At 53.5% G+C, this 61,217-nt stretch overlaps 1 protein-coding gene across 1 annotated transcript; it reads left to right on the forward strand.

Moving 5' to 3' along the window:
- The first annotated feature begins 22,813 nt into the window (after nt 1–22,813).
- On the forward strand, nt 22,814–59,128 carry ELAVL1 (ELAV like RNA binding protein 1). Its single transcript, XM_032309104.1, has 6 exons — nt 22,814–22,992; nt 34,330–34,517; nt 44,503–44,606; nt 50,012–50,165; nt 54,811–55,036; nt 57,741–59,128. The coding sequence occupies exons 2-6, from the start codon at nt 34,346–34,348 to the stop codon at nt 58,063–58,065; spliced, it is 981 nt and encodes a 326-aa protein (XP_032164995.1). The 5' UTR covers nt 22,814–22,992; nt 34,330–34,345; the 3' UTR covers nt 58,066–59,128.
- Nucleotides 59,129–61,217: the final 2,089 nt, after the last annotated feature.

A 61,217-nucleotide genomic window follows, 5' to 3' on the forward strand; every position in this document is an offset into this window, starting at 1 on the left:
GAGTTGGAGCAGTTAGGCAAGAAAAGGAAATTAAAAAGGCAATCAAACTGGGAAGAAATAGACTATCTTCACCAATGACATGATCATATAGAGAGAAAAATCCTAAAGAACACGCACACACACACACACACACACACACAATTAGAGCTAATAAAGCCAGCAGAGTTGTAGAACACAAGCTCAACACATAAAAAAATCAGTTACATTTCTATACAATAGCAATGAGCAATTGACTAGGAAATTTAAAAGACAATTACATTTACAATAGCATCAACAAAAAATAAAATACATAAGAATAAATTTAACTAAGGAAGCACAAGACTTATGACTAAAAACTACAAACCATGCTTAAAGAAATTAAGGAAAATCTAAGTACATGGAAAGACATCTCCATGTTTATGGAAGGTTTGACATGGTTATGATGACAGTACTACCCAATGTAGCCTATACATTCAGTGCAATTCCTATCAGAATACCAATGAACATTTTTGCAGAAATGGAAAAAGGGAGTCTAAAATTCATAAGGAATTGCAGGGGACACTGAACAGCCAATCAAACAGGAGACAAGGGCTACCATGAGGGGAGTGGGACCAGCCAGGCAGGACTTGTCAGAACCTGCAGCTCCCTCGGGCTGCTATGGCTGTACACATCCTTCCTCTGAGCAGCCCCAGCCTGGCACTGCCCCTTGCTTGGCTACAGAGCCCTGACACCTCCACCTGGCCAGATTTTCTTCTTCTTCACAGGGTTTGCTAGGTCAAATCCACAGGGCCTGACTCTTTAAGAAATGCTCTGCAGACCCCTTCACCCACCAAGAACAGAACAGATGAAAATAGAACTGTGTGGTTCAACCAGGGGTTGGGGTGCCTAAGAGCACCCCCAACCCCATTCACTCTAGGTATGTGGGAACCCTTAGGCCTCTGAAAAGAGTTTGAAAAACCACTGACTTAGCGGGGGTTGGGAGGAGTCAAATCCTTACGGTAGCACATTGAACTGGTCAAATTTTCTATTTCTTCTTGTGTCAGTTTTAGTAGTGTATTTCTGTGAATTTGTTCATTACTCTCAGGCTATCTAATTTGTCGGCATTTAATTGTTCATAGCATTGTCTTACAAACTTTTACTTCTCTGAGGTCCAGAGTTTTGTCCCCACTTTCATTTCTGATTTTAGTTATTTCCTCTTTTTTCTTTAGTCTAGGTAGTTTGTCAGTTTATCATAAAACCAACTGTTGGTTTTGTTGACGTTCTCTGTTGTTTTGTATTCTCTATTCCACTTATCTCCTCTATAATCTTTATTATTTCCTTCTTTCTGCTAGTTTTGGGGGTTAATTTACTCTACTTTGTCTAATTCCTTAAGGTATAAAGTGAAGTTGTTGGTTTGAGATCTTTCTTCTCTCTCTCTCTCTCTCTCTCTCTCTTTTAAGATTTTATTTATCTGACAGAGATAGAGAGAGCACAAGCATGGGGAGCAGTAAGCAGAAGGAGAAGCAGGCTCCCTGCTGAGCAGGAAACCCGATGCAGGACTCAATCTCAGATTCCTAGGATCATGACCTGAGCCAAAAGCAGACACTTAACCAACTGAGCCACCCAGGTGCCCCCACGATCTTTCTTCTTTTTTAACGCAGGCACTTATACCTATACACTTCTCTGAGCAGTTTTTGTTGCATTCTGTAAGTTTTGGCATGTTGTGTTTTTGTTTTCATTCATCTCAAAATAGGTTTTAATTTCCCTTGTAATTTCTTTTTTGGCTCATTGGTGTTTAAGAGTGTGTTGCTTAAGAAATCCAGATGGCCAACAGACACATGAAAAGATGCTCAACATCACTCATCATCAGGGAAATACAATCAAAACCACAATGAGATATCACCTAACACCTGTCAGAATGACTAGAACCAAAAACACAAGAAACAACAGGTGTTGGTGAGGATGTAGAGAAAAAGGAACCCTTGTACTTTGTTGGTGGGAACACAAACTGGTGCAGCCACTAAAGAAAACAGTATGGGGGATCCTCAAAAAATTAAAAATAGAGCTACCATGTGATGCAGTAATTCTACTAATGGGCATTTACCCAAAGAATACAAAAACACTAATTTGAAAAGATATATGCACCCCTATGTTTACTGCAGCATTACTTAGAATGGCCAAATTATGGAAAGAATCCAAGTGTCCATCGACAGATGAATGGATAAAGACAACATAGCACGTATGCAACAGAATATTTCTCAGCCATAAAAGGAAATGAAACCTTGCCATTTGCGATAACATGGATAGAGCTGGAGAGTATAATGCTAAGTGAAATGAGTCAGAGAAAGACAAATACCATATGATTTCACTTGTATGTAGCACTTAAGCACCAAGATAAATGAACAGAGGAAAAAAGAGACAAGCCAAGAAACAGAGTGCTAGCCATGGAGAACGATGAGATGGTTACCAGAGAGGATGGGGTAGGGGATGGGTGCAATACATAAAGGGGATTAAGATTATGGTTATGCAATGAGCACTGAGTAGTGTATAGAAGTGTTTAATCACTGGATTGCACACCTGAAACTAACAGAACACTGTATGTCAACTGGAGTTGTTTTTTTTTTTTTTTAAGTGGTGTTTAAATTCCAAATACTGAAGAATTTTCCAGTTTTCCTTCCATCATTCATTTCTAGCTTCATTCTGTTGTGGTCAGAGAGGATAGTTTGTGTGATTTCAATCTTTCAAAATTCACTGGACTTGTGTGGCCTGACTTATGGCCTATACAGGAGGATGTATGACATGCATTTGAGAAGAATGTGTGTTCTGCTGTTGTTTGCTGGAGTATTCTCAGCATGTCGAGTAGGTCTGGTTATAACTATTGTTGAAAATGGGGATTTTCTTTATCAGGTAGGAAGGATGTTAGGTTTGAGGTTGCTACCATGACTTCCAGTGCTTTGACGACACCTCATGCGAGACCTTCTGGCCAAGCGTCTGCAATTTCATGTTGTTGGAGCCTTCGTTGTATCCCTGGGGGTTGCAGCTTTCTTTAAGTTTGCTGTGGCTGAACCCAGAAAGAAGGCATATGCAGATTTCTACAGAAATTATGATTCCATGAAAGATTCTGAGGAGATGAAGAGGGCTGGTATCTTTCAGAGTGCCAAGTGATTTTGGAATGTACAGAATTTCTTTGGGTTGAGTTCAGTTGAAGTTTGTCACTGACATGTGTTCCTGAACTCTGAAGCACGAATACTGGGTTATGGAATCATTTGTCTTGATAAATGAACAACTAACAAATTAAAAAAAAAAAAAACCTGTTGTTGAAAATGGGAGTACTGCAGTCACCAGCTACTACTGTAAAAGGGTCTATTTCTTCCTTCAGTTCCGCCAATGTTTGATCCATATTTTCTGGGGCTCTGTAGTTTGGTATGTATATGTTTATATTTTTAAAAAATTTTTAATGATTTTTTAAAATTTTTAAGCAATCTCTACACCCCACATGGGGCTTGAACCCACAGGCCTGAGATCAAGAGTCCCACGGTCCACCTGCTGCACTGACCAGGCACCCTGGTAGGTGTAGGCTTATAATTTTCATATCTTTTTGGTAGATTGACCCTTTTATCAGTTGGTAATGTTCTTCTTTGTTTCTCATAGTTTTTTTTTAATATTTTATTTATTTATTTGACAGACGGAGATCACAAGTAGGCAGAGAAGCAAGCAGAGAGAGAGAGAGAGAGAGGAAGCAGGCTCCCTGCCGAGCAGAGAGCCCCAATGCGGGGCTTGATCCCAAGGGAAGCACGAGCGGAAGGCAGAGGCTTTAACCCACTGAGCCACTATCCCAGCTCTCTTTCAATTACTATTTACATGGACTTTCTTTTCCCCTCTCTTTCATTTCAATCTATTTGTATCTGTGGATCTAAAATGAGTCTCTTGTGGGAAGCATGTAGCTGGATCCTGTCTCTTATCTCTTCTGTCACTGCCTGCCTTCTCTTTGGAGAGTTTAATCTACTTTAAAGTAATTACTGATAAGAAAGGACTTACTTCTGGGGTGCCTGGGTGGCTCAGTTGGTGGAGTGTCTTGCCTTCACCTGGGGTCATGATCCTAGAGCTCTGGGATCAAGCCCCACATTGGGCTCCCTGCTCAGCAGGGAGTCTGCTTTTCCCTCTCCCGCTCCCCCTGCTTGTGCTCTCTCTCTCACTCAATCTGTCAAATAAATAAATAAAATCTTTTAAAGAAAATAGAAAGGACTTACTTCTGCTATTTTATTATTTGTTTTACAAGTGTATCTTATACTTATTTTGTTCCTTAATTTGTTCATTACAATTTTCTCCTGTGTTTCATTGATTTTTTTTTTACAGTGTACCACTTTGATTCCCTTATTTTGTTTTCTATATATGCTCCATTATTTTCTTCTTATTTACCTAGGGTGACAGTTAGTATCCTCAACTTGTGACAATCCAGTTCCAATTAGTACAACTTATCTTCAACAGTGTAAAAACTCTGCTCATCTGCATCCCTTCCCCTTTGTATTGTTACTATCACAAATTACATCTTGATACATTGCATTCCCACTAACATACCTTTATAATTCTTGCTTTATGGACTTGTTTCCTAAATCATATATGGGGGGGAGGGGTTACAAACCAAGAATACAGTAAATCTGGATTTTATATTCACTTACGTGGTTACCTTCCTACTGTTATTTTTTCCTGGGTCTTCTAATTGCTAGCGAGTGTTCATTTCAGTCAGAAGGACTCCTTTTAGTAATTTTTTGTAGGCCAGGTATACTAGCTTCAATGTCTTTGAACTTTTGTTTATCTGGGAGTATCTTAGTTTCTCTTTCCTTTCTGAAGGATAGTTTTACCAGATACAGAATGCTTGGTTGACAGGTTTTTTCCTTTCATCACTTTAAATGACTTTCGCTGTTTACTGGACTCCATGATATCTGATGAGAAATCAGCTGTTATTCTCACTGGCAGTCCCTTGTATGTAATGAGTCACTTCTCTCTTGCTGCTTTAAAGTCTCTCTTCGTCCTTCTTTTTCTTTGTAAAGATTTATTTATTTATTTATTTATTTTAGTGGGGCAGAGGGAGAGAGAATGTCAAGCAGATTCTGTGCTAAGTGTGATCTCATGACCCTGAGATTATGACCTGAGCCAAAACCAAGTCAGCTGCTTCACTGACTGTACCACCCAGGCACCCCTCTTGGTTTTATTTTTCAATAACTTAATTATAATGTCTGCTGTGGATCTCTGGTTTATTTTCTGCTTGGAATTTGTCAAATTTCTTGCACGTACAGATTCATGATTGTTACTAAACAAGCAGTCAGCCACTGTTTCTTTGAAAGTTTTTCTCGTTTTTTTCCCTGCCTCTGGGATGCTCATTATACCCTAGCTTATACTCTTGCTGGTGTCCCAAAGGGGTCTCAGGTCCTACTCATTTTTCTTCCTTCTTTCTTCTTTTGGCTCCCCAAACTGGATAATTTCAATTGACCAATTTTCAAGTTCAGTGGTTCTTTCTTTTGCCCACTGAAATCTTCTGTTGAAACTGCCCAGGGAAATTTTCATCATCTTATTTTATGGCTCCAGAATTTCTATTTGTTTCTTTCATATAAGTTTTCTTTCTTATTGATAGTCTCTATTTGATGAGACATCATTCTCCTGATTTCCCCTAGGTCTTTGTCTATGGTTCCCCTTAGCTTTTTGAGTATACTTAACACAGTTGACTTAAAGTCTTCAAGTCTAATGTATGTGTCCTCAAGGGATCACTTGTTAGTTTCTCATTTTCCTGCAAATGGGCCATGCTCTTGTTTCGCAGCATGCTTCATTTTTGTTGTTGTTGAAAATTAGGTAATTTGAATACTACAATGTAGTAATTCTGTAAATCAGGTTTGTCCCCCTCTGGGTTTGTTGTTTGCTGTGGGTTGCAGTTGTCTGAATGACTTTCCTAGAATTTTTAAAAAGATTTTTATTTATTTATTTGACAGACAGAGATCACAAGTAGACAGAGAGGGAGGCGGTGGGGGGGGAGTAGGCTCCCCACTGAGCAGAGAGCCCAATACAGGGCTCGATCTCAGGACCCTGAGATCATGACCTGAGCCGAAGGCAGAGGCTTTAACCCACTGAGTCACCCAGGCGCCCCTCCTAGAGTATTTTTAAAACTGTATTTCTTGCTGTGTGCGGTCAGTTCCTTTAGCTTCTGATTAGCAGCTGTTGGACATTTCTTAAAGGCCTGAAGGAAGGACACAAGGAGGAGGAGGAGGGGGAGGAGATGGAGAAAGGTGGAAAAGGAGAGAGGAAAGGGCAGGGTGGAAGGGAGGAAAGAGGAGAGGAGACAAAGTACTTTCTTGGTGTTTGCAGACTGACTCTGCATTGGGGCACTCCTGTAACTCCAAGCCAGGTCGCTTACAACTCTGCCTTAGCCTTCACTTCCTGCTTGAGGTGAGACTAAAGATCACCGGAGGTGAACACTTAGGGGCTTCTAAAATCTTTTCTGAGCACACATCCTGCCCCGGGGATGTGAGGATTTTCAAAGCCATTATTCCCCCAAGTAGCTCCTCCCCCAGCTTTTCCTCTCAGGCTTTCAGCACTTCTATTGTTTGTCCCAACTGTCATCTTTTCCCGCATATGCAGCACTTTGTTCATTTGCCTGTCAGCTGTACTCAGGGAATGCCCTCTGCATAGTGCCTCCCTGCTTTGAGAGCTACAACGTGGGAAAAACAGAAGCCAGTGCCTTGCATCATTCCTTCAAGGAACCCCCAGACAGGTCAAAACAGGCACACACAATTCCTCAGGAGATAACGAATTGCTCTATTTGAAGGAATGGTACAAGTGTACGAAGTGGACACCACTGAGCGAAAAGGGCATGGAACACACGGCGCACATTCACTCCCTGCCGTGGACGTCACTCATGGCTGCGGGGAAGCCTGTCGAAGGCTCAGTCGTCATCACCCTCCTGGGGTGTCCTTGTCAAAAAGAAACTGCCATGCAGGGGTTCTGGGGTCCCGTTTTGTGCAGGCTGGTTAGGTGATCGCCCAAGTCTTTGATGGATGTCATCCTCACTGGATGAAGTTACAGGGATGACTTGGCCATTTTTGTCGATGGCCGCTTTGTGCAGTGCTGGTGGTGACCGAATCACATTTTGCACCAAGCGTAACCTATGCTCCGTGGTCTTCAGCTTGCTCTCCCAGTCACCACAGTCTGCTTTCTTGCCATCCTGACGAAAACTTGGCCACCTTGTGGGTCCCACAGTGCCATCATTTTCTCAGCATGGTCCCTCTCCTCAAGAGCTTGGTGAGGAAAATCAGTGGCAACATTCCTCAAAGCCAAACTCATCATGGTCAGAATAGAAAGATGGGGACAGGCAGATGCAGGAGGCACAGAGTTCAAAGGGGATCCGGTGGCTGACGGTGGCCTCCAGGTCCTGGTGGTGGTCCGAGCCCACCTGTAAGGGGGATACCATTGTCATGGTTGTCACCATGGCAGGTGGCTTAGGAGGCTGGTGGCCGAGGGGCATTGGAATGGCAACTGGTGCTTTGGAAGGGTCTAAGGGTGCTGGGAGCAGGTGTTAGCACTCGTGGCTTGGGACAGCGTGAGTACCACGGACGCTTCTGAGAGCCTACTCTCTGCCAGGCCACGTTCCAGAATAGGAGGCTACACAGTGTGTGACAGGAACTAAACCCCTGGCCTCTCACAGCTCACATTCAAGGGTAGGGCTTCTCAGTCCCGGCACTGTGGATACTAGGGGCTAGACACTTCTGTGTTGCCGAGGGTCATGCTGTGTATCACGGGATACTGGGCCGCATCCCTGGCCTCCACCCACTAGCTGCCACGGGCATGGCTCCCTGGTTGTGACAGCCCCAAATGTCCCCAGACAAAAATCCCTGGCTCCCCCACCCCACTGGGAACCACTGCTCCAGTGAGGAACTAGGGGATCCGAGTTTCTGTTCTCACAGGCTGTGCTGCTGTATCTGTGTATGTTTAAGCCACCGTCCCTGTTTGACCCTGATCCCTCAGCAGCTGTAGCAACAAAGAATGCAACTGCCACTGTCGTCTACTTGCAACACGCCAGGTCCCCTCCCCAGAAATTTTATACCCACTGATGTGGCAACTGAGGCTGGGGCCAGTCAGTGCTGTGCGGGGGGAGTCAGGGCCGAGCAACTCAGCCAGGCCTGCTTGACTGCAGAAGTCTGGCACCTCCTAACTGCTGGGCTGACCGGTGCCTCCATTAAAAAAGGAAGGGACAGGTAAGCTGAGGGGTCCGAAAGCCCCACAGGGCCCCAGGCTGTACCCAAGCTGACAGCAACAGGGGGTCGGGGCTGGGGGACTGGGGGGCATGGTGCTCGGCCCGTGGGCGGCTCTCCCCCAGCTGACTCTGGATGCTGGGCCGGGCTGGGCATGGGTCACCATGCGGGTGTTTTGGTGCTGCGGGGCGAGTGGCAGCTTCGTCCTGGGCTGCTGCGGCCAGCCAGTGCCAGCCAGGAGGGGGGCAAGGCCAGCTACCTCGCGGGGCTCATGGGGTGGGACCTGCAGAGGGTGAGGGCTTGGCGGCTCCGTTGCACAGCCCACGGGAAGCCCTGCGACTGCTGAGAGCGGATGACAGCACAGGGCAGGTCACCTCCTGCACACGTCAGCTCCCGCGGGCTTCAAGCTGAGCGAGCAGTCCCCCCTCCTCCAGTGTCACCCAGACAAGGGGGCCTGTGTGTCCACTCCCTCTACCTCCTTTGGACACCATTTTCTCCTTTCTGGCCCTCCCCAGGGACAGGTGGGTCCCCTGGGGTTTTAAAATGTAGGTTTTATTATTATTATTATTATTATTATTATTATTATTTTTAAAGTTACATTTTTAAAAAGATTTTATTTATTTATTTGGCAAACAGAGATCACAAGTAGACAGAGAGGCAGGCAGACAGAGAGGAAAGGAAGCAGGCTCCCTGCTGAGCAGAGAGCCTGATGTGGGGCTCGATCCCAGGACTCTGGGATCATGACCTGAGCTGAAGGCAGAGGCTTTAACCCACTGAGCCACCCAGGCGCCATATGGTGAGGCTAACAGAGCAGGAGACAGTCCGTTACTCACAGACCCCAGGAGGAGGGGGCACCACACCCCGTGTGGCCACGCAAGGGAGCAAGCAAGCCAGAGACATGGGCAGGAGCCTTCACAGTGGTTTCTACGGGACGGAGGCAGGGTCAGTTGGCTTAGGACCGGCTGGTTTGAACAAGGTCTTCGGGCTCTGGGGGACAGTGGCCGGCCTAGTCATCTGGTCCTGGGCCCTGGGGACATCAGGGCAAGGGGACACTGCCTCCTGGAGCATGGCAGCCTGCTGATGGGTCGGAGGAGCGGAGGCAGGCGAGGCGTGTGCTCTCTCGAGGATCAGCGAGCCCTGGGAGGGGCAGTTCCTCCCACAGCAGCGAGGCCCCCAGAACTCAAAGCATCAGAGCAGAGAAAATAAAAACCACAGCGGACACTTTCCCCACCTCTCTGCTCCCACCACTGCTTCTCCCGTCTCGCCTGTTTGTGCGGCCACCCCGTCTGCTGGGGATAAAGGCCAAGGATGCTTCTCCAGTCTCCCCGACCCCAAGAAACCTGGCATCCCCGACCCCTCCTGCCGACTGTCCCTGTCACCCCTGCTCCAGCTCCACGGGTCCCTGACAGCTGCTTGTGTGGCCCGCAGAGCCCTGGTGGCTCCCCTAGGGCTCCCGCCTGCCTTGGCTTTGAAGATCCACCCGCTCTGGGTCCTTCTCCCCTCCTTTCCGTCACCTCTGAGACAAGAGCATTTTCTCACGGTTCAGTCCCTGGTCCCTTTCTCTGGGGTCAGGCTGAGGCCACACAACCAGCCCCACTTGGTATTTTTGCTGCTGATAAAGGGGCTGGAGGTGCCTCCTGGGCTAGGTGTCTAATTGCAAACTTCTGAACGCAAAATTCACTTTCCCTTTTATGTTGGCTAAAAAAAATCCAAGAGGCCTCTTCCTGGGGATGGGGGCGAAAGGAACGGGGCCCACGACGCCTTGAAGAACGCGAGACTTTCCAAGTCTGCAACGTGAAGCAAAAACAGGAGCTTTCTGGTCTTTTTATGTGTGATTCTTGGGCGCGTGGAGTCGGGAGAAAATTGTCCCCCCCCGTCTGCTTCACTGCGGTGTCCTCAGCCTGAGAACGTCTGGTCCACCCACAGCCGGACCCCCAACCTTCATACACGGAGTCCTCGGCACAAGCGGGAGAGACAGCAGGCCTGTGGCAGAGCACAGCTTGTGCCCCAAGAAGGACGGAGGCCAGCTTGACCGCCCAGCACCCCCACCCCCGACTCGGGCTCCAGAGGGAACACATGCCTGTCCCGAGCTCCCGCGGCCACCGTCATAAACTACCCCCAAGCAGAGTGGCTTAAAACAACATGAATTTCTGATCTTTTGGTTCTGGAGGGCAGAGGTCCTCAAATCAAGCTACTGGCCGGGCCAAGATCCTTCTGGAGGCTCTGTGGGCCATGTGTGTCTTCGCCCCTCCAGCTTTCAGAGTGGCCCACGTTCCCTGGCGCATGGCCTTCCTCCTCCCACAAAGCCAGCAGTTGGGGCTCAGTCCAGTCTCTCTGTGTGTCCTACTTCTGTTGTCTCTTTCTCTCTCTGGCTCGGACCCTCCTGCCTCCCTGTCCTAAGGACCCTCGTATGACGTGTTGCCCTCGGCATCACCCAGGATCATCTTCCCTCTCCAGAGCCTTGCCTCAACCCCATCTGCCAAGTCCCTTCCACTGTGGAAGGTGACAGCGTCAGGTTCTGGGGATGAGGACATGGACACCTGGGGCGGGGGACGATTCTGCCTGCCACAGCACCCACGGAACACTTCTTGGGGGAAATGGTATGTGGACCCCGTTCTGGAAAAGGGTGGGTGGGGATGGGGGTGGGGAGAATTCCAGGCCCCCGAACAGGGCACATCAAACAGCAGGCTCCCCGAATAGCTGCCCCGGATGTGATCTGAAGGCCCCTGACATCAGCCTCCAAACCCCAGGCAAAGGAGGCCCCTTTCCAGGCTTGGTTCTCCCAGGTGGGGGATTCTCACCTGGGCCGATTTTGCTCGCAGGGGACACCTGGCAATGACTGGACAGAGAACTGGTTGGCACAGCAGGGGAGGAGGGATGGCTCGAGCTGCACTGCCCCCGCCCCCCCCCCCCCGCAGGAAGACTCCTCCAGCTCAAAGGTCAATGGGACACAGAGAGAGAGAGAGAGAGACAGAGAGAGAGAGAGACAAAGAGAGAGGGGCCCCGTTTACAGCACAGAGACTATCAGCTGCTTCCTGGCTCTGTCTCTCCAAACTTGGAGGGGCTCCCCCCACCCCCTAGAGGGATTCTGCTCAGAGACCTTTGGCCTTTCACAACAGTCCTGCCTTTCTTGGGAAAAGCAGCTTTCAGTTCCTCCTGACCCTTGGCCTGCCCTGGGTGCGCTCGGATGGGTTAAACACTCCTCCCCCGGGAATGCAAGACCCAGACCCAGGACGGTGGCCTGAAGAGCTGGAAGAGCCGAGGCGCTTCTCCTCACCCCAACCGACCCCGCTTCACCTTGCCCCGCCCCACCCCAGGCTGATCACTCTGGCCTCTGGGTCCCTGCACGCACTAAGGACACAGGACACTGGTCGCTGGGCGGGCACTAAGCTAGCTCATTCACAAAGCATGGGGCAGCAGGGGACAGAACGGGTGACAGGTGGAGGGGTTAGCTGTGTGGTCCCTGGGCTGGGGCAGGAGTGGGAAGACCTTGCTCACCAGCCATGCAAGGGACCCTGGCGTGAGCGGCCTAATTCACTGCCGGGGGCCACAGGGGCGGGCCAAGCCAGAATGGGACAAACCCAGGCTGGGGTCTTAAGTGTGGCTGGCCTCCCAGGAAGGGCCTGTTTCTTGCTCCTTCGGCCAGCAAACCTCTGACATCTTCTGGCTGTCAGGCCCTGTGCTGGGCACTGGTGGGGACGAGACCAGCCGGTCCCGCAGGGAGCCATAGCGACGGGGGAGAGCAGGGCTCGTGCTGGCGGCTGCCGGGGGCTCTCAGCTCTGTTCTCATCACAGCGCCTGTGGAAACACGCTGGCTGCACTGCCACTGCAAGGGTCGGGGCTGGTGGCCAGGGGAAAGGAGGGAGGCAGGGGTATGAGCAAAACCGGGCCTGGTGCGGAGGCACGGAGGGGTCCTGTGGGGCTTCCCTCTCAGTGTGAGCCCAGTGGAACCCCTGCTCCTAGGGGCAGGAGGACTGTCTGGGAAGATGGCCAGTGCCCCCTCCCCGCCAGCTGCTCGTGGATCCCCTTTCCTGCTCCTGTGCCAGCTGTAGCTCATCTGGCCAGCCTCTGGGGACATCCATGGGGCCCATCACCAGGCCTGAGCCCCTGACGGATGGCCCCCCCATTCTCCCACCGGGGCTCCGGGCCAGCCCCATCCACCAGAGAATCCCACATCCCTAACTGCAGAGGCTGGGCAGTGCCCATGGGAAATAAGGGCCACCTGAGCTGAAACCCAGCAGGCTTACCTAGGGGGACGGACCAAACCGTGTGCCCCCTCCAACATTCATGTGTCGCAGCCCTAACCCGCAGGGCCTTGGGATGTGACTGGATTTGGAGGGAGGGCCTCTGAAGCGGTGATCAAGTTAAAATGAGGCCATTAGGGTGGGCCCGAATCCAGTGACTGGTGTCCCTACAGAAAGGGGAAAAATAGGACACAGATGAACACAGAAGGAAGACTGTGTGAGGCCACGGGGAGAAGGCGGCCATCTGCAAGCCAAGGAGGGACACCTCAGAAAGAACCAGCCCTGCCAACACCTTGAGCTTGGGCTCCTGGCCTCCAGAACGAACCGTGAGGAAAGAACTTTGTTTACTAATAAAACGATTTTACTTCAAATGGACCTTCACATACATATGATAATATCAAACATCTCTTTAGGGGCGCCAGCCAGCTCAGTCTGTGGAGTGGGCGACTCGAGGTCTTGGGGTTGTGGGTTTGAGCTCCACACCGGGTGGAGAGATTACTTAAAAATAAAATCTTTTTTTTTTTTTTTAAGATTTTATTTATTTATTTGACAGACAGAGATCACAAGCAGGCAGAGAGGCAGGCAGAGAGAGAGGAGGAAGCAGGTTCCCTGCCGAGCAGAAAGCCCGATGCAGGACTCGATCCCAGGATCCTGGGATCATGACCTGAGCTGAAGGCAGAGGCTTTAACCCACTGAGCCACCCAGGCGCCCCTAAAAATAAAATCTTTAAACAAACAAAAAACATTTATCTGACACTCTGTGAGAAATTAGATTTCTGTTGTTCCGGGGCCACCCAGACCGGCCGGCTTTGCTTCGGCAGCCAGAGCAAACCCAGGCGCCCGGGACGGACGTGAGTAAGGCAGGAGAGGTGTCGGGTGCCTGGGGACGTGCGGAGGGAACGAAGGCCCAGACAGACCCTTCCTCCATGGCCTTGGGCTCCCCGCTCTCCCACGCGGACCTCGCGCTTTAACTGCATACTGAGGATGTCCCCCTCCCTCCCAAACCCAACCATCTTAAGCCACTGGGGTCTGGTTGAAGGGGGAGTGGAATTAACACGTCAGAGACGCACTGTGGCCCCATGATGCCCGCCCGCTGGGCTCTTCTCTTCCAGAGTCATCTACGCAAGCCTTCTCCTCGCGCCCCTCCTCTCTCCTAGACGCAACCCCCCACACCCCCGCCTCTTACCTGCATCCTACCCAAGTCTAACCGCCCATCCATCCCCTTGGGGTTGAGGCTGGGGCCCCTCTCGGGCTGGCCTGCACCCTCCCCTTTCTCCACTCTCCCCAGGATTCTTCCAGCTGCGGGTGGACGGCCACGTGTCGTGTAGATGCACTTCTGTGCCCCATCCTTTTCTCTCACATCATGAGCTGTCTGGCCTTGTGGTCCCCACCCCTAGCTCCGCCCTGCCACCCTCTGGGAGTGTGTGACCTTGGGTTCCCTTGATCCTTCTGTAAAATGGGGGTAACAGCCTCCAGCTCAGAGGCTTACCATGAGGACTGAACTCGGTCCACACACGGGGCACCTGCACGGCTCAGTCGGTTAAGCGTCCAACTCTTGATCTCAGGGTTGTGAGTTCGAGCGCCACGATGGGCTCCACACTGGGAGGGGAGCTGACTTTAAAAATAATAAAAATCAAAATTTTCTTTTAAAGGTTTTGTTTGGGGCGCCTGGGTGGCTCAGTGGGTTAAGCCGCTGCCTTTGGCTCAGGTCAGGATCTCAGGGTCCTGGGATCGAGTCCCGCATCGGGCTCTCTGCTCAGCAGGGAGCCTGCTTCCTCCTCTCTCTCTCTCTGCCTGTCTCTCTGCCTACTCGTGATCTCTGTCTGTCAAATAAATAAATAAAATTTAAAAAAAAATAAAGATTTTGTTTGTTTGACAGAGATCACAAGTAGGCAGAGAGGCAGGCAGAGAGAGAGAGAAAGGGGGAAACAGGCTCCCTTCTGAGCAGAGAGCCCGATGTGGGGCTCGATCCCAGGACCCCAGGATCACAACCTGAGCCGAAGGCAGAGGATTTAACCCACTGAGCCACCCAGGCGCCCCGAAAAATTAAAAGTTTTTTAAAAAGGAAAGGCATCCACACAGTGGCCAACCTAGAGGCCGGGAGCCACTCTAACTCCGTATTGTCGTAGGCCTCTATCCATTTTTTCTAGTGAATGGGCAATTCATTAAGCCAGCCTCATCTCTGGGCATTTGGACCAATGCCAAGCCGAAGGTCTAGAATGCCAAATGTCCTTCGGCCTACAGCCCTTCCATGGGTGGCTCAGGAGAATGGTCAGCACTTCAGCGACAGAGGCAGAAAGTGAACCTTTTTCTATGCTGGGCAGGTATCTTCCAATGGGTGTCTTTCTGGCATCACATGGCATCACACAGCCCTGGGGAAAGCCAGTGTGGGGGTTCTGGCAATGCTGGAATGATCTACACCTTGGGTCCTACCCTTGGGCCCCCTGGTTGACTTGCTCTCAGGTTTGTGGACTCTGCCTGCAAACTGTTTCTGACCTTTGCTCCTTTGGTTCTTATCAATTTGCGTGAGCTCTTAATAGACTGATAACACATGGCTTGTTCCTACCGCACACCTTGCTCTCCACTGCACACCGGCAAGCATGGGGCGCTCTGAGAAACGTGTGCTTTTGGAAACAATGTCTGGGGAGCTGAGAGGTTTGAAGATTTTGTGATACGGGGAGTGTGGGTATTGCTGGGGGGTGGATGGGGGGAGGACCCAGAAAAAGAAACACCTGTCCTCGGTGTTCCTGTGCCAGCACATCAGGGGCCGGTGGGAGGCACCTCGCACACGCATGAGCCCCCCAGTCTGCCTGCTGTGAGTCGCCATGAAGAATGAGGCTGGAGACACGTCGCAGCCAGCGACAGCCTGCCTGTGACAGCAAGCACGGAGCGTCCACCTCATTTATAAACAAAGGATTGGGGAAAACGGTCTCTCAAAACATTAAACATAGGGGCGCCTGGGTGGCTCAGTGGGTTAAGCCGCTGCCTTCGGCTCGGGTCATGATCTCAGGGTCCTGGGATCGAGCCCCGCATCGGGCTCTCTGCTCAGCAGGGAGCCTGCTTCCTCCTCTCTCTCTGCCTGCCTCTCTGCCTACTTGTGATCTCTCTCTCTGTCCAATAAATAAATAAAATCTTTAAAAAAAAAAAAAAAAAAAAACATTAAACATAGAGTGATCAAAGGACCCCGCCATCCCACTCCTAGGAATCGACCCAAGAGAACGGAGAACATATGTTCGTATAAAAACTCGTCCGTGAAGGCTCACCGCAGCGTTATTCCCAATAGCCAAGGGGTGGGAAAAGCCCCATGTTCGTCACGTGATGACTGGATCAAGAAAATCTGGCGTCGCCACGGTGGAATGTTACTCAGGCACGAGGTACCAGTTCACACTCCAGCGTGGACGGACCTTGATGAAGGATGGATGCTCAAACACAAAAGGCCACATGGGACGTGATTCCAGTTCCAAGAAGTGACCAGAACAGGCGAATCCCTGGGGTCAGGAAATAGACTTGTGGCCGTCAGAGGCTGGGGAGTGACTGCTAACGGGCATGGGTTTCTTTCACTCTGGGGTAAAGAAATGATCTGGAACGACACAGTGGTGAAGTCTGCACCACTTTGTGAATATATTAGAAACGCCTGAATTTTCACTAAAAAAAAAAAAAAAAAAAACCTAAATTCAAAAGCATTGCAGAAAGCCCCACAAATACACAGGAAACATTACCCCAGCAAGGAAGAGAACTTATATGCCATAAAAAGGAAACATCAGAAACCTTAAAAACGGAAACTAAAAGTGATAATGGCTGCTACACTGTCAGCGTGGGACCGAGGGCGACCGGGTGAGGACACCTGGAGGTGAAAGTGATGGCTATCGACAACCCCAGGACAACAGGGAAAGCCAGGCCATGCTGTGACCCTTGGGAACCAGACCTGCAGAGCATTTCCTAACCTTTGACCTCAGGAGAGATAAAACGCCCAGTGCTGTTCTTGCCAGAAAGATACTCACGGGAATGGTTATGGGTCAGTTGCAGAAAGATCATTCTGGAAAGCAAAATGTGCCACGGTTGTCCAGGTCAGTGACCCACGTTATCTCAGGGGTGGCATTCCAGGAGCTGCGGTTTTCAGACAAAAAGGAGATTGGGTGCCTGGGTGGCTCAGTCGGTGAAGTGACCGACCCTTGATCTTAGCTTAGGTCTCGATCTCAGGGTCGTGAGTTCGAGCCTCGCACTGGGCTCCAAGCTGGGCATGGAGCCGACTTAAAAAACATAAAATAAAATAAGAGCAGACCCTTCCTGCTCTCTGTGGTGTCAGTCGCGTTAGACGCTCAGCTCGGTGCCTGCTTCACGCCTGTCCCTGAGGCGGTGGTGCCACCTGCCTTTCACAGATAAGCAAACGGAGGTGCAGGGACGTAGGAGCACAGCAGCGCCGGAAAGCAAGCCCTGCATTCCTGCGCCTCCTCCAGGGCCGGCTTTTTCGGGGCAGAAATGTGCACATGCAGGAACCAAGGTGACCCACACGTGGAAGGGGCCGGTGTCCCTGGCACAAGGCCATGACCTCCAAACTGTGGCTAACCTGAGAATACATGCTGTTGCCTAAGGAAAAATAAAGAAAGTTTCCTGTTTCTTGACACAACTGACCTATTGGGCATTTGAGATGGAATTGGATGGCAGCAGTAAAGCGTGCTGAGTTCCAGAAGGCTTTCTGGGCTTGTCCAGGCCCGTCCAGCCTCTGTCCTCCCGAGCAGTGTCTGCTCCAATGCCTCAGCTCTGCTTGGGAGGCCAGTAACTGCCTGACAGTGAAACCCGTTTCTTGTGTCCCCAAAATAGCCCCCACCTATGTTCGCAGCCCTGGAAATGGTTCAGACGTCACGGCTTCCCCTCACATCACTGGGTCTAATAAATCAGGACACCTCCTTCTCCACTTTTGACTGGGCACTGACCAGTTTCCGGATCCCACCTCGTCAACATCTGGAACCCTCCTGTCCATATCCAGCCCCCCGGTCCCTGCCCTGGCTGTCCAGCCCCTGCCTCTGGTTTGTTTTCCTTGTATAAATAAGCAAAGGCAGTCTCTCATCTAAGATTCTCTTTAGCTACAAATTCTTGTCCATGCTCGTTGCCTGGGACAGGTGCATCAGTGCCCTGTGGCCGCTGTGACAAACGGCCGCCCTGCATTCCTGCAGGAGTGCAGGCTAAGTCATCTTTGTGTCTCCTGAACACACGCTTACTCTCTTATGGCCCCCGAGGTCAGAAGCGTGAAAGCAGTCTTACGAGGCTAAAATTAAGGTGTCAGCCACGCTGTGGGCCCTTCTGGGAGTGCTAGGAGGAAATCTGTTTCCAGGCCTTTGCCAGTTTCCAGAAGCTGCCTGCACCCTGTGGCTCAAGGCCCCTCCTCCACGGGCACAGCCGGCAACAGGCACCCCGGCCGCTGCCTCCGTCATCACTTCTTTGCTCTGATCCTCCCGGCCCCCTCCCATGGGATCCCTGTGATTACACGTGCCGTGTGGATCATCCGTGATAATCTCTCCCTCTGCAGATCCTTGGCCGGGTTCCCTCTGCCAGGTAAGGTCACGCAGCTGTAGGTGCCAGAGATGAGGTCACGGCCGTCTTGGAGGGGCTGCGATTCTGAACAGGATTCATGTACTTCTGAGAAGGGCCCGACAGTAAATACTGTAGGCCTGGCGGGCCATTCGGTCTCTGTCACTAGGCCTGGCTATGTAATTTTCAGGGCCTGATGCAAGACAGAAACGAGGGGCCCCTCGTGCACAGATAACTAAGACGTTCGAAATGGTGACAGAGGAGCAGGGTCCGGTGAGACCCCACAGCATGTCCAGCCAGGACGCGGCTCTGCCTCAGCGGCTGGGGCTGGAAAGCCGCCACGGGCCACGTACAGACGACAGGTGACGCTGTGTCACTACCCAACCTAATGGGACACCTAAATTATAATTTTCTCACGTCATGAGATGCTATTCTGCTTCTGCTTTTCCTTTCATTTTTGTTATAAGTAGGCTCCATGCCCAGTGTGCGGTTTGAACTCAGGACCCTAAGATCAAAAGTCATGTGCTCCACCCACTGAACCAGCCAGACGCTCCTCTTCTGTTATTTTTCTCAACCCCTTAAAAACGTAAACATCAAAGGGGCCCGGATGGCTCAGTTGGTTAAGCTTCTGACTCTTCGGCTCAGGTCATGATCTCAGGGTCGGGAGATCGAACCCCGCCACGGGCTCCACGCTGGACGTGAAGCCTATTTGGGACTCTCTCTCCCTCTCCCTCTGCCCTTCCCCACCTCCTCGTGCACTCACGCTCTCTCTCTTTAAGAAAAAAAAAAGAGCAGCCCTCACTGTTAGTCAAAGGCAGTACAAATACGGTGTGGGCCGAGTCAAGCTGTAATTTGCTGGCTCCTGGTCTACAGGATAAAATCCCTGCTTCTCTGCCTGACTCTCCAGGGCCCTTTGAGGCTGGAGACAGATGTCTCCCCAGTGCGACCTCACAAGCTGCTTCCAGTGCTTCTGATGGCTCCCGTTTCCTACCAGATCCCCTGGGACAAATCCGTGCCTGCGCTCCTCCGGGGCCCCTCTGTCCAGAAGCCCTACGTCCCACCTGCTCCAGCTGTATTCCAGCTTGGACACTGAGCTCCATGAGAGGTGGTGCTCTGTGCCTGTCCCTTGTCACCCTGGCTGGATTTATGTGTCTCTGTGTCCTCCTCTCCCTTGGGTAGTGAGGTGCCCAAGGGCGGGAAGGTGGGCTAAGTCATCTTTGTGTCTCCTGACCTCACCAACCCTCAGAGCTGGTACTCAGAGGGATGACAAGAACAACCCAGAATCTGGGTGGCTGGAGTATATTCAGATTCTGACCCCTAAGAACAAAAACTGCTTTTTACCAAAAACAAACCAAAATAAGCCCCCCACCAACCAAGAACTTCCTCTCTCAAATTCAGACCAAGAAAATAAAGATCTCTGAGACTAAACAGAACTGGGTTCCAATCCTGACTGTCCTTACTAGACATGTGCCCTTGAAAAAGTCACCTCCCTTGCTCTTAAGACTGAGTCTCAATTCGCCACGGCCCACCAGGCGCTGTGTGACTTGCCCCTTCCAATCCCATGAGTCTCCTCTCCCATTTGTCTCCACCACGGGCCTCTTCTCAGTCCCTAAGTGTGCCCGACTGCTGCCTGAATCAGGGTCTTTGCACTTCCTGTTCTTTCTGTCAGAAACATTCCGCCCTCCCCTTTGCCTGCTGACTTACCCTTCTTGCCACAGCTGCAACCCCTCTGACGTGGGAAGCTTTCCTGGCCACCCCAAAATGAGGTTCTTCTGCCTCATGCTTTTCTGGCATTCTGAACCTCTGCAGATCGTAATTATTTTGTAATGATCGTAATTGTGCAATTTCTGATCACTATAAACAAGAATCAGATTTAATAAACACGTCACACCAAAGGTTCTAAGAGTGGGGAGATCATTTAATTTTCCCAGTGCCCTCCTGAAGTCTTATAATCACCCGCACTTCACGGATGGGGAGGCTGAAGCTCAGAGAGATTAAGAAAACTCACCCAAGGTTGCACACCTTGTCAGTGCTGGAGTTGCCCGCCTTCAGCCCATTCCCACAGGCTGTGACTTCTGTGTGGCATGGCTACTGTGGGATCCCCAGGGCGGAGAACCTGCAGGGCACACTGGGGCCAAGTAAAAAGTACTGAGGACCTAAAAGAAACAACACCCCAGTGGCAACGAGCACTCCGAGTGCCCAGATCTTGATTTCTAAAGCTAACCTCTAATAAAAGGAACCAGGCGGGGAGAAGTGGCTGATTCTAGGACTGGGGCAGGAAATATATGAGATGAGCCCGGAACATCTTGCAGTACCAGGAAGTAAGGAAGTGTTCCCAGGAAAACAAAAACACCCCAAGCCAAACACACTGATGGGAGTGTGTTAAGGGGTCACAGGAGCCAGCTGGAAAAGTTCCCGATGGCCAAAGCTGGAAGAATTAGAACAACAGAATACAGTCGTGTTGGATTATAACCCAGAGTAGGAAATAAATATCCAGTGGCCACACTGTTCTAATTAAATGATGGGTAAGCTAATAAGTCAGGGAGAGAACGCTCCCATGCAGAATTTCACATAATTCACATAGACATCTCACGTAAGGAAGATTTCTCACTCTTTAGGCGTGTGCTGCATATAATGATTTCCTTTTGAAGTACACACTACAGAAAGGTAGGGGTCAGCAAGTAATTTTCCGGTGGAGAACCCTGACCAATGCTACCTCAGCCTGCAGTCAAGGTCAACATCAACGGGTACAGATAATGCTGGCTGTAGGTACCCTTACAGGAGGTGATGAGAGTCACGCTTTACCTCTGGGGTTCTTCCTCCCCCCAAACCCATCATCCCAGTCTTATCACAAGAAAAACACCAGACAGATTCCAACAGAAGCGCATTCTACAAAATACCTGATCATTTCTTCTCAAAACCGTCAAGGTCATCAAAAACAAGGAGAATCTGAGAACCCACCACAGCCGCGAGGTGCCTAAAGAAACAGCACAGCCCGGTGAGTGGGTCTTAAAAGTTCTCATCACAACAACAACAAAATATTTATAATTATGGGTGGTGATAGGTATTAACTGAACTTATTGTGCTAATTAGCTTACAACACATACATATGTTAAATCATTATGCCATACATCAAAAACTGGCATGTGTTACATGTCAGTTCTAGCTCAAGAAAGAAAAGAGAGAGAGAGACAGAGAGTGAAAACCAGGACAACTTTTAGTAATGTGGCACCCTGCATGGGACTCTGGAAGGGAAGAAGGACATTAAGTAAAAACAAAGGAAATTTAAATAAACCACGAACTTCGATTCATAATGTATCAAGATTGATTCATTAATTATAACAAATGTATCATGTTAATGAACCGTGTTACTGAGAGGAGAAACTGGGTGTGTTGAAAATGGTAACTCTGTACTTTCTTTCAAGTATTTCTGTAAATCTCAAGCTGCTCCAAAAGACAATGTCTACTAATGAGAACAAAGACAAAATATAAATACATGAAGGACTTGGTTCCTCCCCACGGCGACGACGACGCTGGCTCCCTTCTCAAAGGCCTGCTGTGAGCATCACACAGGAGAACGCACACGAAGTATTCAGCGTGAAGAACGGCCATCCTCTATGTGACTACATTTAAATTAAGTAAAAATTAAGGACGTTAAAAATTCAGTTCTTCCACGGCACCAGCCACATGTCAAGTGCCCAGAAGCCACGTGCAGCCAGTGGCTGCTAAATGAGGCACTGATGGTGGAAAACATGCCCATCATTGCAGGAAGTCCTAAAAGACAAACAGTGCATTAAACAATGAACGGCAATAATTACTTGCTCGGTTCCTTCAGCAAATGCCATCTTCTCAACCTTCCCCACCTTCCCCATACCTTTCTCCAATTTACTTTTCTTCTTACCCCTGCCCACCTACTGGATGGGAAATCCACTTGGTGTCTCTTCCACGACCCCATCTAGCACTGCAGGGTCAGCGCCGTAGCCACGTGGTTGCTCGGCTGTGGAAATGGCAGCCAGTCCGATCTGAGATGCACTGTGTAAGACACAACAGATTTCAGAGGCGTGGACGGGGGGCAGAAAAATGTAAAAAGTCTCATAACTTTTATATTGATTACACATAGAAATAACATTTTGGACACGCTGTTAAATAAAGCACATTAATAATAGTAACATCACCTGGATTTTTTAAAAAACTTTTCTTTCCTTCAGCACAGCTCCTAGGAAATTTAAATTATACACCTAACATTTGTGGCTAACGTTTTTGCCCGTTTGCTGCCCAATACAAGCGACTGGCATATAGTAGACGCTCAATAAAATTTTAATGACTGACTCAGGATGCGCCCCTGAGAACCCGCTAGCTCCAACAGTCAACACTGATGTAAGGCAGACCACGTCCCATGCTCCACCTCCTCACCATACCAGATAAGGAAACTGAGGCCGGCGAGGTGACGTCAGCCACTTCCCAACGGCACGTAGTGCGGAAACGTCGGGGTCGGGATTCGAACCCGGGTCCTGTCCCCACAGCCCTGGCGCGCTGACCATTCCTACCTGGCAGGGAGGCGGCGGCGGCGGCGGGAAAGACAGGCGCGAGGCACACAGCATGCGCTCGGCAAGGGGCGCGGTTCTTTGGCCACCGCCTTCCGTCGGCCTCCATGAGCCCGGCCCCAGCCGGCCTCCTCCGCGGCCATCGCCGGCCACCCGCGTCTCCGCCGGCCGCCGAGCCCTTCGCAGGCGGCGCCGGCCGGAAGTCCCGCCTCCGCCGCGCGCCCCGGGGCGCCGAGACAGGCACGTCGGCCAATGAGAAGCGCGCCGTGGCGGACGCCGGCCAATGGGCGCGCGCGCCGGGGGGGCGTGTCCGGGCCGCGGGCCGGAGCGGGTCGTGCGCGCTGAGGAGGAGCCGCCGCCGCCGTCGCCGTCGCCGCTGCCGCCGCCGCCGCTACCGAGGCCGAGCGGAGCCGTTAGTGCCGCGCCGCCGCCGCCCGCCCGCCCCGGAGCAGCCCCGGGCCCGTCCGCCCGCGTCCAGGTGAGGCGGGGGCCTTCGGCGGCACCCGACGGGGTAGGCCGCGGCAGGCCTGAGCTCGCCTGGCCCGGCCGCGGGCGCCCGCGGGCCTGCACCGGCCGAGGCCCAGGCCGCACCGGGCCAGGAGGGGACGCGCGCGGGCCGCGGCGGGCGGGCGGGGGCCGGCCGGTGTGGGCGCCGGCGTCAGGCCCCGGGCCGGATTCCTCGGCCGCCGCGAGGGGCGGGCGAGGGGGACCACGGCGTGGGCACGCGCCTGGCGGCCGGGCTCCGCGGCCGGGGCCCCAGCAGTCCTGGGAGCCGAGGAGCCGGGGGCGGGAGAGCGAAGCCAGAGGCGAGGGAGTGGGGTGAGCGCCTTCAGCGCGCAGAGGTCACGGCCCACGGGCTCGCTCCCCGGGGAAATCCTACAGATTCTTTTGTAGTCGTTGTCAGAGAACCGCGGTCGATCGGAGGTCCTTTTAGAAGTGTGCATACCTTTCCGAATGTATGGGAGTCCTAGAAAAATATGTATTTTTTGAACGCCATCTCTAACAAAGCTGTTTTTGGGGCGTGGGACGTTGGGATTTGTAAAATATGTGTGTGTGTGTTGAAAACACAACCTGCATGCAATTGAACAATGGGGGATGGATGCTCTTCCTTTTCCGGTCTCTTCTGCTGCTAGGCTTATTAAAATGGGTTCTGATACCTACTGTGTGCAGGCAGGTGGAGAAGAACTTTTGCATGCGCTGCCCCGGGAGGGACAGAGCCCCCCCCTTACCAAAAGTATTCATGTAGGATCTGTATGGTCAGTGGTCCAGAAGTGGGGGGAATAGGAAAGATGGTCCTACTGGAGAAGGATTTCATAACCTGGTCATTACTGACATTTTGGGTCTGATCACGCTGGGTGGCGGTGGGGGTGGGGTGGAGAGGATGTCCTGTATATTGTAGGATGTTGAGTAGCATCCCACTAGATGGCCGCAGGATCTCTTTCCTTTCCTCCCTCCCCCCACCCCCGCCCCGAGTTGTGAAGATCAGAAATGTCTTGAGGTATTGTCAAAAGTATCACACACACAAGAGAAGCACCACTGAACTAAGGGATCTTAAAAGTTCCTCTGGCCTCATCTCTGATACATCGGGATCCAAGGCTCCCGAGAACTTGTACAAATTCAACTGTGGCAGCCTTAGTTTTCTTATCTGTAAAATGGAGTGGAAAAATTGCTGTGCAGATTTAAGGATGTGGGAAGCCCCTAGCAATGGCTTGAGCACGGTAAGCACTGAATAGATAATGTCATAAGTAATCACCAGTATTTAGTGAGGATTTACTACCGGCTTGTTCCTTTACAGATCTTTATCTCCAGCCCTTGAGATAGGTGCTGTTGTAACTTCCATCTTCAGGACAAACAAACCAAGGCTTAGATGGGTCACTTGTTATGACCAGTCTCGCACCATAAGGTGGCCGAAGTGGGATTTGAACTCAGGCCCTCTGACTCAAAATCCTTACTCTTAACCATGAGATTTTATCGCTCTTACGGTCACAAGTGTCCAGGGAATCCCGAGAGGAATTCCGTTCAGTTTTCATTCACCGTCTTCTGTGTGCGAAGCTTTGTGCTGGGATTTATTACACAATTTTGTGACTTCAGGGTCTACAAAAAGGCTGAGATACACAAACATCTCAAAATGTGGAAATAAATGTTTCTGTTGAAGCACTGGTTTTGGAGGAGGCAGAGTTCGCTTTGGATGTGCTGAGTCTGAGGTCATGGTGCAGCAAATGGAAAACGAGAGAATTATGAAAATTCTCTTCCCTGCTTGCTTTATTGCTTCTCTCACTCTCTGCTTCCTTCTCGCCTCTGTCCTTTCATACTCCAGCAAAAGTTGTCTTTTTTAAAATGCAGGTCTGATCATCATTCCTGATTAAAAGTTTTCTCTGTGGAACAGATTTTAATTATTTCCCCTCTTTAGGTGACTTCAAAGTTCGGGGTCTCAGGTCTCGCATCTTCTAACCCTCCCTCCCTTTTGCATTTCGCCTGCACCTGGACCTGAAACTCCATCGTCTCTGCCCTTTGTCCACATGGCCTAGAACTTCCCAGTTCTCCTCCACCTAGAGATGCTTTCCTCATGCTGCAAGACCCCGCTCAGAGCTCGCCTACCGTTCGGAACCTCCCCTGACTGCCAGTCTCCCTTGACCCGCCCTGGAAACGGCTAACCGTTCCCTCCTTCCCTCGCCTGTGTTCTGATCCCATTCAGTTGAGCCAAATTAAATGCTGAATGGTGAGGAAAGTGCAGTTGCCGCCTTTTGCCCCTAGGTGGCGATAGTAAAGCAGCGAGGCCGGCCGGAGTCTGTTTAAGTCAGGGAAGAACAGAGGAAAGCAGCCTACAGAAGGGAAGTGAGTCTTGCTTCCCTCCTTTAACCAACCCTCCCTGCCCCGCTGCTAGGCTCTCAGAGGCAGTGGTGATTACAGTGTGGGCAGATTTAGCCACACGTGCGGTGAGGGTTATGCACTGGCTGATGTGTAAGCACAGAAAAGGAGACTATTCACCTAGGCCGGGTAGGCAAAAGAGATCACATAATGCTTCCTGGAGTAGGCCAAGCAATGGTGGGGGGAGGTGCGGGTTAGCCAGGCACAGACCACAGGGAACAGCTTTGCAGGATACAGGAAGAGCGTATGCAAAAGCAGGGAAGTGGGAACATCTTGGTTTGTTCCGGGAACCATTTGGGGTCTGATCTTTCAGGGGCAAGCAAAGCAAAGTAGGTAGTGGCAAGAGGACTCCTGTGACTGGTGTGCAGAGGGGGTTGTCCTGTAGGCCAGGCCAGGGGTGATTTTAGTCCACGAAGTGAAGGGTTAGGGAGTTAGAGCAGAGTTGGAGGGGGACGGTGCTGCAGGCCAGCAAACCAGTTAGAAGGTGATCGCTTTGCTCTATGTAGGAAAAGCTGCGGCTGTGACCCGGAGCTGTAGTGGTTGGGAAAGAGGGGGATGGGTTTGAGACATGGTTGGGGGGTAAGAGACAGGACTCTGTGGGTATTTAGATGTGGGATGTGAGTGAGCAAGAGAGGACACCAATGGGTGATTCTGGGTCTCCGCCTGAGCGACCAGTAGAAGGCCGGTGGTCAGTAAGAGAAACAGGAAAGGCAAGAGAAGGAGCAGTTTGAAATGCAGACACAGGAAAGCGTGCAGTGGATATGCTGTGAAGCAGAGAGGGGACAGAAGGCATTGTCCATGTCCGTACATGCGGGGGCGGGGGGGACTCGCTTTCATGAGCACTGTTGGTTTCACTTGACCCAGGGCCTCTGTGTGTTTTGGCCAAGTCGATGGTCACACTTTTGTAGGTTGAAAACATGAAACGTGACTGCTTGTGCATTGTCATGGGGAGAAGGGGAAGAAACGGCCTCTTTGAGTAACTTCCAGCCTGAGCTGGGGAGAAGAGATCTGTGCAGATATGAAGTAGCAAAAGGATAAGCGGCAGGTGGGGACAGCATTGCGAGTGTTGAAAGAAAGGATTGTCTGGTGCTGGGTTTCTGTGTTTGATGAAAGAGCTGGTGTCCATACCTAACGTTGTGATCGAAGAGGCATGGGCAAGAGTTTTAAGGTGCGGCCAGTGGCCCAGGGTGAGTAAGAGAGGAGAGACAAAGCGGTCCAGAAGCCCGAGTGGACTGGTTGGGGCAGGCAGAGAGGGGTTGAGAGGGTGAACTTGGAGATAAGTCTAGAAAAGTATGTCAGGGTCAGGTGGTAGAGGGTTTCTGGATACAGACGAGAGGTGATCTTGGAAGTTTGTTTTCCTGGGGGAGACTTAAGGATGGATGGGCTGGTCAGGATGCGTTTGTGGTACAAGGTGGCCTGGTGATGGCCTGAACAGGACCAGGACTGGGACTGTTCCTTTATCTCATATACCCAGTACCTTGCTCCGTGCCTGGCCATGGGGTTGGCACTCTGTGTTTTCCTGGGGGAGGGAGGGCCAGAAGGGGGCTCAGGAGTGACTGGATCCAGCCTCCCAGCAAAAAGACATCTCTCCTGGAGGAAGGATTCACAGAGGGAGGAAACAGAAGGCAGAGGAGTGATTTGGAGTGAGAAGGCCTGGTTGGGTTTGGAGAGACTGGGTTTGAAATAATCCCATGGTGGGGAGACCATTTGGGACTCTGTCTAGGTTAGAGATAAAGGGACCCAAACCAGAATAGTGGCAGAGAGATGGGGGAGAAGGAGATCCATTGCCGATGTGCAACTGGCAGATTTTGATGCCTGCTTAGGTATGAGGGAGGGAGAGAGGTGGCTTGGAGGACAAATGTGTCCTGCCACCAGGGAAAGTAACTCAGGGGGAGAAGAGGCTTGAAGAGGGGGACAAGGGCAGGAGGGGAGGACTTGAGGGTGCCTGCAGTTGGAGACGGGGAGGTCAGGGAGGCATACTCCATTTTGTAAGTGAAGTCAGAGGAAGGGCACAGGGCTGGAGTAAGGTTCATGTCTCTGGTGGACAGAGTGAGAAGCCAGATGACCCATCCAAGCTGGTGTGTGCAGTTGATGGTGAGTGAGCATAGACAGCACCAAGGTATTCCACATAGGTAAGGCTGCAGCCGTGAGCCTTGACTGGTGTGACTCCCTGTGACTCCCACGGAGCCCAGGCCCATTAGAAATGGCATCAGCAGTTTGGATCATTTCCAGGGTTCCGGGGCAAAGAGTCAAAGCGTTCCTTCATGGACCTGGAGGCGGGTGAAGTGGCCACTTGCCAAGGGTCAGGAGCTGTGCTGGGCACTGCGAAGCAGGTGGTACCCTCTCCATTTCACAGACGAGGAGACTGAGGCTTCAGGAAAGGAAGTGCCTTACAGTCAGCTGATCAGCAGTAGGCTAGTATTGGGGTGCAGGTCTGTCAGACTCCGCATCCCGGGAGTTTGCCGTGCCTTGTTGCTCTGTGGTTCTCTGCAAGAGCCCTGGAGTGACCTTGACCAGCCAGGAAGGAGCCAGAACTCTTTCACAGGGCTGTGGAGCCAGCGTGTCCCCACAGGCCCGCGCAGCACTCGGACTGGGCCACACACTGGCTACACCTGATGCGCTTCTACCTGAAGCTTTTCAGCCTGGTGGATACTGAATTGCTGTGACGTAGCCGGGGCTGGCGGGTCCGGCGGCTCTCCGCGCCGGGGGTTGTGGGAAGGGGCAAATAAGGAAATACGTGCCGTGTTCACTTAAGCCCTCGCCTGGCATAGCAGTTATAACTGGGTCAGGGGGTACATTCACTTTGTCTCTGGCACCCTCAAGTGTTTCCTGGGTGACCTGACATTCCTGAGGCTTTTACCTTGGAGAAGTCAGAATTTTACATCTGGAAGGGACCTTAGAAATAATTGAGTCCAAGCCCCATCATGTGATGTGTGAAGTGTCAAGGTTGAGCCTGAGGACATATTTGACTGTTCTAGTTTTGCTCCGGCTTGAGTAGTTCAGCAGGGCTGCTGTGTGAATATCAAATGAGACAGATTCTCAGGGGTGTCTAATGGGAACTGGTCTTGGTGCTTTACATGTATATTACCTGTGTAAGTTTTCGCGTCCTTTGTACACATATGTCTTCCCTATGTGCATAGTGGTAATGCTACTGATGGGAACAGCATTGCTGAAGTCTCACAGACAACCAGGATTGTTGAAAATAGTGCAATGGTGCTGAAAACCCTCAGAGATCATCCAAACAGGGCTTCTCCATGGGGCATGCAGTTACTGGAAGTGTTTCCAGCTCAGCAGGAATTGCTTTGCTAAACTAAGTTTCCCTGTTTGCCCTCTACAATGGAGTCTGATTCTATCAGATGGGACAAGTAGTAAGTAAAAGTCAGGTACTGGGGCGTCTAGGTGGCTCAGTTGGTTGAGCGTCTGACTCTGGGTTTCAGCTCAGGCTGTGATCTCACGGTCATGGGGCCGAGTCCCCCGTTGGGATCCGTGCTCAGCATGGAGTCTGCTTGTCCCTCTCCCGCCCCTTCTGCCTCTCGCCTGTTTGCTTTTGCATTCTCACTCTAAAATAGGTAAGTCAGTCTTTAAAAAAAAAAATAAAATAAAGTAAGGTACCGAATATATTAAGACTGTTAGTACAATTTTCAGCTGCCCTTTAACGTGAAGTGGCAAATATACACGATTCCCAGGTGACTCTGAGACCTGGTGTCTGTCCATCCCCGACCCCACCAGCCGATGGGGTGAAAAGCAAATAATTAGGAGTTAGAGTGATTCGTGCATCTGTAAAGTTTTGGGCTAAATGGCGTGTGGGCCCAGGGAACTGGAGCAACCTATTGTCCGAGGGGACGTTTCACAGGTGAGTGAGGAGGTGATGGAGAGAGCGGACAGTCTCCGTAAAGGGAGCAGCCGGAACAGAGGCACGGAGATAGGGAGGTCTGCCACCCTCTAGGGAAGAAGCTGGAGCGAAGGGCCACGTTGCGGAGTGGGGGCTGCTCTGTAGCGACAGTTGGAGGCCCCGCGCTGCCACTGTGAACCGTGCCATGGCTGACCCTGACCGTGAGCACAGTACCGAAGCCTCTGAGCCTCAGTGGGCAGGGCCGCCATGGACAGGGGCCTCCGGATGTGCTGACCTGGAGACATCTCCCTGGAGAGCCCCCGAGCAAGAGGAGACAGCCGGACAAGCCAAGGGGCGGCCAGAAGTAGCTACAACTTGGAAGTCACTGATTGTTGGGGAGAGACAAAGGCCCAGCTGTGGTTGGTGCTTGACAGAAGCTGGCTTGGCCAGGGATTAGGGACGTGGATTTGGAAAGGTCAGGGGAGGAACACAGAGAGCAGGGCGGTGCAGTCCTGAAGCTTTGAGAAGCTGTGCTCTGTTTGGGATTTGGGTTTCTCTGTCATGGGCAGTCGTCCTAAGAACTGGGTCCGCAGAGGCTGCTCAGCCTTCCAGGGGGCATCAGGAGGACCCCGAGTGCTGTGGAGTAAGGCTCACTTTTCAAATCTTCAAATTTATTTTCGAGTTCCCTTGAAATCCTGGTGTAGGGTTCCTTGAGTTTTGACAAATGCGTAAAGTCGTGTGGGAGGTGCAGTCCCCAAGAAACAAAGTGCTCTCTTGTGCTCCCCCAGTGTACGCAGCGCCCCCCTTGCTCCCCGCCCCTGGCCACCACTGGCCCATCCCTGCAGTTCTGCTTTTGCCAGGACGCACCCTTACACTGCGGAACCTCGGAGTCAGGTTCCTTTTACTCTGTGGAGTGTATTTGAGACCGATTCAAGTTGCGTGGATGGCAGCACTTTGCTTACTGGGAGCAGAGCTCCATTGCATGGCCTTCCCTAGCCTGGCCACTGATGGCTCGAAGGGCATCTGGGCTGCTGCAGTTTCAGGTGTGACTGAGTGAAGCCGCTGTGAACGCTTGGCGTGTGGTTTTTATACGAGTGTAGCTTTGCACTTCTCTTGTATGACTACTAATGTGGAATTGCTGGGTCTTGGAAAGCGTATGTTTCAGAAACTGCCCTTATGTCTTCTAAAGCTACTTTAAGGGACACCTGAGTGGCTCAGTTGGGCGGCTGCCTTCCGCTCAGGTCGTGATCCCGGGGTCCTGGGATCGAGTTCTACGTTGGGTGCCCCCTGCTCTGCGGGGAGCCTGCTTTTCCCGCTCCCTCTGCCTGCCATTCTCCCTGCTTGTGCTCTGTCGAATAAATAAATAAAATTTTAAAAAATTAAATACTAAAGCGACTTTAACATTTTTACATTTCTACCAGCTATGCATGAAAATTCTGGTTTCTCCATATCCTTGATAACTCTGTTTTGTTGTCGCCTGCCTGCTTTTGTTTTATTTTGGTTTAACCGTTCTAAATGGGTGGCGTTGTGTCGATTCTCATTCCAGATGGGTAACGGTATCTTAACGCAGTTTTAATCTGCACTTCCGTAATAACTAATAATGTCGAATGTCTTTTCATGTGTCTGTTTGCCATCCGTATATCTTTTTTGGTGCATTGTTTGTTCGTGTCTTTTGTCATCTTTAAAATTAGGTTGTCTTCTTACTAAGTTTTGAGAGTTAATATATGTTCGGAATGCAAGTCCTTTTTCAGATATGTGATTTGCAAATACTTTCTTCTTCTCTGTAGCCTGTAAGCTTTGCAAAGCAAAAGTTTTACATTGTGATGGTATCCAGTTCTTCAATTTTTAAAAAATGAATTGTACTTTTGGTGTGGTATCTCAGAAATCTTTGCCTCACCCTGTGTCACAAAGATTTTCTCTTAGAAAATTTCTTTTTTTATATTTTAGAACAGAGGTCGTCACACTTTTTCTGTGAAGAGCCAGATGGTAAATATTTTCAGCTTTTTGGGCCATCTGGTCTCTGTCACAACTACTCAACTCTGTCACTGTAGTGCAAAGGCAGCCACAGACAATACATAAACAAATGAGAATAGCGGTGTGCCAATAAAACTTTATTTATACAAACAGGTGGTGGGCCATCCACTGTGTTAGAAAGTCATCTTTTTAGCGGGCATGCAAGACACCCCACTCTGAATAATGAGAATTAGGTCATTATTGCTCAGTTCATGATCCATGAAAGTGGAGGGAGGGAGAAGATGGGAGAGTACGTCCCTAACTCCGAACGAAGGTGAGGAGAGGGAGGGATGAAGAAAACAAGGGAGAAGAGAAATGTTTGAATCACATTTCGAACAAAGGTGTATTTTAATTTTTCAGAGTTAACCCTTGCACTTGGGTTCAAGCTTTAGCAAATGTGTGTGTTTGTGTTTGAGCTGATGATCTGTCTGAAAGCCTCAAGGCTGCAGATGCATTAACAGAGTTCTGGAGTTTTTCATGATTAAAGCCCATTAATGCTGGTGGTCTCATGCTTTCTCCTGAAAATTGGTGTTTATTTAATTCATATTTAGATTATATCCAGCATTTCACTTGTACCTGCTATGGAGTCCTGGGGTCCTCACACATACTTCCCCGCATGTGTGTGATTACTTCTGGAGAACAGGTCCGACGGTTCTGAAGCAGAGGGTGGCATTGGTGTGAAACTCAAGGGCATCCTCCAGAAGCCTGTAGCGTTTCATGCTTGTATCAGCGGCGTACCAGGGTGTCCGTCCGCCTTATCCTTCTCTACAACGCTAGATTTTGTCCATCCTGGACGGTCTTATATCTGACCGACAGAAGGTGGCATCTCTTTTGACTTCACAATTTCCTCATTATCTGTGAGTTTGGGCTCTTGGTTTATTGGCATTTGAATTGCATTTGAATAGTTGCGGCTCATATCCTTTGTCCCCTTCTCCGTTAAGGATGTGTCTTCTTTCTGGTGAGTTTGTAGATGCTTAGAATCAAGTGGTCTAAGCGTTGGGAGTGTTGACATTGGGGGCTGGACAGTTCTTGGTTGTGGGGACCATCCCGGACCTTGTGGCACCGCCGGCCTCCCCACTAGGTTCCAGTGGCACATCACCACCCGCAGTTGTGGTAACCAGAAATGTCTCCAGACACGGCCCGGTGTCCCCTGGAGAGCCGAATCACCCACGCCAAGAACCACTGGCCTAAATAATGTCGTAGGTAGCGAGCATTTTCTCCCAAGTCCACTGCTTGTCTGCGTGTGGTGCCTCTTGCCACACAGAACTTCTTAATCCTAGGAAATCTGACTTCCCAGTATTTCTTTTATGGCTTTAGATGCTAACCTATTTTATAAAGAACAGGGAGCATAGAACATTTGCAGGTAAATAAAAGAAATACTGGGAGAGTGCACTAACTTCGCACGTTGTGTACAGTCCGAAGCAAATCAGGAGGCAGGAAGGAGAGAAGTCCCACCTGTTTCCAGCAGGGGAAGAAAAACCCAAACCCAAAACCACACCTAAGTACTCTCCCAGTGCTGACTCAGGGGGGAGGTGGGAGCTGTGTTCAGGTTTTTATATAACCACTGGCAAGGCTATTTTTAAAGAAGGCTCAGTGCTCCTGACGGCGGGCACTGGGTTTTCAAGCATAAAAGCGGGGCTGGGCAGAGGGATCCGGAGAGAGGGGTGGGCTGCCCCGGAGACCTCCCGGCTGGTGGGCCGCGGGGCCTTTTTCCGCTGATGACACTTCAGCCCCATGGGGGTGAGTGCCTGCATATTTAGAGGCAGGGACGTGGGACATCTTAGATGACGTGGCCGGGCACGGCAGGACTTGCGAGCAAGCCCAGCGCGAGTTGTGTTTTCAGAAGAGCGGTCCCGACGCTCTCGGCCGCGCTGATCCGGACTCCCCTTGAAGCCGTCACTGTGCGGTGGTGTTCGCCACTGAGAGCGAAGACCTCTGCGGGTGGCTAAGGGCATTCCAGAGCCTGCAAGCTTTGAAGACCACGTTCCCCCAACTGGTAGAGAAACCCTGACCTCTTCACCAGCTCCGTCGCCATGGCCTTGGGGATAGAGGGATGGAGGGACCCATTGTCTCCCTGCGTGAGGACAGAGACGGGGCACCAGAGTCTCTGTGCTCAGGTGCACATTGCGGCCTCCTCAGTACCCAGCTGCACTGTGGCGCGTGCGGAGATGTGAGGAGGCGATTGGGAAGCTTTGGAAAGCTCTCGAGACAACCCGAACGCTTTTCGCAGGAGCTTGAATGATGGTGCTGGAATTGGTTGTCGGTGTTTTATTTTTAAGGCAGCTCCGCACCCAGCGTGGGGCCTGAACGCAGGACCCTGAGATCCAGAGTCGCACACTCCACCGACTGAGCCGGCCAGGCGCCCCCGTTTGTAGCGTTTTTGAAGCACCCTGTAAGTAGAGACGGCTGTTGTTTTAGAGCCTGATTTCAGGTTTACAGAAAGACTGCAAAGGAAGTACAGAGCGGGCGTCCGTCAGAATCTTCCCTCTGACACCGACATCTTGTGCGGCGTTTTGCTAGACTCCACGAGCATAGTTTGCCTTCGGGTTCGGTCTCCATGTGCACCTTCGGTGGGTTTCGCCCGGATGCGTGCTCACCTGTATGCATCAGGACCAGACAACCCAGAGAGCCGCACTGCACGGAGTCCTCTGCGCTCCTCTGCGCCTCCCACCCTTCCTTCTGAGCCCTGACAGCCACTGGTCATCTTACCTGTTCTGGGTTTCATCTCTTCCACGATGTCCTATAACCGGGGTCGCCTGGTGCGTCGCCTTTCAGACTTAACGATACACAGTCAAGGCCTCCCCCAGTCTCCGGCTCCAGAGCTCATTTCCTCCTGTCACCAAATAACGGCCCATTGTGTGCAGGCCGCGGACAGTAGCAGTTTGTTCCTTCCTTCGCCTACTGAAGGGCATGCCGGCTGCTTCCAGCCACGGGGCAGTTATGAATTAGGCCGCCGTAAACCTCCACGTGCGGGTTTTTATGTCAAGTTGAACTTGAGCAGTGTTGAAAAGAAAAAACCCTAAGTGCCAGTCATTTGTTTTGCCTTAATGTTGTGCAGTATGGACGTGTGGAATTTACTTGGTTTTTCTCCCCCCTCCGCAGATTTTTAAAAAATACAATGTCTAATGGTTATGAAGACCACATGGCCGAAGACTGCAGGGATGATATCGGGAGAACGAATTTAATTGTCAACTACCTCCCTCAGAACATGACCCAGGATGAGCTGCGGAGTCTGTTCAGCAGTATCGGGGAAGTCGAGTCTGCAAAACTCATTCGAGATAAAGTAGCAGGTAAAGAAACGGAGAGGGTTCGAGGGGGGACTTGGGGGTCCCACTAAGCACCGGCTTCTGTGCCCGCAGTTCCTTAGGGCAGAAGAGCCACAGCCCTGCGACGGCGGTTGTCAGGTTCCGCTGTTATCTCAGACTGTATTGTGCCACCGCCCTGGTGGCAGATTGGACATCGGTTTCCAAAAAAGGAAAAGCTCCTCCTGAGACAGAGCATGTACAAAGTGAGATGGTGGGAGGGTGGGAAGACGAGGGGACACCAGAAATGGGGACAGCTCTGACAGCTGGAAGAGAGCAGAGAATGTGCGTGACAGCCCGGCCTGGCTCGGCCCCATGTGCCGAAGGGACTCTGGTCCAGGCAGGTCCTTCCCTGTCTTCCTGGGTCCCCGTGCGCAGCCAGGCCCGTGGCAGAACACAAAGAGTTCCTGTGCTGCTTGCCATCACACCATCAGCTGGGACATCGGAAACATGCGGAGTTTGAACTCTTGGGGGGTGAGAGCGGGGCTCCCCGTGGATCGACAGGCAGGCTGTCTGATTGGATGCCGGCTGAGAGCCCCGCTCTCCACTGCTTCCACGTGCGACCTTTAAACCTCAGTGTCCCCACACCTAAAGTGGGGATGGCTCCTACGTCCTAGTGCTTACCTGCCTCATAAGGGTTTGCAGACACCTGGGAAGGCTGTCCTTACGGCGCACCCTCCGCCCCGAGAGTATGGTTACAAGGAGGAAAACATGGAAAGATCAGGTGCTACGAAGCACTTCCTTCCTTCTGTCCCTAGGAGGAACATTGCTTCTAAGGAGCTGCCCCCTCCTCCTCCTGTCCCTGCTCCGTCCTTTCTACCCTTATTCGCCCCCGCCCCGCCCCATTCTCGTCCCTCCTCCTCCTCTCTGCTCCGGTGAGCTGAGGAATGGGCAACGCCCCCCCGACCGCCACCCACCAGAGAGGGCTCTGGCTGCCACCCTGGGTTGTGAGACTGGTTCTCTGCACTGAAAACTAATTTAAAAGTTAAAAAAACAAACAACAACAACAACAACAAAACCCACAAGAAAAACTTTATTATGGAAATAAGATAATATCTTGTATTCTGATCTGCATGAAAGTAATATATTAAGCCCTATGTACCCATCGTCTTACTTCATTGATTCTCAGCTTTTGCCAGGAAGCTGAAGTTGCCTGTCTCTGGGCTGCATCCTGTCGAGGCCGGCTGACTTCTGTGTAGGGAATCAGTTCATCAGAGGGGGCACTGACTTCAGAAGTTTTTTAAGGACTCTTCCAGTTCTGAGTCTGTGATTTAATAAACATCTTCTAACGAGGAATTGTAGATAATACACAAATTTTAACGGCGTTAGAATGTTCTAGAAGCCATTATCTTTCTCCTGTTTCGGGAGACCATCTGCATAAGAGTCCTTGTTCAGAAGTGTTTTAAAATTCTCCTATGCTACTAACAAGTCTTGCCTTTCTCCTCTTATGTTCTGACGGGAGGGAATTTTTAGCCCCGTGGATATTCCTGAACATTAGAGTCCAATTTTGCCAGCATTCTCACGGTACCTGACTCTTTGTTCACTTGTTGTGGTTTCAAAGGAATGTGAGCTCTGATGATAGGAACACCTAGATTTGGTAAGATCAGTCCAGAGAGAACTGGTTTCGGGAATGGGGTAAAAGCAACAAAGTGTAATTTGGAAATTATTTCAGTTCAGAGATAAACTTTTCCTCCTCTTCAGGCCAGATAAGTGCAACGTTCGAAGCGTTGTGGAGTCTGTGGCCGCAGGCTCCATCTCAGCTCTGCGTCTTGCTAACAGTTCTTTAAATTGAAAACAGCCTGCCTTCACAAGAGGCGCACTGCATCTGCCTCTCCCCTCCTGCCGCTGGTGTGCGGAAACCTCGCCAGCTGCGCGGCCCCTCTGTCCCCTGTTAGGCTGCTCTGGTGAAACCCCAGGCAGGGAAATGTTCGTCCAGATGCTCCCCCCTAGCCGGGCTAACGAAGCCGATCCTGGAGAGAGTCTTGCGTCCAGGCAGATAGATGGATGCCCTCTCAAAGCCCCTTCCCAGCGGAGCTCAGCCCACAACACAGGCATCCCCGGCCCTCACAGCAGCCGCGTCTGCACCCTTCACCCTGGGCTAGTGATTGCCTCCCACCTCGCTGGGAAAATAACAGCCGTCTCCACCCCTGCCCGTCTCCACGTCCTGGGAACCTCAGGCTAGACGAGCACCTGCTTGCCCAGGTCTCTCCGCGATCAGACACGCTCACGTCTGTTCACTTGAAAAGAATCCTTGCTGAGGTTCCTGACCCTCCAGCTCAGAGTGTCTCCACTCAAGACACTTGGGACTGGACAATTCTTGGGGGCAGAGGTTGCGTCTTACGTTGCGGAATGTGGAGCGGCATCCCTTCCACTTGCTAGATGCCAGTGGCATCTTCCTAGTCGTGTCAACTTTAAAAAAAAATGCCCGTAGACGTGGCCGGGTGTCGCCAGTACCCTTCCTCGCTGCTCTGGTTTTTGTCCTCCCTCCCCGCCCATTCACAGAGCCGCCAGTTGATTGTCTTCGCTTCCTTCTGGAAGCTTCCCCTCCTCTTTGGCTTCCATGAACTACCTACCTGGCTTTCTCCCAGCCCCGAGGCCTTGCTTTCCCTCTTGCAGCTCTTTCCTGGCCATTAACTTAGACGGTCCTTAGGGTTATTCCCAAGCTGCTGCTTCCGCCTGTGCTTCAACAAGAATGTTCTCCCGACCTTCAGACCCCTCCACCCCTCACCTTCAGTCTTTCCCCAGCCTTTCCCCAGCTTCTGCATCTTACCAGGTGGCCCCAGTGTTCACTCAGTGACTCCAGTCAGAAATCTAAGCATGACTTTTGATGTGTGTCTCTGGCTGGCACTCCTTCTTCTGGACGCTTCCATCCCTTCCCTTCCGCCCCTTCCCCTGCCCCACTACCCGCCACAGATCCAGATGAGGCCATGTTGTCTTCTGCCTGCGCTGGCATTCTGGCCTCCTAACCAGCCACCCATGTTTCCTCCAGAAGGCTCTCTTTACTGTGGCAAAGGAATCGAAACAGTCTGCTTGTGCCCCCGTCACTGTCAGTTCCCGGGCCCTGCTTGCTTCAGGTCACCTTTCCTGGCCCAGCTGTGTCAGCGTTGGATGCTCCTTGACTGGGTTGCCATAGCAACTGCACAGCTGGCGGGATGGGTTTCCACACTGCACTAAGTTAGAACTTTCTGGTCCAGGAGGTCCATATGGTTTTCAAAGGCAGGGACTCTGTTAGCTCCTTAGATACAGTCATAATCAGTGCCTGTTGAATGAATGAATGAGTACATCTAGTGAAGGGGGAAATGCTAATCAGCTCGGCCATTCATTTGCTCAACAAATATTTACTGAATGCCAACTATTGGCCAGTCATGGGCGACAGGAGGAGTGAGGACCGGATGGTGGCTAGGATGCTGGGAAGGTTTGACGGGCTGGCCTCAAGATTCAGGGTGTTTCTGGCTGCCATGCCCCAGCGCCTATGTTGGGGACATGCATTTGTTGCTGCATGTTCATCCACAATTCTAGCTAGCCCTGCCGTGCAGCCCTGCCCCACTTTCTGGCCTGGTGTCCGGTCCTCTGCAGACGCCATATGGCCCAGGAATCAGCCTCTGCCCTCCTGCACTGCCCTGTCAAAGCCCACACCCCGCCTGCAGCTCCCAGGTCTCCTTGGGGACCTGTCCTCCTCCTCCCCAGCCACTCGGCTGTCCACTCACCCTCCTCTCAGGCCCGACTGAGCTGCTTGTCATTTCCCAGCGTGCCCTGGCTCTTACAGTCTTGTGATTTTGTGAGTACTGTTCCCTCTACAGGAAAGCCCTTCCACACCAAGCCAGCCTGACCTTTGTTTCTTCTAGAAAAACAACATGAGGCAAGACGAGGAAAACATGAGGAAAAAAAAGTTTAAATTACCCCAAATCCTGTTAGCTTTGTAGTTCGTGTCCTTCCGGACCTGTTTCTTTCCATGCTTGTGGTGATGAGCAAGTGTGCGCTTTCAGAAAAACGGGCTCTCGCCACCCAAGCCGTGCGAGAACCTTTGCTTTCTGTACCTGTGAATGTTTTTCTGTCACTGAGCATAACTACCTCACCAGAACAGTTACACGGGGTCCTGTCGTATGGCGCTCCTGAGCGTACAACAGGATAGAACCATATTGCGTGTTGATGGAAACCCCTCGCGTCCTGGTGCGTGTCTGCGCTCCTCAGTGATTGCCGTTGGAGGTCCTCCTGGAGGTGAGCCCGTAGAGGGGACAGCATGTACCGACTCAAAGCCATCACCAGTTTACTCTCGTTCTGCCCTGCCCCACCATCCCCTAGGCTGGGAGGGTGGGGGGCTCTCCTCTCGCCCAGCCTAAGTGAAAATGACACCTGACTCGGGTCGTCATTCACTTTTTAATGATGTTCATCTGGTTTCGTGTCTTTGCTGGCTGTTCGCACTCTTCGTTTATGAAATAACCTTCTTGTTCTTTGCCCGTTTTTTCTTGTGGAGGCATTTGCTGTGTCTTATTTATTGTCTCTTTAATTCAGTCACCCCTCTGCCTCCGCTAAGACCCAGCCTCTCTCCCCGGGAAGCCCTCCCTGGAGCCCCCGCGGACATTCACAGGCAGAATCTGCCCCTCCCTCCCCTCTCACGCCGCAGGGGAGGCCTTGGCCACAGGTGCTCCCGCCCCGGTCGGTTTGAGAGACATAGCGTCTGGCTGCTCTGGCCGCTCTGGCCGCTCGGGTCGGCGAGTGTAATAGGAGATGCCGGGGCATCATTTCTCGCTTTTGACCTTGTCTAGAGAGAGGGCAGTGTTTGGAACTGGAAGAGCAGTGGTTGTGAGGCCGCTGGGCCGGACACGGGCAGTGCGTTGCAAGGAGGCAGTCTGGGTCTCCTCCAGGCAGCGGCTGTCGGAGTGCGGGCCGCCGACCCGCAGCGGCCCCTCGGAGACGCACACGTCCCAGGCCCTGCCCAGGCCCCCCTGAATCAGCCAGGCCAGGGTTTCCGCACATCTGATTGAACCTTCCTGGAGGTTACTGTGCTGGTGCAGAGCAAGTCAGAGTCGAGGAGCTCTGCCTGCAGGGTGGGGAGCGAGAGCTGGGGGCAGCGGGAACCGGGGGAGCGCTGGCCTCTAGGACGCCCGTGGGCCTCAGCCTGAGTTGATTCCTGCTTCATCCCTCCCTGTGTGCACGCTCTCTCTCTCTCTCTCACTCACTCATCACCTACCTGCTCCCCTCTTCTCCAGATCTCCCATCATGGGCTTCTGGTTGCCCTCACCTGCCAGCACGGACTCCAGGCAGGTCCTGCCCTCCTTAAGCCCCAGCAGCCTGTGCAGGGTCCGTACCCGGCCCAAGCACTGCCCCTGAGCACCCCTGTTCCCCGACCAGACCTCAGACTTTCCTCCATCAGGGCTCGTCTTCCAGTGCCCTGAATGAGAGGGGGGGCTGCCCCTGATCCGCCTTCGTGGCCGGGATCCTGGCAGGCTCATTACCGCTCATTACCTCTAAGGGATGGGAGAATCATCTATAGGGAGACTGGAAGTCTGCCTGCCTGACATCTGGGATCCTCAGGCTGAGGCAGGCCTTGGGAGCTGCGGCATTGCCCGGCATGGCTTACAGACCCTGTTAGAGACGCAGTAACGTGGGGGCTGCTTGGGGAGGTGAGGGCCTTCCCCCAGGCGCCTACTCTGAGCCACGCCAACAGGCTTCTGTGCTGTTGGAGGGCTCCACTCCTCATTCCCTCCCAGCAGCAGCTCTCAACTCCTCATTGCAGTCGCCAGGGAGCTCTCACAACAACTGATGCCACCTCCCCTCCTTCTGCACACACCCCCACACCGCTGTCATTGGTTCGGGTTATGGCCCGGGCAGTGATCGTTTTTAGAAGCTGCCCTGGTGATTCCAGCAAGCAGCCAGAGTTGAACACGGTGCCTTACGGGCAGCAGCTGGGTGGAGGCCGGGACTTGGCATTTCCGTGTGTGGCCTCATGTGGGTGCAAACCAGGGGCTCCCCTTCATTCCTCAGCTGCCTGCCCTCCCACTCTACGCAGGTGCCCACCACAGAGGGTTGAATAGACTCCAGGAGGACAGGGCCAGACCCAGAACGGGGTGTGCAGAGATCCGCCCCACGCAGCTGCAGGCCCCAGAAGGCGCGGCTTGGGCATGCTGGTGGGGAGCTACTCCGTGGCACTTAGAGAAACTCGGCCTCCTCTGAGCTCCCTCCTCCAGCAGCCGATCTGCGGGTCCTCTTGGTGGGTCCTCCTGCTGCTGCCCCGGCCTGTGCATCCACACCTGGTCTCGCTCCTGGGCCCGGCGGCCCGGCCCCACTCCACCCAGCAGCCACCTCTGGGCCATTTCCCAGCTGGTCGCCTTGCATTTCCTGGAACACACCAACGTCTCCTCTGCCTCACACACTTGGCACTTGCTCTTCTGTCTGGACTGCTTGTCCGCAGCCATCCCAGGGTTTTACTGCGATCATCGGCTCCTCAGAGGGCATTCCTGGCTGCCCTGTCGACCCCGGCCCTGTCCCATCAGTCCCTGTCAACCACAGTGGGGACTGTCCTCATAGCACCTTGGTGGCGGTTTTGTTCATTGGTTCCGTGCTGGTTCGTCACCCAGCTTGCCCACTGGAATGGGACATTCGTTGAGGCACAAGCTGTCCTTCATGCTCATCATCGAACCCCCTGGCCAGCCTGGCATGGGTCCTGACACCCAGTAGCTGCTCGGTTAATACTTGTTGGCTCATCGAGGGGGAGGGAGAGCAAGCCTGGGAAAGGAGGCAGTGGCAGTCTGGAAGTGTGTGACTTCCTGGGTGATACTGGCAGGTGTGGGTACATGATGCTCAAGGAGGCCACTCAGGAAGAATGTATAACTGAGACAAGAGCCGGAGGCAGAACCCTTGGGGGCCATCTCGATGGGATGGGTAGAAGACTAGGAGCTTGAGGAGGGACCGTTGGGGAGAAAGAAAACTTGCTGTTGTCATCACATCCTGGAGGAGGAGGCACCTGTCTGTGGAGTGGCACTGAGAGTTGTGGCTCCGGTGAGGGCAGGGCTGACATTCTGCAGTGACCACCCTGGGAGCCCGGCCAGGGCCACCAAGCACCAGGGAGGCAAGGAATCAGGCAGTGGGCCCAGGTAGGACCCAGGTTTATATGCTGCCAGGGGCCACCTGCGGCTGAGACACAGGAGCGCAGCCTGGGCTTAGGCCACCTGTGCCACCAGTGAAGGAGACAGGTGGTCCAGGACTGGGATTGGCCTTGTGGAAAGAGCAGAAATACAGGAAGACCCGAGCACCGGTTGTACGCACCAGAGAGGCAGAGGAGCCCCTCTGGGGGCTGGGCCAATGGGCTTCATGGCCTGGGCACCATGACAGATGGGTAGAGCGGGGATCGGAGAGCAGCTGTTTACGAGGAAAAATCCCAGCAAGCGTGTAGTTCAGTTCAGGAGTCCATAACACAGGCCTTCTGCGTTCTCAGCTTCGACATTGTAGTCTGGACTGTTCGCAGGGGGCCCTAAAGTTCCAGCCTGGAGCCGACCGCAGTCGTGACCGTGTTTTCTGAACTTTGGAGTCTGACTCTCCTACTAGATGGGCCCCAGCCCGGTGGGCACGCAGCTCCGGGGTCCTCACTGCCCACGGTCAGAGCGAAGTCTCTCAGACCCATGGAGTTTCGTTCGAAGTTTGGGTGTGGGGGCACGTGTGGGGGTCAGTCGGTTAAGTGTCCAGCTCTTGATTTCAGCTCAGGTCATGATCGCAGCGTCCTGAGGTCAAGTCCCGCCCTGGGCTTCGAGCTCAGTGTGGAGTCTTGTCCCTCTCCGGACCCCCTGCTTGCTCTCATTTACTTGCTCGCTCTCTCTCTCTCTTTAATACGAAATAAAATCTTAAGAAAAAAGAGAAGTAGTTTGAGTGTGGAGGGTGAGGTTTGGGATTTGTTTCTTTAAAAAAGAAAGTGGCCCGTGCAGAACTGTGGACAGTTAATGTAGCTACTCTGCCCCGAAGGAGGGAGAGTACATCTCCCCAAGGCACTCCTTTGGTGTGGGCTGTGCACTGCCTGCCTTCCACAGCCTGCAGTGTGGGGTGAGGGGGGACTTGACAGTGAGGAAACCTGGCAAACCCACGGCCTCGGCCAGGGGATCCGGGCCAGCGTTAGCAGTGGTAAGTTATGGGGACAGTGCACCCGCCCATAGGGTGTCAGGAGGGCACTTCACTCTGCCGTCTTCCTCACAAAACGCAACAGCCCAGCCTCACCATGGAAAACATCTGACGGACCCAAGCTGCAGGAGACTTCACGACATTCCTGACCAGCCCTCCTTGAAACGCTCAGGGTCATCAAAAGCAAGGGAAGTCCGAGAAGCCGTCCCGGCCAAGAGCAGCCTACAGGGATCTGACGGCTACATGTCCTGTGGGATCCTCGATGGCCTCCTGGGACAGAAAGCGCCGTTAGGGGAAAACAGAGGCCATCTGAATCAAGTGTGGTTAGTTAGCCACATACCAGTCCTCGTTCCTGAGTTGTAACAACTGTCCCCTTCTGGCGGAAGATGTTACCACCAGGGGAAATGGGGTGTAGCTCTATAGGAACTCTCTGTATTATCTTTGTAACTTTAAATCTAAAAAGTAAAGGGTTTTATTGGGGTTTTTTTGTGTTTTAGGAAAGCGGCAAAACTGGGTTAGACTGCTAGGTTCCACGTCTCATTACCTCCCAGAGGGCCTGAGTTCAGCAGGCAGCCGTGGAATTCTGCATCATGTGGCTAAAGGCCTGGTGTTTTATACCTGCTTGTTGTCACCCTCCACCAACTGGAGGAGGAAAGCGAGGCTCACCGCTCTATCTCTGTGCCCAGAGCAGTGCCCAGCACTCAGTGGCTGCCCCCTAGCATGGCACGTGGGCGGGTAAGGGTGGGCATGTTGGTTCTCTTCTCTGGGCCTCCGCCTGCCCCTCCTGTAGGGAAAGGACAAGGCTCCTTCTACTCCATCCCTCAGCCTTTGCTTCTCTGGGGGCCTCCTGGGAACCCACAGCCCCTCCCTTCTTAGGCTGAGCCCCTCCCGTGGCATGCCGGTGGTGGTCGCTGTCACCACTTGAATGTTTCACCAGGGAGAGGGGACACCTCTCTGTGACCCTCAATGTCTTTCTTAGTAACCTGTACTTCCTCCCCCTAACCGCCCCCTCCCCCCGCCTACTTCAGCTGCTGCTGCCACCACCATGGGCCACCGCCAAGGGCAGCCCTGGAGCCTTGGACGGGGCTGTGATGCCCGGCACACGGCTGGCCTGGGACTACTCAGCTGCAGCTTCTCCGCGAGCTCCCTGGCATCTGCCCATAGCTGAGCTGTAGGTTTGGGAAAGTGTGGGACCCGACGCTGGGTGGCACCAGAGCCCAGCAAACCTTCCCACTCGGGCGTGAGTTGTGGAGAAACCTCTGGACACAGACAGCTGGTCACCATTCGGCCCTCCCCGCCTGCCTGCGTTACCAGTTGTGACTGCCCTCTGTCCTCGCCCTCGGAGTCCCCACGTCTCAGCCGGCGGCCGGTGAGACTGATCATTGTCATTGCCTTGTGAGAGCTTCCATGGGGAGCTCTTAGAAATGGCTGCTGCTTCTTTTTTTATTTTCAAGATTTTATTTATTTATTTGAGAGAGAGCACGTGTGTGCAGAAGCAGAGGGAGAGGGAAAGGGAGAGAATCCCAAGCCGACTCTGCACTGAGCGTAGAGCCCAAAGCGGGGCCAGACCTGGGGCTCGATCTCATGACCCTGAGATCATGACAGTGGAGACTGAGCCACCCAAGCACCCCACATACTATTTCTTTTTAAATAAAGGTAATATTTGTTCATTGTAGAAAACTTGCCAGGTTGCCAAGAAGCATAACAAAAAGCGAGTATAGATTGTGACCACCGGTCTCTGAGCCCATTTCCCAGAGGCCGTGGCTCTTGGCGACCTTTTCCTCCCGAGCCCAGTCAGTCGTCGCCCTGGTCATCCGCCCTGGCTCTCGGCTGTTGACCATTGTGCACGTGTTCTCCCACACAGGGCACAGCCTCGGCTACGGCTTTGTGAACTACGTGACCGCCAAGGACGCGGAGAGAGCGATCAACACGCTGAATGGCCTGCGGCTCCAGTCAAAGACCATTAAGGTAAAGCGCTGCCGCTGCCACCTCGGCCCGGCCTGGGGAAGCGGCCTCCCCTTGCCTCCCCCGGATGAGGGGTCTCCCCCTTATTACTTCATCGTCGCTGGTGAGGGGACCGCTGCACAGGGCCCTGTTGCTCTGGGGGCGTCCACTCGGGGCTGGAGTGGTGCCTGTCCAGTGCGTGCTGGGCGGGGACCGCCCCCGCCCCGTGCTGCTGCCACTCAGCCGCCTCAGCTCAACGAGCAAAGGGACTGTCACCAGGAAGGGCACTTCACTGAGGGCAGTCATCCCCCGCCCTGGGCCCAGGCGGTGCTGGACGAGAGTTTGTGCGGCATCCCCCTCCTGGCCGATGTCCCCCTTCCTGCCCCATCACGGCCGGGCCCGACACCTGCTCTGCTGCTGCTAACGGAGCCCCTGCCGGGTGTCAGAGCACGTGCACGCAAAGGTTCACACAACATCCCATAGATCTGAAAGTCACGTTTGGGAGAGGTGCAGGGTGGGGGACGGTCTGTGGGGTGGCGTCACGTTGACTGGTGCCTTGAGCAAAGCGGGGAGCCGTGCAGCACAGCAGGGGGCCCTCCGGCAGGACGGCACCACAGTCGCTCCCCGTTCAGGGGCTGTGGGGTCTTTCTGGGACGAGTTGGCAAGTCTTCCAGGCCTCACAGGACGGCTTCGTGTTCTAGGCTGCTCTCACTTACCACCCCCTCCTTGTCTCAGCCCGGAGCCCTGCCTCCTCCCCCTCCCCATCCGCAAGTGTCTGTTTGCAGGCTCCTGCGATCCTCGGCAGCCCCAGACCCAGTCTGGGACTAAGTGCGTGTGTTCCTGACCTTTACTCCCTGCCGAGCCCTCCTTGAGGACACCTGTCCTCGCACTGCCCCAGGCCAGTCCCCCGGCCGGGCTTCCTGCAGCCTGGCAGAAACCGTGTTTGCCTACGTTACCTCCCTCGACAGGAAGCCACCCGGAATGAGACTGCCCTGTGTGAGCCTTTGGACCTCTAGCCCAGCATCTCGTATCACTGATCATGTGGGTGCCCAGAAAGGTCCCTCGTGGGACCTGTACCATGGCCGGCTTCCCAGGCTTCCCAGGGCATCGGGACCATGGGGGTGCTTGTATGATTAATAAAGGTTCCCAGAGTTGCTGCGTGGGCCTCCCAGGTCAAACCTCGGGGTGGCCCTGAGAGCCCGTGCTCCCTCCTGCTAGGGAAGTCTTGGAGCCTGACTGTTGGCCGCACACATTCAGTTCGGAGGGCGGGAGTCTGTTGCTGCTGAACTGTTTGTGATACGGGTTATTCCATGGTTTATTCATCCCCAAACCCACAAAACACTCCTCAGCTGACTTCCTGGGCCTGCCTGCATGTAGGGCCTGTCGCGTGTTCCCTGAGGACAGGAGCGCGGCCCACGTAACCCTGTGGCTAGCTCCGACTCCCAGAGGGCCCTTTCCCTGTGGGGGCTGGTGAAGGAAATCACGTGTCACGGCCTCTCCACGCGCCGGGTGACTTTGGTTCCTCTCCGCCAGCTCCGGGTTGTTTATTCTCAGCCCAAAGCTCCCGGTCTGTTAGGAATTCTCTCCTGCATTTAGAAAATCTTTGCAGATGCCAGGAGAGCAGACAGTTACTCGGGTGCAGAAAACTCATCGTTACACAACCAGTACATTCGAGGGGCCATGTCCTCTGCCTGGTGCTGGGTTCCATGGCCTACAGCTGCCCTCAGATAGCCCGCTTGTTAACAAAGATGTTAAGTCCGAGACCACTACGTGACTATACCTGGGATGACCTTCTCGCAGCTTGGGCAGCAGAGAGGTTCCGTCAGGAAAGTCAGAGTTGAGATCTGGGACACGAGGAGTTGGGGTAAAGAAGGCCAGGCTGAGGACAAGGGGTACTCAGGCAGGGGGGTCTGCAGGGGCCAAAGCGTGCCACTTGTGGTGGGGAACAAGGCAAGGGTGGCTGTGCTGGGGGAGACTCAAGGGCCAGCATGTTTTGGGAACTACAAGTTTTCCCCAAGGTTGAAGCCCCACTCTCACCACGAAATCTGGATCTTTTCCAAAGGCCCCCCAGACTCTGAGGTCCTGCACCCCGCGGCCCACCTGGATGTGCCCTGGACCTCAGCAGCGTTCAGTCCATCCTCTTTGGTTCAAATGTCATTCCTCGATCCAAGTAGGGAGTGAGGAGTCTCCCTCCCCCCGTGCCCTGTGCCAGCAGCGCAGGCAACCGCCGTGAGTGTGGGCCAGGCCCTTCCGTACCTTGTCTCCGTTATCCTCACCACAGCCTGGGAGAGGTGGTCCCCAATTTAGGCTTGAAGAAGCTGATGTTTCGAGTAATGACAGGTCTCCCAAGGTCACAGAGGTAGAGAGGGGCAAAGCCAGGGTTTGAAACCGGGGCTGTGGCATGGGGCACTTAACACCACTGCCAGGCCGCTTCCCCCGCCCAGCGCGGGAGGTAAACACCAGAACTCGGAACAGTATGACTGACGAGCTGCGAGCAGAGCGCAGGAGACGGCGGCGTAGGTAGGCATCACCAGCAGGAACGGCAGCTGCTTTTGTGCCCTCGCTCAGCGACTGCTCCCTGCCTGCTTGTGGTCCGCGGGTGACCATGCGGCATGCTGGCGATACCACAGCAAACATGAAAGTTCCACCCTCTTAGGGTATCGTACGCCATTAAATAAGTGAGACATGTAGTTCGTCAGATTGGGGTGCCTGCCGGGGAGGAAGAGCCGCGGGGGCTGGGGGCTGGGCACTGGCTGTGGGTGGAGCGGCTCCCTGGCCAGCCGGGTGCCCCGGGGCAGTGGAGTCGGTCCTCAGGGCTGCCGCAGCAAAGCACACCACAGATGGTGTTTGTGGGGTTCGGCGCGTCACCCAGTTGACACTTGTTCTCATGGTCCTGGAGGCCGTAGGTCCGAGATCAAGGTGTGGCCAGGTTGGTTCCTTCCGAGGCCGTGAGGGAGAATCTGTCCCGGGCTCTCCCCGGGCTTGGGGGTCACTAGCCATGTCTGGCGTTCCTGGGCTCCCGGAAGCCTCACCCGTACGTCTCCCTTGACCTCCACATGGCGTTCTCCCTGTGGGCGTCTCTGGCCACTCTCCCCCGTTTTTCCGAGGACACAGTTACTGGATTTGCAGCCCACCCTGTGCCAATGTGACTTCATCATGAATGACCTCTGTGACCGTCCTCTTTCCCAGTGAGGTCACATTCTGCTGCGCTGGGGACTGGGATTGCAACATATGCCTATGAGGGGGACGCAGTTCAGCCCTAGGAAGGTTTCTGGACAACGTGACAGGAAAAGACCTGCTTGCAGCAAAGCAGCCCGTGATGCCAAGAGCTTAGGAAAGAGGTTGTGGATCTCGTGTTGTGATGCCTACCGGGTGCCAGGTGCTCTGGTGCAGTCTCCTTGGCTGCTGCCCTGACTTTGAACTTGATAGTGGTTGAAGGGAAGGAAAGCTGCAGTGGTCCTCACGGGCTTTGAAGATCCCCTTGTTGGAAGGCGTCGAAGTGCATTTGGCCGTAACCGGCATCTTCGCTCTGGTGCTTTATCAGCGACGGTCACAGTCCGTATCAGCCTCAGCGGCGCTTCGCCAGTGCCGGGCTCTCGGTCTGGGGATGCTCTTTCCCACCATGTCCTTCACTGAAAGCCGAGGGCGGACCCCAGCTGCAGCCCCGTCCAGACAAATCTGCAGAGGAGCAGACAGGACCGTTCTGAGAGGCACTGCCTGTGGGACCCGCCCAGGCAGGCCTTCCCCCTTCAGCCTTCCTACCCGAAACAGCGCCCCTGCCTGGGGCCATTGGTGAAATGGGGCAGCCGGCTGGCGAGGTCCCAGCGGGGTGGGTTCTGCAGGCTGCTTGACGCAGACCCGCCACGTCTGGGCCCAGATGTGTGAGAGCATTGAGGAGTGTGACCAAGCCCCAGCGGACTGGCCAGCCACCGCCTCAGTGGAGAAGGGTGCCGGGGAAGTCCCTGCACGCCAGGGTGGCCTGGATCTCAGGAGACATTGCCATGTCTGCCCCAGGCCTTGGGTGCATTACCGAGTGCCCACAGTGTTCCTCCGCTGTAGGTCTAACCACAGTGCATCGGGCCTGGACCCAGCACGGGGGAGCTGGCGGGGAACATGCGGCTTGGGCAACACTACTGCTTGGGGGCCGCCTGCCCATGATGGGACCTGGTGTCCCGGGGTGTCCTTCCAGTCAGGGCCACTTCTCTTCCACTGTCGTCTGATGTCCAGGCCCTGCGGGGGGAAGCCGGGCTCTGACCGCACAGTTTCTCTTCTGCATTGCCCACTGGACTGCTTCCTGCTCTGCCTGCAGGCGTTGCGCCTGTCGTCCCCTGTTAGGGCATGGCGTGCGTTCGGAGTCAGCAAGCGCAGGAATGAAGGGGGACTTGTGTGCTTGCCGCGAGGAGCCACACTCGGCCCCTCCTGGCAGGCCTGAGCGTTGGGGGGCGAGGACACCTGTTGTCCGTGGCCTCGTGCTGCCCGGTGACGCCCAAGAGGTTGTGTCTTCTCCTGGGTTATGGTTTCAGGCTCCTCGTCTGCTCAGCTCCGTGACCCTCACGCGGGATTTGGCACAGGTCCGAGTCCCCCACCCTTCCGGAGCGCCCTTCCCTGCCGCCGCCTCGTCTCCCAGCCTCCTGACTCGGTTCTGACGCCACTGGGTGCGATCGAGTCCTTTCCCTTCAGGCCTCCCGTTTGCAGAGGGGGCCTGTCGCAGTTGCTCCTTCCCCCATGGCCTCAGTCCCATCTCTCCTCCTGGCCAGCACAGCCGTGGCCCTGACCCCGAGCTGGGGAAGCATGAAGGCCGGCCGCGGACGCCTCCCCGCTCCAGGGCGCACACGTGCCGTTTTATGGACGCTGCTGTGGAAGTTTCTTGCAGGCTTTTTTCAGTTTTACAAAAACGAAGGCCCAAAAAGCGTGGAGTCCTTTCGTATCGAGCACTCAAGTGTTGGATTGCGGGTTCCCCCAGCAGCCCTGGGTCCCCTCTGGGCTCCACTGGCAAGTTTGCCTCAGGGTGGTGAGCGGCACCCTCCGGGCGGCGCCCAACACCAGAGCCGCTGCCCTCCGGGCCCCTCGCAGGCAGCACTGGGTCCCGCGTCCAGCCTGCGCGCTGCCGGAGGGGGAGGCCGCGGTGGGAGGAGAGAGAGCGGGGGTTGAGCCGTCCCCTGTCTGCCGCCAGCTGCGGGCCCTCAGTCCCTTGGCTTTGAGAACTTGGACTATGTCTGCCTCGCCGTGGGGTGTAAAGTCCAGGCTAGGCGCTGTCCGGCTCGCCGCTCGGCCCAGGTGAGCTGCTCGCGTGCGCCGCCGCAGGCGACGAGTGTCGGTGTGGTTTCTCACGGGACAGGTGGCTCTTTGCTGCCTGAAAAGTTAACCCCCTCCCTTGATGCTTTGGCCACATGCCTGCCCTAACCCCAGAAAGTGGTTTTGTTTTCAAGGTGTCGTACGCTCGCCCGAGCTCAGAGGTCATCAAAGACGCCAACCTGTACATCAGTGGGCTCCCGCGGACCATGACCCAGAAGGACGTGGAGGACATGTTCTCTCGGTTCGGGCGAATCATCAACTCCCGAGTCCTTGTGGATCAGACCACAGGTACAGTGGGCGGCCCGGATGCAGGCTGAGGTTTTCCTGCAGCGGGGGCGAGAGTTTCCCAGAGGACAGGTCGCTGTCTGAGTTTCAGCGGCAGAATAGTTATTCCCCCAGGGAGGACAGACTCCAAACGAGAAGACCTTGGCTTTTGTTTTACGAGGCTGGGAAGGTAAAAGCGGTAGCAGAGCCGCCCCCGTGTCCGGCCGGCATGTTATGGTGAAAACACCAAGAGATCCCGGCGCCTTCCCTCAAGCATCCAGATGTCCCGGCCCGGCTCGTGAGTGGGTGAGAAAGGCCACCGGTCAGCCATTCGCCGCTGCTCTCGCAGGCGCGCGGTGTGCGTGCGGGCAGTCTTCCCGCATGATGCAGACTCCCCGCCTCTCACTGGCCTGAAGCCGCAGGGTGGCTGTTTCTGAGGAGCCGGTCTCCAGTCTCCTCGATCTGGATGCCCCTGCCCCTCGGGTGGCACATTCAAAGCTCAGATTGCTTAAGGCAGTAAATTCCCCTCCCTGGCCATCCTGGCCCTTTCACCAGCCCCTCGTAGGTCATCTCAGCCCAGGAGCTGAGCACCTCGGGCTCTGGGCTTCGCGGGAGGCAGTGAGACACAGCTGCGCTGAGGAACCCCCGCGCCCAGGAGCAGCCCTGTGCGGGAGGCTGGTGCCGGCCCTGACCATGCAGCCTAGAGACGGGGGTCGGGATGTCAGTTGCCGGCCCTGGGCCTGGCTCTGCATGGGGAGCAGCGAACTTGGGCCACACCTGCTTTAGGACTCCTCGGTTCTATTCCCACCACGAGTGGGAACCTGCTGACACACTGGCAAGGAAGACTTCTGCTCGTGGAGCCCCACGAAGCCGTTGGCAATGCTCTGCGCTTGGTTTTCATGTTCTTCCAAAGCAGTGTGTTCGCCATCCCCTTGGCTGTGGTGTTACAGCAAACCCTGGGTAGTTTGGTCACAGGAAGTCCTCTAACTCGGAGGGGACCTCCCTTCCAAGAGACCGGCAGCGCCCCCAGGAGGCTGCAGAGCGGATCCCAGAGAGCAGGTGGGCTGGGCCTTCCTGGCCCATGGCCGGCGGGCGTGGAGGTGCACACACTTACCTGCATCTCCCTGAGCTGTGTGCTTTGGGGTGGGTGGCCTTGCCACCTGCCCTCCCTCCCCCACCCCCTCTGTGGAAGCTCAGCTCTGCATATGCTGGCCCTGCTGTATGGGCCGAGACCTGGCCTAGACAGGAGTGGCCAGCGCGAGTCCCCAAGGCCTGGAGGGGGAGGAGGGCCTTCTGGAGTGTGGCCTGCAGATGCAGCTCGCCGGCGTTTCCCAGGAGCTCTGAGCAGGCCCATGCCTGCTGCAGACAACTGCTCTGACGCCAGGCTCTGCTAGAGGGACCAGGATCACACCGCAGCCTCTGTTCTGCACCTTCGCCCTGGGGTGGGGGTGGGTTGGGGTCGGGTAGGGATCCCATCTACTCAGTATCAACCCCCTTGATTGCACCAGGATGGTTTCCTCTGGTCCCTGAAGCTCCCCTAACTAACCTTCAAGCGGCAGTTGAGAGAGATACGCCAGTCGGCTGGCGGGTGCTTGTGTTTATCCCCAGCCCCGCCTGTGTGGGCCGCCCGGGGACCTGGATGGCGTGACCATGCTACATTCTGCTCCCGTGGCCGTCCTCCTCCTGCTGCGCGTCCTGCTGTGCCTCTGCTCATCTCCATGCAGCCCAGCATGGCTGGAGTAGAGCCGGCTCTCCCCAAGAGCACCCCCGCCCCGGCCACTAGCTTTCCCAGGGGCTCCCGCCACCCCGAGAGAGGTCACTTCTGCAGACCATTGCCCACAGCCCTTTGTGGGGCCTCTGGTCTCCCATCCCTCTGTAAGGCTGCTGTCGCAGGTTGGGGGTGGCGCCCCAGGATCAGAGGGCTCCCGGCTTGGCCGTGAGCTCAGTGTGGCATCCATGGGAGGTTCACGCTCCCACAGGCATCCCCGGGGAGCAGAGAACAGCATGGCTGGATGGCTTGTGTGTCCGGTGTGCCTCCTTGCGATGTCCCTGTAGCGTGGATGGCAGGGGGCAGCTCTCTTAAACTTCTTCATTGACAGAACTTCATTTTTAAATCTCTTTTGCCTTCTTACCCAGTTTAATTGTGAACTTTATAGTTTACTCATCTGGAAATCATGCCTTTCGGTGATCTCTGCCCTTGATTCTGAAAACAAAAGGGAAAAAACCACAGGGCCGGCTTCGAAAGGTGTTCGTTCCTCAGATCGTTCAGTGGGTTGGTTAGTTAGGTGTATGTTTCATCAGTTCGCCGACTTTCTCTTCCTTGGGTTGTCTTCATTTCACCTGGGTGGTTCCCATTTGAAAGTCATTTTACAAAACCGAGCAGCAACACCATACCCACACACACACTTGCTCTCTGCTTAACGGCAGAGTCCCTCAACAGGGTCCCTCTCCGTAGAACAGAGCCGGGAAGAGGAGCCCTGAGGGCGGCTTTCTGCAGGAGCTAGCCAGGACGGCTACTGTTCGTGCTGTTCAAGAGTAAATGCAAACCATGTATGTTGAGTGTGTGGTTTTAGGTGTTCCTTCTGAACTGAAATTGGAAAACAAGCTCAGTGTCTAGAATTTTCTTGGTACACGTGTGAATTGCTGGGTTTGTTCTCACTAATTCAGTGCCTCTGGCTGTGTGAATTTTTTGTTTGTTTGTTTTTAAAGATTTTATTTATTTGGCAGACAGATCACAAGCAGGCAGAGAGACAAGCAGAGAGGGGGGCGGAGGCAGGCTCCCCGCAGAGCTGAGATCCCAATGCGGGGCTCGATCCCAGGACCCTGGGATCATGACCCGAGCTGAAGGTTGAGGCTTTAACCCACTGAGCCACCCAGGCACCCCTGGCTGTGTGAATTTTAAATTTATATTTCAGCAATCATGGAGCCAAGGTGGAGGCGATCGGGAGTCCACTAAGAGCAGCCATGTGCCCCTCCCCCGCAGGGTGCTGTGCTGGGGGGCGCCAGGACGGGGGGGTTCCCAGTTGGGAGAGCTGGGGTTTGTGCTATTGGACTCCCCATGGAGAGTCTGCGGTGTGTTAAGCTGTAAACAAGGAAGCCGTGGCCTGAGGGTCCCTGGCTGCTGTCTGGCTGCTGAGATGGGGCCCACGATGGTGCATCTGAGTCCGGCTGAGGCATGGAGTTCTAAGCCCAGAGTGGGTGACTGTGTCTCACAGTGCACTTGTCACTTCAGCATCCCACCTGGCATGTCTGAGTCTCTCTGTGCCCCTCTGTGGCCTTTGGGCCAGCAGGGGAGGCCCACAGCCTGTGCCTGTCATGCGGCAGTTGGTGGGGCTCTGTGGGAAGTGGGAGCTGCCTGGGGACACCTGGTGTGCTCACTTAGCTGGTGGCCCAAGGCCCTGGGCTGTCCTGCTTTAATAATTGCCATTCACTGTGTGCTGAAGGCATTTTTCTGGAGAAGAAAATGCGACTTCAGACAGGCTATGACTGGCAGTCGAGACAAGGGTGTCTGGGATAGGGCGTCTCCCACAGTCACCCCCCCACCACCACCCCAGAATGTATCCATGACTCCCGCCGTGACGTCATACTCAGACTGGCCTTTGGCTGTCCTGTCTCCACTGCACTTGGACCTTCACACTTGACCCCCTTTTTTTCTCCCCAGAGAAGGAGCCGGTCCTCTTCCACGGCTCCACCTTCCCTTGCCCCAGCCCCACCCCGTTCGTCAAGTTCTGCAGGGGACGGTTCTCACGCCTCCCAGATCAGGGTAGAGTGTGGCCGAGCCCCTTCTGCCCAGTTTGCGAGGTTTCACGCATGTGCCACAGCAGCCACTGCCTTCATAATCGGGCCTCGGAGCTCAGGCAGCCTGGTTCCGGCCCACATTCTCACTCTGTAGAGAGATTAGGTTACAGCAGGGACCCCCGGGCCGACTTCAGGAGGCTCAGTCTAGGTAGCAAGAGACAGTGCCTTCCCCACGCAGCTGGAGGCCGGGGACAGGGGGTCCCGGGCCTTGCCACGCAGGAGCAGAACGGGTGTGGAGTGGGACCTTAGAATGGAACATCCAAAAGGTGAGTGAGCCGAGGGCAGGCGGAAAGGGCTGTTCGCTAGGGATGACGGAAAAGGCCAAGCCGCCAGGGACTCTGTCGGGCCAGCTGGGAAGGCGACAGCCTGCAAAGGCCCGGCAGGACCACAGGACCGACCATCACTCCTTGTTCACGGCGGCTGCTCCCGGGCCCTGCCGGCCAGAGCACAGGGAGAGTCCCTCAGACCCGACCCCGTTGCCCGCCTGCCCGCTGCTTGGCCTGGCCGTGCGCTGCCGGCGGGCACCGGGTGCTGACGGGGCGATGGCAGGCGGTGTCCCTTCCGCCATGGCTTGTTCTGGAAAAGAGGTTTGAGTGAGAGAGCTGTGAGCAGGAGACCGTTCGGCAGAGACCGTAGCTGCTGCTGCAACTCAGAAGGAAGTCCGAAACCTTCATCTTTTATCAGTCTATGTTTTTTTAAAAGTTCATTCATTCATTTCCCTATATAGGTTTAACTTTTGTTTGCCTCATGAAGATAGCGTCCGGTTTGAAGCACAGCAGCCTGACTGACTTGTTTTTTTTTTTTTTTTTCAGTTTGAAAAAAATCATTGCCTTTCCCCTCCTAACTCCGTTTCTGTTGGTTTGTTGAAAAGGTTTGTCCAGAGGGGTTGCGTTTATCCGGTTTGACAAACGGTCGGAGGCAGAAGAGGCAATTACCAGTTTCAATGGTCATAAACCCCCAGGTTCCTCCGAGCCCATCACAGTGAAGTTCGCAGCCAACCCCAACCAGAACAAAAACGTGGCGCTGCTCTCCCAGCTGTACCACTCGCCCGCCAGGCGCTTCGGAGGCCCCGTGCACCACCAGGCGCAGAGATTCAGGTGGGTCGGGAGGCGGCGCTCTCACGGGGGCAGCTCTGCCCCCCCGCGGCCCGCGGGGCCCATGAGGCTGGTGGGAGCCCTGGCCCGTCCCCACGCCCCCGCCCCCACCGCAAGGTGTCTGTGCAGAAGGTTTCCATCCGAGTCTCCTGGGTTCCTTCTCCAGCCAGCCCGGGGAGCGGGCAGTGCAGAGCACCCCAGGGTATGGGGTCTGGTGCCCCGAGTGGGGCCGGGAGTGTACAGGTGGGAACACGCAGCCCCAGGTGTGCAGAGGTGAAAGCTGCCCTGCTCCCTGGCCTGCGGGGAGCGCTCGCTCATCGACCTCCCCAGGGCTTCGCTGGGGAGAAGCCCCGTCCCAGAGGCGAATGGTTTTCCGACATCCCTTCATCTTCCCAGATTGAAAGTGACCGGTCGCCAGGATCTAGTAGGACAGAGACAGTGAGAGTCAGCAGCTTGGGCTTGCAAGTCGGGTGTGTTTGCTTCTTAAGGAGCAGCAGTCCCGACGGCCGGGCCCCTTGGTTTTGTTTTTGTCAAAACCTAAAGCAGCAGCGTGAGGGTTTATCTCGGGCAGGTTAGGGACCTTTTTCTGCGACTTTGCAGGTTTCCCATCTTTGTGTTAATCGGTGAGGTTGGGTACAACCTTGCTCGTCGGCACAGAGGCCATTTGGGGAGGCACTGATTTTGACACCTAGTAGTGCAGGGTTCTCGGCTCGGCTCAGGTTCCAGAGTGGGCCTTCCATCGCTGGCTTTTCTAGTTCAAGTCAAAAGCAGGGGAAGTGTCTTGGGGCGGAAGTGAGCTCCATCCATTTTTGAAGGTCAGGAACACAGTCCAGTCAGGAGAGATACGTGGAGAGCCACGTGTAGCGGGTTCCAGCTCCCCGGGCAACCGGGGATGGGTGCAGGAGGGGGAGGGGCTCTGGTCGCAGGAACGAGCAACAGCAAAGGAAGGGGGCCAGAGCAGCCGAAACTGCTGGCCAGGCAGGATGGGGATCCCTACAACCAGAGAGGTTCACGGCGAGAAGAGCCAGAGGGCAGTGAGGGTGGCCGGGGAGGCAGGAGGGAACACATGCCACCGGAAGACAGACTCAGCAAGTAAGAGGAAGAGAGGCCAGCGGAGCGGAGAGTTCACAGCCAGTTCTCACAGCAGGAAAAGCCCCCAAATAAAAGAAGGTTCAGCTCTCCTTTGTATCATCAGAGAAAAGAATGGAAAGGTGGGTTTCCTGGTGGTCAGGATGAAAGAAACCAGCTCCAGTGAGCCAGAGAAGAACCAATTAATGCTGAGTAGGACTGAGAACCTATGAAATAAGACCTCAGGTTACTTTCAGTACGACAGGTACATGAGGTTCCGGTTAACCGGCCTAACTCGGGCCCATATTTGATTTCCCACAGAACCAGGGGTTGGGGGTGAAATGAGGGTCCATCAAAAGTTTAAACGTCTTTCCAGTTTTCACTGAAAACCGCCGTGGCTTACTATCCCACAGATAACAAAGGTGCTTTTTCCTACCCCTGCCTCAGTGACATTGGGATCACTGTTCAGGCAGAGTCAAGTCCATTAACAAGCCACCTGAGTCATTTTAACCAACTCAGACATCCCGGTGTGAAGTGTTCACAAGTACTTTTGCAGATTCAGAGGCAGGCCAGTCCTGTATCTTGATTCTTCCAAACCCGCATCGGGAAGAATCTCTAGATAAGCAGGCCCTTCCCGGGGAGCCCATCACTCCGGTCTCGTGTCTGTCAAAAGATTGGTCTGTTGAGTGGTCCTTGAAAGCTCCTGCTCCCCCTGGGCCAGCACCACAGCTCAAAGCCCGATTCTGTCTCAGAGCAGGTCGTAACTTCCTGCACAGCGTGACCCCACAGATGCTGTGTCACACTTGGGTTTTCTTAAACTGACCCAGAGTCCATTTTTCTGAAACCTTCAGAGGCCATGTGGCTTCAGCAACAATTTTATCATCTCCTTTATCCTGTTGCAGTGGCCACATGCTTGTAGAAGGCTTATCGTGTATGCAGTTGAAAGCATTGCTTTGGAAAGGGTCCCACGGTGTTGGTCCAGCTGGGCGGACTGGTAGTTCACGGCCATCACTTGGGCTCCTGGCCCTCCTGGGATGCTGTGAACCCGCAGCGGAAGGTGGCCTGGAGCCATGGGAAGGAATTCCCTGTGCCCTGCATTGGCCCTTCACAGGGTTGGCACCCCGCTGACAGGGCGGTCAAGATGAGGGCAGGGTACCGAATTTAGGTGGTGGGGGAGGAAGAGAAAAATGCCCTGCTCCCTCCGGCCCGACATACACATATACAGAGGCATAGGTTGTAAAGAGTGAGTTCTCCTCTCGGGAGATCTGCGGGTAGGACAGCACCTAGGAGGACGTGGAGAAGCTTCCATCCTTTAAAACAAGGGAAGGCCAGGAATGACTAAACAGGACCTACCCACCCCCCAAACCCCCGCCCCAGCGATGGAAGGGCTGAAGGGAGCGGCTGGTCACTGACAGGCCGTCACTCCAAGGGGAGCTGGTTGAGTCTCTGACCCTCTGCAGGTGACAAGTGTCTCTCCTTGGGGCCAGCTCTCTGCAGAGCGGGGAGCAGCGCCCCCCGATACCGACTTCCCGTTCGTGACCCATGGGGGTGTGCCCGCCTTGCCTGCCATGCCCCTGCCCCTGCGTCGCACACCAGCCCGCGTGACCTTGACCTGCATGCTGTGCTCTCTGTTTGCTAGGTTCTCCCCTATGGGTGTAGATCACATGAGTGGGCTTTCTGGTGTCAATGTCCCGGGCAACGCGTCTTCGGGCTGGTGCATCTTCATCTACAACCTCGGGCAGGACGCCGATGAGGGGATCCTCTGGCAGATGTTTGGCCCCTTTGGGGCAGTCACCAATGTGAAAGTGATTCGCGACTTCAACACCAACAAGTGCAAAGGCTTTGGCTTTGTGACCATGACAAACTATGAAGAAGCCGCCATGGCCATAGCGAGTCTGAACGGCTACCGCCTGGGGGACAAAATCTTACAGGTTTCCTTCAAAACCAACAAGTCCCACAAATAACTCGCTCATGCTTTTTTTTTGTACGGAATAGATAATTCAGAGTGAAGAAGTTGAAACTTTTTTGTTAGTGTACAACTCATTTTGCGCCAATTTTCACAAGTGTTTGTCTTAGTCTAAATGAGAAGTGAAAAGGTTTTTATACTCCGGGATGCAACCGACATGTTCAAATGTTTGAAATCCCACAATGTTAGACCAATTTAAGTTTCTTAAGTTATTTCCTTTAAAATATATATTAAACAGAAATCTAAGTAGACTGCATTGACTAACCAGTCCCTCGGGACGGTGGTGACCCTGAAGCATGCTTTAACTTCTAAGACTGTCTAACACTCGTTTCATTCGGTGTCTCCACAAACTGGATATAAAAAAAAAAAAAAAGAAAAAAAGAAAAAAAAAAGACATGACCTTTTAGTTTTAGTTTTCCAACTAAAGACGTTAGACAGATGCTGAGTGTGCGTTTTCTCAACCGCTTCGACATTTTAAGCGATTTCTGCTTTGGTTGACAGGAAATTGCTTTCCCCAGCAGGTGCCATTGCCGCCTCCTGCTCACTCAGCCCCGGGGCTCTGCAGCGGGCCGTCCGCGGGCGCTGCCACCGGGGAGGGGGTGGGCCACACGCCGGGCCTTGCCGGGCCCTCCAGAGAAGGACACGCACGGGTTTCGTAAGCCCAGGCGCCAGTGGGAACGGACCAAAGAGTTTCAGGGAAACTCCAGTATATTCCAGAGTCAGACCTAACTCCAGGCGCGCCTGAAGATGGGCTGCTCCTCTGACATCCCGGATTTCTGTGCACACATTGCATGCGCGGTGCCCCGCACACCGGGCACTGGTGTTCCCGGTCATTTCTCCACTTTCCAAGAGCAGTTCACACAGCTCGAATGCCTAAGATCGCTCTATACTTTAAGAACACAGAAACATTTGAGCATTGTATTTCTCGCATCCCTTCTCGTGAGCGCTAGACTTGTTTCTATTTTAGTCGGATTTTGTTTTGAAACTTTGCTTTCGTATGAACACTCAGCAGAAAAGTACTTACTTCTTGCCAGTTATCTATTAACAAAAAAAAAAAAAAACAAAAAAAAAAACAAAAAAAAATACCTTTGATTTGTAGTTTTAAAGATTAACCCTCCCAAGTTCTCTCCATAACTGCCTTGACATTTTGGGTTGTTCTGTTCTGTTAATTTTCTTTTGCTTTTTTGTGTTTTTTGTTTGTTTTTACTTTTGCATTTAAGACCATTAAATTTGATTTTGTTTTGCTCGAATTTTGTTTTGTTTTTTATTTTACCTTTTCTTTCTTTTTGGCTAGGTAAGGTCCAGACGGCCAGCATTCAGGGAGGATTTGTAAAAGATCTTAAGAAACAAAGACTTGCCTCGAGACAAAGCATTTACAGGTCTGTGACGTAGGTGTGTGCGGTCACAGACGCCGTTTTTTAAAACGGGGGTGCCAGTAGGGAGAGTCGGAGAGAGAGCCTGAGAAGTAGCAAGGCCGGACCTCTAGGCAACTCCTCAGGAGTGTGATGTGACTAATATCTAGTGTTTAGAGAGAATCGAAAACAGGAGAACTTAGTACCAGCAGTTTTTAGCCTTGACATAAGACTAAAACACATAACAGTAGGCAGTTTTAGTTGATCAATATCATGCAATTGTGGTATTATTTATCTCTATTTATCTACCTACCTACCTATTTATTTATTTATTTAAGTGGGAAAAAAAAAAAAAGAAAAGGGCACAGCCTTCTCCAGAGCAGGTCAGTGTTCTGAGAAGCCCCCGGACCACTTGAGGTTGCCTATCCCAGCCCCGTATCCCTTAGACTTCGCCGAGGGGCTGCCAACTACTTGCATTATCCTCCCCGACTTGAGATGTTGTGCCGTGTTCCCACAGAAGGGGCCAAGTTCATACCTGGAGGCCTTCTCATGAGTTGGCCATGTGCCATGGAGGACCCCCCCCCCCGCCTCCAGCGGAAGTTTCCAGATACTGAGTCAAAGCCAGCTTACGTGCCTCCTCCTGGAACCCAGAGCCAAGGCCCGTTTGCCTGCTTTTGACACAGAAGAGGGTGCCCCCTGCTCTGTCCGCCCCAGAGCCCTCCTCACCGCAGACCAGGATGTTTTCCTGGAAGAATATGCCTTTCAGCTTGTGCTCGCTTGGGCCAGCGTCTTCTCAGTGAAGATGAGATTCCCAGTTCTGAAAGCGACCCTTAGGTCTCTTCCTCAACACACATTCCCACCCGCCCTCACTAGTGTCCCATGTCTTCCTCGGATTCTGTTGGAAGCCTAAGCCGTGAAACGATGGTGGGCTCCGAGCCAGCGCCGCCGCCCCTCCCTCCCCTGTTGATTACTCTGATGCTCGCGTTGAGGAGGAGAAGAGCCTTTGAGAGTTGCCTGAGCTTTCTGAGTTCAGTCAAATCCTCGTTTCACGCGGGCTCCGCTCGGAAGAGCCTTCTGGCTAAAACGCTTCTGTGGGAGTGCGCGTCTGCAGGTGTGTAGAAGGCTCTCCCTCTTGCCATGCTGCTTAACCCTGAAAAGCAACTGTCGCTCCCGGTGATGTATCAGGTGCTGGCCCTGGGTCCAAAAGGTTCATTTTCTCTTCTCCAGGCTTGTTTGCAAAAAGGAAGATCCCATTTTTTAAAAGTCACGATCCAAAAGAAAACTTTTTTAAAAAAGTTTTTTACATAGGTCAATCATATTTGTATTTCGCAAAATGAGTGCTCTCCTTTTATTTGGGAATTTTGATGAAAAAAAAAAGAATTAAAGAGTAGATAATGTTAATTTATCGAGAGTTTGGTTTGGTACATAAATACCAAAGAGGCTTTGACTGAATTTTCTTTTGGCGTAACTTCCCCTGATAGTCGTTTGCTAAGAAGCTCTAAATTTCTGAACCTGGTTCCGGTTGAATTATTAGTCACTTTCCACGCCTTGGCTCTGCCCTTCTTTAGTTTTTCATGGTAATACGCCAAGCTGTGGTTTTCTGCGCTAGCTGTGCCTCTAGTCGCACGTCCTGTGACTGGGACACCCCCCACCCCCCGACCCCCGCCACCATCTTGCCGGAATAGCTGCGAGACGGGCTTTCTTAGCCTGTAGGCAGATGGTGCTGGGCAGGCTCTGCCTTCTTTGTTCCCTGAAGGTGAGTCCTTCCCTTGCCAAGGGCAGCTGCCTTAACCTGTGA

Source organism: Mustela erminea, chromosome 1 (genome assembly GCF_009829155.1).
Source record: "Mustela erminea isolate mMusErm1 chromosome 1, mMusErm1.Pri, whole genome shotgun sequence".
Lineage (NCBI taxonomy): Eukaryota > Metazoa > Chordata > Mammalia > Carnivora > Mustelidae > Mustela > Mustela erminea.

Excerpts from the sequence above, each read along its gene's own strand:
- ELAVL1 (XM_032309104.1), top strand. The coding sequence starts at position 34,346 with ATGTCTAATGGTTATGAAGACCACATGGCCGAAGACTGCAGGGATGAT. Across the intron at positions 34,518-44,502 it reads CATTCGAGATAAAGTAGCAG|GGCACAGCCTCGGCTACGGC; the intron begins GTAAAGAAACGG and ends TCTCCCACACAG. Across the intron at positions 50,166-54,810 it reads CCTTGTGGATCAGACCACAG|GTTTGTCCAGAGGGGTTGCG; the intron begins GTACAGTGGGCG and ends TTTGTTGAAAAG.